Source organism: Uloborus diversus, chromosome 9 (genome assembly GCF_026930045.1).
Source record: "Uloborus diversus isolate 005 chromosome 9, Udiv.v.3.1, whole genome shotgun sequence".
In the NCBI taxonomy this organism is placed as follows: Eukaryota; Metazoa; Arthropoda; class Arachnida; order Araneae; family Uloboridae; genus Uloborus; species Uloborus diversus.
In genome coordinates this window covers 44,102,091-44,174,179 of record NC_072739.1, presented here as the reverse complement: position 1 = coordinate 44,174,179, position 72,089 = coordinate 44,102,091, and the positions used below count along the sequence as shown (strand labels likewise).

The 72,089-nt window shown below is 36.1% G+C and overlaps 1 protein-coding gene across 1 annotated transcript; it reads right to left on the bottom strand.

The window, feature by feature from the left end:
* Positions 1-41,502: 41,502 nt before the first annotated feature.
* On the bottom strand, positions 41,503-47,204 carry LOC129230189 (protein GVQW3-like). Its single transcript, XM_054864591.1, has 2 exons — positions 46,614-47,204; positions 41,503-41,601 (listed from the first exon to the last, which is right to left on the bottom strand). Exons 1-2 carry the CDS (start codon positions 47,202-47,204, stop codon positions 41,503-41,505), a joined length of 690 nt encoding a protein of 229 aa, XP_054720566.1.
* Positions 47,205-72,089: the final 24,885 nt, after the last annotated feature.

Below are 72,089 nucleotides of genomic sequence, written 5' to 3'. Positions count from 1 at the left end.
GAAGAAAACAAATGCAATGTTGTTTTAACAGCAACACGCAACCAACAAAACCAACTTTTCTGTTAGAGTCGATGATTTTATAGCCTTTTAAATCCACTAGCCCACAGAGAGACTCATCAGCATATTTTAGTAAGTTTTCAGCAACACTGAAATTTGCTTCTGAAATGAGCTTCTTCCAGCCATGTTGTGAAAAATTTCTTGAATTTAAAATGTCAAAGACATTATGAATGAGGCGGAGAAAATCACTGGTTGCTTTTGCGGCGGCAAATTCTGAGGAGTTTAAGATCTTCTCTACATTGATCAATAGCAGAAGCAATAGAATTACTGAGGATCTGCACAGCCAATTTCACTTTCATTGCATGTGTTGTTTGCGATGTTTATTGGTCAAATGGAGCCCTTCATGCTCTTGAAGTTTGTGTAGTGATTCAATACGATCTCAAAGAATGTGTTTGCGATTAGGATCAATTATGTTTTTTTTTCTCTCCAAGAGTGTTTCTAATTTGAACTTGTGGCATGTAGACCCATGCCACAGAAAAGAAACTAATTTTCCAGTTTTAGTATGAGGAAAGGTAGTATTGGTCAAATTTGGATCAAGAAGATCTACACCCATTTTTTTGGCTGTGCAAATATTATTTGAAGTGCCCTTAAATGTAATGTTAATTGCTTCAGCTCTAGATTGACCTGAAAGGCTTAATGCCGTGGTTATGACGCTAGCCTGCTGTTCACTATTAATCCCTTCAAGCAGAAAGTAAGCAGTTGGAATTTTTCAACTAGTATTTATGCATACTAGCATGAAGGTTAAGGCGTTTTCCATGCCACTTCCAAAATCAGCATAGCCATGATATTTGTTGCCATCAAATTCAGTACTTTTCCTCACAGCCACCTCATCAATAACTAGATTCCATAAGAAATGCTTTTTCTTATCTTTAGCGGCATCACCTAGTAATTTTAAAGTGGAAAAATACTCAGCTGTAAATCCAGGCTCGCCATCAGTTTTCTCATAACGTGTCTTACTGGTTCTTTCATGAGGCAAGCGTCAAAAACATTTCTAACATAACTGCATGCCTTGGGCGAGAAGAAGTGCAAAGCTAAGGCAAACGCCCGAAGCTCAGAAGAATACTGCACTGCCGAAGCAACACCTTGGGCTTTATTTACAAGTCGTTGAAGAAGATCCTGATTTGCGCCTACTATGCATTTCAGCAAACCCAAATAATTACTAGGAATGTATTGCGTCTCTCGCAAAGATGTTATATAATCTTTAAAGTTGGCAATTTTCTTGACATAGAAACGAACCTTTTCATTCAGACATTTGACTTTCGCCTTCTTAATAACGGTGAAAACACTCATTTTGATCTTCCTACGCAGACTTACCATGCCATCGATCTCGTAATATGCTCACCTTCTTTTCTATCACGTTGGGATTTCCAGGTGGAGGCCGGTGTCTACACCAGTGGCCACTTTCCGATCAGAATAACCTCTGATCAACGCTGCGGCCATCTGAAGCATCAGCAAGCCCGACTTCGCATTCAGCGAGCTGATATGGCATTTACCCAGTCTGCAGAAATAACATTGGAAGACGTGATTGATATAGATGTAGCGGTAAGCCGAGTAACCGACATTATCTTGACGGCAGCGAAGGTTGTAATTCCAAGATCCACTAAGGACAGGATCAAATTTCCTAAACTTTGGTGGCACTTTGCTTGCCATGAAGCTCAGAAGAAAAAAAAAAGCATGGAGCACATTTCGTCGATATCCGACCACACAAAATCTTGTTGCACTTAAACGAGCTCGTGCTGAAGCTCGGAGGATTCGACGGAAAAGCCAGCGGGACTCGTAGCAGGCCTATGTCAGCACAATTACGACGTCCACCCCATCTAAGACATTGTGGAGTAAAATTAAAATAATCACTGGTAACTACAATACATCTTGTGCTCTCATTCTGGAGAAAAATGGTCAACTGTTATCTGATCACAAAGAGGTGGCTGACTCCCTTGCAACTCATTTCGTTCACTCTCCATTACTTCTCCTTAACAATCAACCAATAGCTGCAAAAGATCAAGGAAAATTCCTTGGTCTCACACTTGATAATAAACTTAAATTTATACCGCGTATACAAGAGTTAAAAAAGAAATGTTCAATATTTAAAATATCCTTAAAGACGTAGCAAATACTTTTTGGGGTGCTGATACAGAGTCTGGTTTAAGAATCTACTGGGCTCTTAGACGTTCAAAATTTGATTATGGATGCCAAATTTATGGCTCTGCAGCGAAAAAAGCTTTCGAACCTCGCGTTTAAAAAGTCTTGCACTTGAATAACCTTGAAACAAGAGACGCCTCAAACTTCTTTTAAATTTTCACTTCTAAACAAAACCTTGCATTAGTAGTCCACTACATCTCTAGTTTTAATCCATGTTTATTTATTTATTTATTTTTTTTTTACATCGTCCTTCCATGACTCCAACATTTGGGATCCGAATGCGTCGAGTGCTGTTTGACATGCAGCTATCAGATTTCAAAACTCTGAACACAATAAAACTTATTGAACCATGGTGTGAAATAATGCCAACTGTAATCAATGATTTCTATAAATTCCCCAAACAAACTACCGCCAATACAGTTTATCAACAAATCTTCCATGATATTAAAAGCAAGTTTTCTGATTATAAAGATAATTTCACTGACGAATCAAAAGCAAAGGATCACGTCGGCTTTTCTACAATAATTAATGATCAAGTTACAGCAGAAAAATTAAACCAATCTTTCTCGGTTTTACTTCAGAAATAGCAGCTGTAGCATCTCTACAATCAATAGCCCAATCCAACCACAAAAAATGGGGTATATACACTGACTCAAAGAGTTCAGTAGAAGCCATCACTCACTGCAATAATAATAGCCGCCCCATAGTCTCAACAACTTGTCTCCCTCTGCTTAGGCGGCAATTATATTCGATACAGATATCTCGCATATTTTCAGATTCCTGGAATGGTTTCTGCAAAGTGGGAAGCAACGGGAAGGCTGCAACTCCTATCAAACATACAGGTACTTGGGTGCCGCTGAAATCTTTCGCCAATTTCCATAATTAAGAAATTTCTGTCAAAAATGGGTGCAGAGCAGAATTTTGTAATAAAGAAGAGTCATAATGTTTATGTACCGAAATTTATAGGCATAATCAACTACTGCCATTAGGACAACACTATAGAAAGATTTGTAGTTGTAGTAGCATTGGGCATGCTTTTTCGGCGGTTGCACTCTGATGTGGCATCCATCGACAGCGCCTAAATATTGGGGAAAATTCCAGACCTCCCAGAAACCATTCACAACTTCCTGCAGAGCTACTTCGTCTTTCAGAAGGTAGGTGAAGTCTGTGAGGAACATTTGCACAAACACAGTGCAAAATTTTTCCAAAATTTCGCAAACCGAAGATTTGCCAATGCCGAATGAATTGGCAATAGTCCTGAATTCGGCAGAAGACAATAGGCTATAAATTGCCACCGCTACCGTTTATATAGCGGAATAGCTGAATTGCAGTTCGTGACCTGCCTTCCGATTATAGTCATTTTCTCACAGAGAAAATCATACGTTTTCTTCCCTATGCGGAAATTCTTTCGGAATTCATTGTTCGATATAGCGAGAACAATATCCGTCCACCACTTATCACATTTTGGCAAACAGTATACGTTTTAAAATTGAAGTGAGTGCAAAACGCAAATCATGATTAGCTTTTGCATTAATTGCAATCGCAAAAGCTTTCGTATTTTCACCAGAGCTGAGATTAAAGTCGCAACCATCATGTTGAACTGTTGAAGAATATAAACAAATGCTGAAATTGCTTAGAAACCAGTAGCATTAACCGCACTTTACTATCATGGTTTCGAGAGTATTTTAACTGAGTTTCTAAATCCAGTGCGAACACCGTGCGTTGAACAAGTGCGTTAACTTAAACCAAGTTACATAAACTATGGTTAAGTATGGCAGTGCGAACAGGGTATTAGTGGTTTGCCCATAGGAGACTTTTGGCTATTTCACGAACGAGTCGAATCATGCACTAAGAAGGACTAAATTACCTAAGGCCTACAAAAACAATGGCAATCTCTGATGAAGCGTTTTTAACCACCTAAATGGTGATTTTTTTTTTTTTTTTTGGAACTCGTAAGTTCGAAAAATTGGCCACTCGAGAGCAAAATCATCGCCACGGCAACAGTGGCCTATTGTGGCCCCCTTGGCACAAATTTGTACCGTTTACGGTGCATGTTGTCTCACTGGTGAAAAAAGTACCCACGACGAAAATATAAAGAATTACACTAAGTTCATCTCAATTTCAGCATTCTTTTAATTTTGGAATTTACATTGCTTCTCCTAAATACTAGGCACTTCGTCAATCCTAAGCTATTTCGATACTAGTTCATCAATAACTTTGTCGATTTTTTACTTGTCCTCTGAAAACCAAATAGGTTACAGCAAGTGAATACATAACATAAGGAATGAATATTTAAAAAATGTCGCTAATTGTACTTTAGGTTTTCCCGAGCTTATTTGTAGCTTATATCCTCGGAATACTTCATTAAAAGTTTCATTAGCATCAAAGCTCAATCAAGGATTTTTTTTTACCGGGGTCCTGTTTTTGGAATTTTGTGAAAACTAATAAGTAATTTCGAGAGAAATAATTAAGGCTAGAAATAGTCCATATAGTTTTTGAACAGTATTGATTTTTGTCAAGAGTCTTTTTTTTATTTTCGGATTTTTTTGAAGGGTCTGTTTTTTTGTTGAAATTTTTTCTGAAAAGTCTGTTAAGGGACCTAATTTTTTTTCTAGATCGACCGCTGAATGTTCTTCCCTTGATATTTTGGAAAAAAAAAAAAAAAAAAAAACTTTACATTTTAAGTCGCAACAAAATTAACATGCACATTCTACATCGAAATAACAGTAATTGACTAACTTGCTGAATGCCTAGTATAAATGCAACGATTTGGAAATGTTAATAAGCACATAAGATTGCTTTGCAAACTGGTTTGGCTCGATAAAATTCTTTGGAATAATCAGATAAAATTGATAGAGGAATTGTAGCTTTGATTAAATAGAATTATATAACTGTATTGTATCACACTTCTATAACATTTATTAACCTTTATCTACTAATTGCGAAGAAAATTTTAATAACATTTCAATGCAACAAGGCAGTTTTAATTCAATAGAATAAAATTGAACAAAATGAACAAGCAGTAAAACGAAATTGAAGTACTAAGTTGTATATAACTATAAAAAGTTTTTTTTCTCAAGGTATGAATATCTCAAAATTAATCAAAAGCTCTCACCACTGAAAAATTGGCCACTAACAGATTAAAATTTTACAAAACTACTTATAAAGACAGGCCTGTTATTAATGGGTGTAGGAGGGAGGGGAGCTGTCAAGAAGTGGTTTATTATTAATTTTCTATACCAAATACATTTAGTATATACCCTTTGACCCTTTCCCCAGAAAAATTTCAAACAACGGGAATGACGAAAAGTATCTTAAAGGTTTTGAATTTTCAGTGATTACTTACCTCCAAACTGCAAAAAATTCCCCGGATATGTTGCTCCGTTCCAGAGAACTTCCTATTTTTTCTTTGGGATTGAAGCATTTTATGTTGGAAATTTTCGTCCGAAAACAATGCACACGTTTCTGGAACATGTTTCTTTAGACGTAAAATGGAAAATCTGTTCTCTTAAAAAAAAAAAAAAATCAAAACGTGCAAATTGCTAAATTTTTTTGGTATAAGAAACATGATAATAGGAGACTACAAGAGATCAAAAAATGCGCGATGAATGATAGTAATAGAAGCACGCTCGCAACTCGTGGCTTAATCAACAGCTACGATTGCAGACAGAGGGAGATATAGGGACTACACAAATACGCGCCCAAAGCGAAATACATCTTGTAACGATTATCGTTTTATATTAACTTAAAATGCAAACAAATAATAATGAACGAAATAACTCATCAGCTCATTTAAAGAATGGCAAAAATAAGTTGTTACATTTTATAATTTAAGTATTACAATTTATAAAACGAAAAAAATCAATATATATTTTTTTTTAACTTTTCACAATACAAAAAGCATACCGGTTACAAATATATCAGCTGGACTAGAATCACATCGTCTTGTCTTTATAAACACAGGAAATACTTACATCACACGCTGAAAAATGATATCCGGAGCGAAAACGAGAAGGTGAACACTCTAAAAGTCTCTATGAAAACAAGGACTCTATCTTCTTACGACGGTCAGGCAGCTAACAAAGCAGGTCCTTTTGCCCTCTTAAGGATTACTAATATTGTTAAATCTAGCAGGTATTAATTAGGAAAGAATTATCACCTTTTTTTTCTTTTATATTTATCTTTAAGAAATTGTACTTTACGTCGTCCAAGATGAAGACCTTGAAATCAACGTTAGTAAGCACAAAATTGTATATTACTAATAACAAGTGTTTCGGGACTACAAGGAACCTTTTATTAAAGCAAAAATGGGTGATCTTGCGGATAACAAGACATCCGTCACCCTTTTATTGGATGCCTTGTCGTCCTTAAGCTCACTTATTTTTGCTTCGCAAAGGGGATTTCTTGTAACCCTGACACACGTGTTAATTGTTATCTACAATTTTGTGCTTGATAACGCTGGTTTTAAGTTGTCCATTTTCATGCACGAATATATTTTTTAATTTTTCAATGATCATATATTTAGAAAAACAAGAATGAAGATAAATAAAAACCAGAAAGACCCCTCCCCTGAAAATTAGGATAAAAGGTTGATAATTTTAGAAGTAACAGAGGTAGTGAATTTTCATAGTAATATACTGTCGCTCTTCTCATAACTGTGTTCCAAAGCAAATTGAATCATTACAGATATTATCATGAATGATGAAACAGGAGATATCCTTATAAATGCTTCTGGATTTAAGCACCCAAATTATTCGTCCGTCTCCCCTCGGAAAATTTCAAAATAATGGGCCCGCCGCACAGTGGGTAAAGCAGCACTTTTAGGAGAGCAAAACTTAAAAACTAACCAATAACCTGCAGAATTGCGAAATCAGATTAATTAGTAAATGTAATAAAAGTTCACGAGCATGGCATATAAAAAGAAAAACACTGGGGGAGGGAGTAAAACAAAGAAAAGAGAGAGAGAGAGAGAGAGAGAGGAGGCGATTTATTTCAGAGAATGTACTTTTCAAAAGAAAATTTATCATAGAGTTAAATAAAAGGTATATATATTTTCGTTAACTTGATATTCTATTTTTTATACTTATACTAAAAGCTACAACCATACTAAAAATCCACAGGTTCTGTACAATTCTTCATCTTCAGCACTTCCTCACTATCTTCATGTTCCGTATCCTGTTCTGTAGCCTGAAAAGATGATAGGAGAAGCGTTTTCATTTCTCTATACACCACAGGTGGTGTCTTTCGCGCCATCGCTGGAGCACATCTAGCGCCTGAAATTGTTGAGATTAATGGGTCAAATGTAAACAGCACAGAGTGCCGCAAGTCCGTTATGTTTGCTACTCGGGAGGTTTTTCTTGCGTTTCTGTCTCGATACCATGACATCTAAATTAGGCAGTAAATTGTCCATGTACCCGGAGTCTTCAAATACCAAGCATCTGAAGTACGACCCCCCATAGCCTCTCGAAACAAAACTAACTGTTCCATCAGTAGTGCAAAAGATAAAGTACTTAAGAATGTTTGATTTCTTATACTCAGATTACGTCAAACTTTGATATGAAGGATTTGACGGCTTATCAATCAATATTTCGTAACAATCGATAATACTTTTTGTTTCCCCATAGCGAGCCCCAAAGGCTATTGGTAAGCACCGTCGAATGACTTCTCTCTCAGGCCATACGATGAAATTTTGCTAGACTGCAGCCAGGCAAAAGTTTTCTTGAAAATCGTGGCAACATTACTGGGCGACATACCAAATAACAAGGCCATATATTCGTAGCTATCACCCACTTTAATTTTCTTTAAACTGATTATGATGTGAAGTGGTGAGCACTTTGCCTTTTTTTTGACAAAAATTAAATCAAAAAGATAACTTTAAAGGAATCCCCAAGCACATAAGCGAGTGCTTGCGCGCTGCATCTATCGTGCGTCTCCTTATTTGCTGACTGGCTTCAGTGCTATTCACTTCCAGTTCAGAATCACTGTCGTCAACAACGTGTGACGTCGTGAGTCACAGAAGTAGCGTTTAACGAATCCAAGCATTTCAATTAAAACAAGTCACACCACGAACCAAAGGAAGGACTAAACCCCTTTTTAACTTAAACAAAAGAAGAAAAAAAATATTTACAGAGCTTGCCTCCGTGGTAAACAGGCAGCAATACAACAGCAATAAGACGTCTTATCAGATAAGACACAAAAGTGAAGTGAAAGTAATATTGTTGCATTGTTGTTGTATTGCTGCTTCGCTGCTTGGCATTGTTGGCTGGCTGTGCCGTGGAAGGTCCGTGTCTTCTGTAAAGGCATACTGCTTCAAGTTCGGAAGTTGCTGGCTGGCTGTATAAGTTCAGTCAGACAATCTTCCTCCCCAGAGGCTATGCCTTTATTTACAAACAGTTTTACAAAGTTATAAAGCCGTCATGGCTAGGTCCTCCTCTGGCTCCAACAGCATTACATCCATTCCATTGTGTATTACAGGGATTTTGTCCGGTTACTGGTGGTAGAGATGCACGCCACATGTCCCATAGTAAGGATGCTTCTGGAACAGCATTAGTTGTTCTGTTAAATATTGGTAAGAATCCAATATCATTTATGTCACATTCAATTGTACAGTGGTATTTAATAAGGCATTGGAATACGAGTGGGAGTAAGTTTTTTTCGCTATCATGGAAAGTTACAGGTCTGATTAGGCAAGATGGCATAGGTTTACGTAAATTTTGTTTTAATCCCCATAGTAAATAATTATTTGTTATTCCTTGTCCTTGAGGTTTTTGAGTTCCATCCCATCTAGCTTTAGCGCATGCTCCTTGATCTTTTTGGGGGGCTTGTTGTTGATCAAAAGTTAGCATGTCTCCAATATAAGTCTTCGGGGTGAGGGTTTCCATTCAAAGCTAAATTCTTGTGTTGGTTGTAAAGTACCCCATTCTTTTGAGTTCATTAGATCCCCAGTGGCAGAAACACCGCGACACGGCGACAATGTCGCCGCCAACGTCGGTCTATTGCGGACAGTTTTGTTCTGCGCTAAAACAAAAATAGTTATAAAAGTTGTCCGCAATTTTCAGAATTTTTTTCTAGCGATAAGGACGCAGGCATAAGCTCCTTTCTACCTTGTCAGCAGGATGCCGCGGGGAAAATTCTGCAACTTGCGGACATTCCTTCCCCCCTCCTTGCAGTAAGTACGCAGGCTTCCCTTTCCGCGCCTCTTCTACCTTGTCCGCAGAAATATGCCGCGGGGAATTTTTTTTTTTTTAGAAACGCAGAGGGACAGCCGTTTTTCTCGGGGGCTGCCGAACAACGTATTCTTTCGCACACCCCCCTTCGTCACTACGCTCAGAAAAGAATAGGAGAGCAAAGGCTTCAAGTTATACAATGACGCACGTGCTCGTTCACAGCTTGAGGTGGTTTTAGGTGACACATTTGCTAAGAAACCAGTTTTTCAGTCAGGGTTGCCAGACGTAGTATTTTTGATACTACGGTAGTATTTTTTCGCCCCAAATTAGGGGCGTAGTATTTTTTATAGTATTTCGCTAAAAAAGGGTTTATATGTGATTTTTTTTTTATTTCGAAAAAACAAGAGAGACAAAACAAATTACAAAGTTCAAATTTTTAAAAACAAAGAAGAAATGTTGCCAATTTGAAGAAAAAAAGCGGTAAAACAGGTAAAAATGAAGTGGAACAGGAAAATTGATGCAAAAAAATACATCTATCTATTAGTGTTAAGATTCATATACATATATGTATTTGGTGATATTGTAGTTTTATAAAATGTAATGTAGATGGCGGCAAATGTAGTATTTTGTAGTATATTTTCAGAGAAGGTGTAGTATTTTTCTGTTTCAAAAATCTGGCAACCCTGTTTTCAGTGGTCAGCAGATGCTTATGGGAATGTAGAACGTGCAGCCAGAGGGTCAGCGTTTGCCGCACGGTAGATTAGTCTCGCTTTCACTGGGAATTTTTTTTTTCTTCTGAAAATGGCGTCGCGCGAAAAAGTTTTGTGTGGGGTTTGCGAATGCGAGCTAGTAAAAAAAAATTTGAGCACGCATTTTCAAAGACGCCACCCAAATCAAAATGTTAAATTTAATCAAATATGGGCTGCAAAAGGGCTTAAAGACATGTTTCAAAACGTGGAACTGAACAAGAAAAGACAGCTCGAACAGGATGAAAGTGGGGTAAATGAGCCCAGCGGAGAATGTGTTGAAAATGACGATAACGAAAATCAAGATCCTGCAGAAAACAGCTCAGAAGATGATCCTGATGATCGTCCTGTAAAGCGAGCTAGAAATGAAGACGGCACTATATCTGATGTCCTACAAGCTTTGCAAAGTAAGTGTCGAATAATTGTTGGTTTCTTTTTTCGGTTTTTCTTTTGGTATTCAGTAAATCTGAGTTACAATAATGCTTAAATTTACCAAATGTATAAGCACCAATTTTCGTGAGACTGAAAATTTCATAAATCCGTCGTTATCGTGAGAACTCAGTCTCAAGAAGCATTTTTTTTCGTTCCTATTTTTGGCTCTGTTCATACAAATTGCGCGAAATCGCCGAATTCTTCATTTTTGCGAAAATAGGTGTTTTTACACTACTTAAGTGCAATAAACTTATTGTGCAAAACGATAGGCAAAAGTTACACAACCTTTAATCTTCGGCAATGCACATCTGCGCACCTCCGCACCCGAACTTGCGCGGAGGGGAGGGGGGGGGGACGACCGAGAAGGAACTGGAACACGCCTACCGCGGTAGATGGTTGGGGAAAACTCCCTGCAGTGTGAAAATTCGAGCTCGCGCGGGGCGCATTTATTATTTTCTGTTCACGATTTTTCGCGATTTTAATCAAAACTTCGGGAACGAAATATCGGATCGTTTAGCCGTCAGTAACATGGGAATAGGGTGAAAAAATTCTTCTCTACAATATTTGTGCAGAATTTACACTTTACTGAAAAATAGCATGCAGCAACGATTCTTTTCGGAAAACATCCTGAATCCTAAATTGACCCGACATTTAACAGGGGTCTGTCCCTCCGTTTTTTGTGAAAAATCAAATAATTTTGTGAAAAATGAATTAATTTTGTAAAAAAAAAATTCGCAAAAAAAAAATTTGATAAAATGAAATTTTAGAATTTAGCGATGGCACAAACTGCGTCATTTAAACGTACAGTTGAGTGTCTTCCTCTTCTATGTTGAGAATATCATTCTGGGGTGTTTTTCTAGTATTTGGCGGGGGGGGGGGGGTACTTGCTCTCTCAAATACTAATATTTATCTACCATTCTACAAAATGTTGCATTATACTACAAATATTTCTGTACAGTATTTAAAATAATTGTAACAAAAAAAATCAGGCAAGGGTTCAGCATTTAACTTTTTGACCCAAGACATTCTTAAAAAAATCACAGATTTTCGTTTGAAACTTATAAATTCTGTGACTTTAATACAAATGAAAAGAGATTTATTTAAAGTTGATCATCCTTCTTAGCATCGAAAAATCAAACCTATTTAATTTTCTCCCAAAACATGTTAACATCGCACCGCATCCGCCGCGGACCCATAAACCCGTAAAAACACAAATATTGACAAGCTCCTAAAATGATGAGAATATTTTCTAATCAAGTCATAATAAAGGTTTAACGCCAGACAGTAGGCAATAATTTTGAAGTTTGTAAACCGATTTGGATCTGAAGCGATCTTTTTCCGCCCCCCCTCCCCCCACACTAACTATCCTGTCGCAGTTCTAAAGTCCATATCATGAGCAGGGAGAAAAGTGCTTACCAACGCCTTTTCAGAAAAGTTTACAATAACGCCACGGCGCAGGTGCTGCTAATTAGCTGTGATAAAACAAATAAAATTATCAAACTTATTTTTAGCTTGTTAATTTCTTTCCGTGAAACAAACAAGCTTTTTTTTATTTGGCAGTAGTAATCATTTATGGCTTGCTGGAGCATCAGGAGGGTGCTGATTTCTTACTTTTTTTTAATTGCAAAAGGGAAAATGCGTTATTTTGCTTTCAGATTCGCTCTTTCAATAAACAATTTGTGAAAGATCTGCTCTTGTTTATTAGAATTTTGTGAAGGGTCTGTTTTGGTCCAAATGAGTATACATAAAAATTTAATAATCTGATATAGACATTTAACTAAAACAGTTTAATTTGTTAATATCAAATTTAAATTTCAAATATTTTATTTAAATTTAAAAAATCTGATGTCTTAGCTGATATATGCATCTTAAATCTAGTCTGAATTTAGATGCTTGTGACTGAGCTATAGTTTGGAGACTGCTTCCTTAGACTAGAAACTGTGCCAAATGGTTCTTTTCCATAGAATCTTGGTTCCTTGGTTAATATATATATATTTATAAGGGAAATTTTTAAATAATAATTTAACAATAGTATTGTCATTTTTACAAAATGGACTCTTTTTAAAACTTTTTTTAAAATTTTTTACAGACCTTTCTAAAGACTTTGAGGACTTCAAGAAAATGCCCAAACAGCAAAGTCAACCATCAGTCCCATCAGTCTCCTCTATAAGTGACTCAACTTTGACAGAAGAGGAAATTGAAATTCTGCTGAAGTCTCAAAGATCAGTGGCAGGTCTTATGAAATGGGCAGGAAAGTTTGAAAGATGCCAAGATGGAATTAGATGCCAAGTGTGTCAGTCAACCATCTCCTACGATTACAGTAAAGGAGATGACTTTACTGGTGAAAAGGAAAATATGCCACTTGCTTTTCGACATTTAAAATTTGATTTAATACGACACACAAAGACCTCAACACACCTTGAAAACCTAAACCGTCTCGACAGACAAAATTTGCAGGAAGAGCAAGATTATGAGAATGGTAAACTGGCAGCAATAAACTGTGCGACTGCAGCATATCTCAGCTATAAATTAGAGTCTTCATACAGAGATTACGAAACAATTATTGCTGAATTTCACAACTGTGGAGGAGAAGTTGGACTAAAAAATGATTCTAAAGAGTTTGCGCGAAATTTTTTATCACATACATATCAAATTTTGTCTAAAGAAATTTGCAATTTTATTATTTCCAACGATTTGCCATTCGGCATAGTGGCAGACAAAATGACTGCTAATCGCAGAAGTCGCCATATAATTGGATTAAGACTACCAATTTTTGACATAAATAGCAAACAATTGTTCCAATCCATCTATCTTGAGCACAGTCCAGCAATTGATTTAACAGGAAGTGGCTTAGCAAAGCAAATTTTACAAACGGTAGAAAAATTTGGCTTGGACTTGCCTTATATCCGTAACCATCTCGTAGGTCTTGCAGTGGATGGACAATACATCATACAAGATGTTGGAAAGCATCTTGAGAATAAGCTTGTGAAAAACGTTTTAGTTTCGTGGGACCCCATGCACAAAATCGAACTAATTAAGAAGCATGCTGATGCTCCCAAATTAGTAATAGATGCATTTACTTTAGTGCATGACGCAATGAAGAATTTTTCATCGGGAAAAAGCTTTGAAGCTCTTTTGAAATGTTCCGAACAGTTCCCAGATTTTTTTTACAGACCCCAAGTTTTTAAGACAATGAAGTTTTCGGCCCATTGCGAAACAGTTTTTCGGGCATTTTTAGCAGATTATCGAGTGTTGATATCTGCATGTGAACATGACCCTGATGGTTTTACATTAAGAGACAGATTAATGAATAAGTTGACAATGGTGAACATTCTTGCACTTTCAGATATTTGCTCTGCTCTTGGAAACACATCCAAAAAAGTTCAAGAGACTGATCTGTTGCCATGGGAATATACTATGCACGTAAAAAGTCTCACATCCTCTCTCAACATTATGGAGACATATTTTGATGAACTTGCAATTGCAGCATCCGAAAATGAAGGAGGTCAACAAGCCATTCAGATTTCAGATGCGTTATCTAAACTACCTCTGCCACTATTTACAAATTTAAAAACAGCATTGGAAATGTTTCCTCCATTAAATAGTGGGTTGTCTAGCACATACCATGGAGTTCCACTTTTTGAGAAACCTATTAGCTCCAAGATACTCAGGTCGCAACATAAAAATGATGGGAGTAATGAACTTGGAGCTAATTTCGCACACCTATCAAGGTATGTAAAATCATTGAATGAACAATGTAGTTTATATTTCCGCAGCGTGGAATCGGATGGTAAACCCACCTTTTTTTCAATTATTGAAAAGAGCAGTCATTTATTTAACTATGACTTTTTGGTTTATCCAAAATCAAATGTCAGTATAAATGATGCTCAAATTTACAGGGGACTCACGGAAGAGAGTTTTAATGACATTTTAAATATCTTTCCTTTCGTGGAGTCTTCTGCAGACCTGAGAAAAACTCTGTGGTTCGAGTTCCATATATTCAGCGAATGTATGATTCATTTAATACATAGAGTTGTTGTGGAGGGTGATGCACCAGACTTTAAACACCTGTTTAAAATTGCATACCATGAACTCAAAGAAAAAATCCCTACTTTTCTAAAATTAGTTGTTTTTGTTATTTCAATGTCAGTATCTGAGGCAGTGTGTGAAACTTGGGGGTCAGTAATTGATGTTGTTGGGAAGCATAGGTTACGCTCAAAAGATGGGACTGATGAAGAAGTTGGCACAAATGATAAGAGGGTTTTTGTGCAATTAAATGGTCCTCCTTCTGGGTTCAAAGGCACCAGAAAATTTTTAAAAGCTGTTTTATTATCGATGTATGGGACAACTTATCCTTCCCATTTCAAAAATCCCACAAGAAATGAATTGATGAAACGATTTGTCGTGTCCAAAGTAGTTAACAAAATTAATACCAATGCATCATGCTTACCATGTTTCAAATAAAATTCTTTAAAAAATGCTTGTTTAACGTGTGATTTATTTATTGAAATTACGCGCAAATTTTGCAGACAGATTTTGAAGTTCTAAAAGCTTGTCGCAGACAGCTTCAAAACTTTCTGCTACTGGGATTAGATCAAAGTCCCAAGGTACAGCTTTTTTGTAGTTGTTTAGTGATTCGTTATCTTGTTTTGCTGTAGATATCCATGAGTTTATGAAAGCTAACTGTTTAAGTGATGCGTCGTCCTGATTTCCGCTGTTTTGCGTCATGAATTTATTTGGGAGATAATTATCTACATCTAAATTCCAAATAGGGAGTTGATAACCTTTATCTATGTATGTTTCACAATAGGGCATTAGATTAAATGCAATTTCCGGTGCTACTGTACCTCCATTTGTTTTAACACTATTTGTGAATGGAATTAAATGCATTAAATTAAATCCTACACTTAGAACTCGCCATCTTTTTGAGCATGTATTAATAACTTGCCAATCACGGGGTTTCATAGAAGACATAGGACATTCATATGGTATAATAGACCATTGTTGGTCAAAACTTTTACCGTAGGTAGGAGTACCAGTTTTAATATAGTGTCTAAAGGTTCTAGAGAAATGAAATATTTGTGTACCTGTTTGGATAGGTCGGGGATTCATAGTAGGGACTTGTCCTCCTCCTCCGCTTCCACCAGTGGCTCCATTTCCAGGTCCTCCTTGAACTGTCTCAGGCGTTCCTCCTGATCCATCATGATCCATTCCTGGTCCTTCTTCTTCATGCGCCATGTTTGAAATGGGTTGTGCGCCGGGATTGAGTCCTGGGTACTTTCCGTGTTTGTACCTTGATCGCAAGTTATAACTGGGACGGAAACGCTTGTTTGGGGTTCGCTGTTGTCGCTCAGGTCCGCCAGCTCGTCTTCGAGTCTTTTGACCGGGAAGGAGTCTGTCGATGATAGGAATCTTGGCAATTTTGGAGTTGATGTGGATGGCTGTTGCGAAGAAGTTCCCGAGTAGACCTTGCTTATGGGCCTTTTCCTTAAAGATGGAATCTGCGGTTTCTCGGTCAACACTGGAGTTTTCGGCGAGATTGAGGTCGTGTTCACGGCAAATCCGGTCGAGTTCGTTGACTGGTCCTCCTTTGCGATCACTTTCCTTGACGTTTGTTCCGGGGCCACAGTACCTATATCCTGGCCAGTGCATTCTTCTTCTGAAAAGTCAGATATTTCACATGGAGTATTTGCATAATCAATGCAGAAAATCGAGATCCACATTGGGTGGAGATCGCGCTTAAGTTTCTTCAGGGCTGGCCAGGCCTTCAGGTTGTCGTAATATGCTATGCAACGTGCTCTGATTGCTGGCTCAGAGGAAGGCGACTGGTTCCATGGGTGGTTATTGGATGTTATTATGACTGGGGTTGGTCTCAGGTATTCGTCTGAGCAATTTTTTTTATGCACAAATGTGCCGGTTCCTTCAAGTACTACTTTGAGCTGTTCGATAATACACATGTCAAAAAAGGGTTCGTTAATGATTATGAGTCTTTTATTTACGCAATCCTGCCACATGAATGAATAACCGGAGGTGCCTTGACTGATTTCACCATAGAAAATGGCTGCTTTTTCAAGAGATTTCGCGATCCATGTTTTCCCAGAGTTAGGCTTCCCTTTTAAAACTAGAGTGTTAAGTTTTCTGATTTTTTTGTCGAAGCAGTTTATGATATTTTGAACAAATTCTTTTGGGTCAATATTCTGGAATTTACACCACCTTCTCATCCAGTCTGCTGATTGATGAGGGGTCATGCAGAGATTTTTGGGATCTCTGTATTCGCAGTATAGGTCTCTTAATGATTTGTCGAGGGTACTTTGTATTGCAAAACTGAGAGCTTTTTTAAAATTTGTTGAAAAAGTGCGTTTACAGTAAATTGCTTCAAATTGGGGGTCTGAGTGATAGTAGTTCATAAGTTCTGCTTCGCTCTGGGAATGAGATTCGAGTATCCAGTTCTTTATTATCATGATGTCTTTCCCGCCTTCTAGTTTATTGTTGAATCTTTGAGCTTTTCTTTCGCCTACTTCACGTATTAGGTCGGGAGTTACTTGTGCTTCTAAGAGAGGTAAATCACTTTCATTATCGCGTTGATTGCGCCAAACTATGTTACGTGGGGGCATATAGGCGAGAAAGTTTACGGGAAGTTTGCATTGTTCCGACTTGAACCATTCACACTCTTCGAGCTTGAATTGGTTGAATACCCTGTCTCCGTCGAAACGGTAGGAACTGTTGTGTTCTACGATACCGTGATAGTGCAAGCCATTCCATTCACAGGAATTGTCGTCGGATGGGGGATGTTCGCTTATAATTACACTTCTATAACCTAAGAGTTTTTTAGCTTTTAAAGCGTCTTCCCATTTGCCAGCCTTCAGAGCAAAAACGATAGCACGATAACCAAAGTTACTTACCTGGCCAGCCATGATAACTTGAGCGGATCCGAAAAAGGAGCAGGAGCAGCACACAGCAGCACAGAGCAGTAGAGGAGAACTGATAAGGGAGTTCAGATGCGTTGCCTTTTTATACTAAATTTTATCTTATCAGTTGAGATAAGAATTGACGTCAATGAGATAAGAAGTAACGGAAAATTCAAAATTTGAGATAAGAAATGTCTAATTGATTTTGTGTAATTCTTATCTTAATTAATTAAGTAACGGTTTTCTTCAGATGAACGGACCTCTCCTCTCTCCCTGCCAGCCAGCCAGCAATCCGCTTTCTGGCCCGGCCAAAACAACACTACTCATTGCTGTGGTCGCCGCTAAAGAAGCTCGTCACACTGCTGGCAGTTAGGCGCAGCAGCCCAGCTGCAGCGCCAAACAGCCAGCAGAGTAAAGAGCTCCATTAGCGACCACAGCAATAAATAATATTGTGGTCACAAAAATCACGGTTTCCGTACGAAACCTGAGAATGCCTTTGAGCACCTATTTCAGTCAAGTCCTAAAGTCCTCCCAAAAGTCTTCATGAAGGCAAGGGGCTTCTCAGCTACGCCCCTTAAAATTTCCTATTGGTGAGAACTTGGTGACGAACACAGCGACGTAGTGGTTCCGTCAGAGAACTCACGACCCGGATTCGTAGGTTGATTCGGCGCCTCATTAACATGAGGATACACCTCCACGTCTGCGGTTTGCGGCAAGTCAAAACGGATCTCCGACCAGGCCTGACGGGAAACTACACACTTGATTCCGAAACTGTCCAAAGAGCTAGTCGTGTCCATTCATCAGGTGCGGGAATCCAACCTAGACACAAAAGGTGCAGAAGAATAGCTGTCGGTCCGTTCTCCGTAGAGTTCTGTCGGCCTCACAGTCGCACAGTGGACGCGCGGCATCGAAAAGGGCACAGGACTGAATTCATATTGGTCATATTCTGGACCAACTTCTATCTCATCGTTTTCACTTCCAGAATCCTCCATCTCCAAGCACGGACTAGATGCATCGAAAGCGATGTCCGATGCTGTAGTTGTGGTGTTGCATGCAACATCGGCAGTTTCAATTTCTCTTGTGTTTGTGGCTTTGGATGTATACTGGAGTTTGGTCTTGATGTCAACTTGTACTGCAGCATCACAGTGAGTAGAAGTTGAAATCTTAATGCTTACATCCAAGTCTTAAAGCACAGAATCAGTGGATGAATTTGCATTGTCAGAAGTGTGAAGCAGATTCATTGCTGTATCTTTTCGTTGCCTTTTTGTGGCTCATTCAGTACAAGCTGCGACCTTTCTTTCTTGTTGACAGTGAAAGATATCGGGTATGACTCCTTTTTTCAAATGCAGGCTCCCTCCTTGGAGTTTATGCTTGATATAGTTTTCAGCATCACTCTCGAGCTGTAAACAGAATGAAAATTGATTAATCATTTCTCCTTAAAATAAATTATTTATTTCTTGTCATAAATATGTTTAAAATGTTTCAGAAGAGAAAAGTAAAACACGTTGTCACATACACATATTTACTTTTTTTTTTGGAGGATGAGGAATTGTACTTTATAAAGTTTTGTTTATACATAAAGACTTTAAATGTCATTTCTAGCTTCAAAGAGACAACTAGTGAATAATTGAAAAATTTTAAGAGAAATCATTTATTTCTAAAATAAATGCTGTTGAAATAGTAAACTCAACCTGTTATTAACTTCAAATCCATATACATTTCCATTTCTTTTTTTTTTTTTGTAATTAAATTTATAGAACACAAATTGAATTTATGAAAAATATTTCATAATCAAACAATAATTTTCTAGTTTAAAAATCCTTACTGTTTGAATGTAAATAAAAAGGAAATATCATCGAAGGCAGTCATGGCAGATGAACGTATGTATTTATTATTTTAATACATACGTTCTGCATATTTATTATTTAAATACATACGTTCTGCCTCCTTCAGATATCGGTAGAACGTTTTGAAAATAGATAAGATATGATACTTACATCAAAATGCTCTTCAACATACATGGCGGTGAGATTTTTCTTAAAAGGTTGCATTTTTGTCCTCGTCTTGCTTAATTGCGATGCACCATCTCTTTCTATCGGCTGCATTTCTTGGAACATTCGGAAATGCTTTTTATGGATTTGTGATCGATGTGTTCGTATACATTGGTACGATTCAATACTTGTAGCGAACTGAAACTGACATATTAGATGATTTTAGGACATTTAAATGAAATAGCGATAAACAAGCGAATGCAGCAATGGCGAACGTATGCCGGTTTGTTAACTTTCAATGGCGCTCATGGCGCCGTTGGTCATGTGACTTCCTGTTTAAAACCAAAACAGGAGTTCAGCTTTTTTAATATTTTCCATAAAATAGGCATCAGAAAAATGTAAAAGTACGATTTTTCGATATTTCTTAACATTTGGAATCAAATGAATGCGTTTAAAAGAAGGGATAATTCTCCATTTGCAGAATGGAACTATTTTCACGAATGAAAAAAAAAAAAAAAAAAAAAAAAACGGGTAAGTACACAAAAAAAAAAAAAAACATCTAATGAAATGGGCACTATGGCATTTAAAAGATGCAGTTAGTCCCCAAATTTGCCGAATAAGATAATGCTTAGAAGGTCACTGCGACCTCCCATGACCCGCCGCTTCTGCTGCCGGTATTGATGATGTGTGTTTTCAAGCATCAGTGATAGCTCAATGAAAACTTTCGAAAGAATTTTAAGAGCTCGGAACTACTTTCATAACATAGGGCAGTGGTTCCAGAAGTCCAGACCAACACAAACCCACTCCGAAAAATTGACTTTGCGGACCCCTTCCCCTCTCGCGCACACACAAAAAAATACTTGATTCATTTTAATATTTTTTTTTCTTACGTTTTATCTTTCTTTCAATGTATGTATTAATTGGGGGTTATTGTTAGCGATACGTAGACGCAAAAACCGCAGGCCTAATGTAAATAGTAAGTAAGCTCAAAAAAACCCTGACGTGCCTACTGATGACTTCTTGCCAAACTTAAAATCTTATTCATACAAGTATAACTTTTAAGTAAATGGTGTTTTTACTCAAGTTTGTAGAGGTGTTTTCTTGAAAGTTTTTGGAATTTCTGACAATAGAAGGAAAAGAATTAATGTCCCGTCCTTCACAAAAGCCCTGTAGATATCAGGGGAAAATGTAGATGTGGGTACGTTTGAGTGGGAATACAGCAGCACATTAAAAAATTTGATGTCTAAGAAACCCGTTATGGGGAAAAACCTAAAAAAAAAAAAAAAAAAAAACTTGACGCTAGGCTGGATATCGAAAAAATGCTTGCAATGTTTATATTAGACACCTCTGATCGGAAAGATGAAGTAAAGTATGGTTTCTACAACAAATACTTAAAAGAGAACTTTGCTTACTGTTTTGGAAGACGACAAGTTGATGTCTGTTCAACTTGCGAAAGACTCGGTCAAACTGAAAGACAAGAGTTTGAGTGACAGTGCTACAAGAAATGTCGCTGCTAAAAAAATGATACACTCAAGGCAAGCAAATTTTTTTTACAAAGCTATGGATAAGGCAAGCAAACACAAAGATGACATTACGGTCGCACTAGCCTTTGACTATATGCAAAACTTACCCTTGCCGCACATACTTATACAGGAGGTTTTTTATATGAAGCAGCTCTGGGTAAATATGTTTTCGTTACAATATGTGAAAACTGCACTGGTGTAAGAAATTAAAAGAATTTGCATATTTTAAAGCAGTGTTTTTCAACCTGTGGGTCGCGACCCCCCAGGGGGTCGCGAAGCCTTTGTAGGGGGGTCGCGAGAACTCAGTAAAAAATCAATAAATTTTAAAAAGGTAGATATATTAAGAAAAAAGTCGCGAGAACTCAGTAAAAAATCAATAAATTTTAAAAAGGTAGATATATTAAGAAAAAAGTTTACAAAATGATACTCGTTATGTTATTTATACACATTACACATTAACATACTACACATATCACACATTACCAAAAAATAAAATCTTCGAGTACTCGTTCATTTTAATGTGAAGGTTGCGCTTGATTTTGTTCAATCAATTTCTCCCATCGTGGATCCGTTTTTGCAACATTAAGTATTAAATCGTTTTCCAAATTTAAGCGATTCCTTAGTTTACTTTTTATTTGGGCCATTGATGAAAATGTCAACTCGCACAAGTACGAGGTAGCAAATGGAATCAAACACTTCAAAGCCTCGTTTGTTAATTCTGGGTATTCTGTTTTTCTTTTTAACCAAAAGGTATCCAAATTTTCAGACTTGAATTCCAATTGTAACATCCCATCGGCAGATAATTCTAGCAGATTCTCTTTGAGCTTAGTTGCTAAATTCGCCTCATTTATAGCTGCATTTAAAAACGGATTTAAGATCCATCTTTGCCCAGTGCTATCCGATATCTCTTGCACTGAGAAGTAATGACATAATTCTTTCTTCAAATTATCTAACACCATTTTCATACCAGATATATATGAATTGATGTTTATCTCGCTTCCGACTTCTTCAATGAAAGACTGTGTCGACGAAAATGAATCAAAGTTGTTTTGATTTATAGATGATGACCAGAATTCAATTTTTTTGATAAAGGCATGGAGTTTGTCTTTTGCTGTAATGACATTTTCATCCCGCCCTTGAAGACTTTTATTCAAGTTATTTAAATGCTCAAATAAGTCCGAAAGAAAAGCCAGTTTCAAAAGGAATTCCGGGTCAGAAATGAATTCAGAGTAATGTGACTTGGCTTGCTGTAAATATACTAATAGTTCAGCGCGAAGTTCCATAACTCTGGTCAGTACTTTGCCTTTCGATAACCACCTAACCTCTGTATGGTAAAGCAAATTTCGGTGGAGAGCCCCCATATCATCACAAATGAGTCGAAACAATCGAGTCTGCAACGCTTTTCCTTTAATAGAATTTACAATACTAATAATAATATGTAGAACTTGACTGTATTCTTGTGGCAAGGTTTTGGCTGCAAGAGCTTGGCGATGGAGAAAGCAGTGCATCCAACAAGCGTTTGGCATCTGTTCTTTCAGTCTAGCAATAAATCCACTCTTCGCACCAGTCATGGCTTTTGCTCCGTCACTACAAATAGCAATGCATTTTTGTGCCCAATCGATATTCATATCTTGCGTAGCTTCAATGAATATGTCATGCAAGCATTGACCTGTAGTATTTGTGGGAAGTGTCTTGCAAAATAGTATTTCTTCAATTAATTTTTCATTGGATTCAAAACGCACAAAAGCTACAAACTGCGCACAACCCGCAATATCCGTTGATTCATCAAATTGCAAGGACACAAAAGAACTTTTCTTTATTTTTTCTATGACTTGATCACGAACATCAGTCGCCATATTGCTTATCCGGCGTTGAATAGTATTGTCAGAGAGAGGTATACTTTTGAGCTTTTCGATCTCTTGCTTGCCAAACATAATCTCTGCTATATCTAAAGCCGCTGGTAAAATCAAATTTTCGGCGATAGTGTGAGGTTTTCCTGCTTTAGCCACACGAAAAGCTACTCGATAACTAGCAAGCAACGCTTTCTCATTTAGGTTGGACATTTGTCCTATAGCAGTTTTTTGATGTTCAAGAGCTTTTAATTTTCGCTCAAAAAATTCCACGGGTTTATTTTTTTCATTAGGATGTTTTGTGTTTAGGTGGCGTACCAACTTCGATGGCTTCATGCTTTCTCTTGACAAAATTTCAAAGCAAATTACGCACTGCGGTTTATTGTCAATCACAGTAAACCCAAATTTCAAATAATTCTCGTCATAAAGACGTTTTTTCTTTATTCCATTACTCCCGCTAGACGTTGATAGTTCTGATGATCTTTTCAGAAATTTATCCATTTTCAATGAAAACAAACAACACAAATAAATACGTAAAACAAGTGTTTGATATCTTACACACAGTCCGTATAACACCGTAGTTTCACTTCCGAATCGTTTTCACGTATCGCGGTCTTGCTTCCGATTTCACTTGCTTTGCGCTCATGCACTCAACTGCAACTGCCGTAGCCGACCGCCCCTTTTATAGGCCTGCGCATTCTAGCGAGAATCATCTCGAAGCGTAACGAAACGTCTCGAAACCAGTGGACCTTTCGCGCGGGGGACTACCAGTGCCATCTGTCGGTAGCACTCGGAACCTGTACTGTTTTACGTACTTAATTATATATTTATATTCGAATCCTAATAACGCAAACGCCTAAAACTTTTGTATGGATTAAATATTTTTAACATACATAAAATAAAAAAGGTCGGGGGGGGGGGGGGGTCGCGAAATATTTTTTGATACTAGGGGGGTCGTGTCATGAAAAAGGTTGAAAAACACTGTTTTAAAGGAATTGCGTGAGAAGAACCTAACTGAAGGAAAACCACTACTTATAGATAAAAATGCAAATGTTGTACGTCAAATACGTAAAAGTACGCGTGATTGTAGGCGGTGCAACCGAAAAACAGGCTTTATAAGGTCGTGGAGTGTGAGACGAATTGAGTTTAGTAGCACACCTCGGGAAATTTCTTGGTGTTACCTTGAAGCAATCGGTGAAATTCATATCGGAATAGTAAAAGTGGGTGTTTGGTCTTGTAATGATTGTACGAATGTAGTCAAGAAAATTAAGATTAACTTAAAACTATTATATTTGACTTAACATATGTACAGTAAATTAAAATAACATTGTAAATAAAATCAAAACCCTTCTTGGTTTTATAAAAGTTCTGCGACATGCAGTGTAACAGACGACTATCTGAATGCTGTTAAGATACATCAGGTAGGAAGCCTCTGATTCTCACGGAGCTTAGCTGTTTTATGCTCACAATCACGTGTGCTGCACTCTGCGGACAGCGCATTTGCATAATGGCGCAGACAGTGTGTAACCACGAACGTTTAGATGATGGAATGAGGTGGCGAATTGTGGGGAGGTTAAAGACAGGCCAATCGCAAGTTCAGATACGCAGATAGTTTAATTTAACGCTCAGCGTCGTGTAACCTACGGAAACAGTTGGTTCCCCCCACAATTCGAGGTGGCGAATTGTGGGGAGGTTAAAGGCAGGCCAATCGCAAGTTCAGATACGCAGAGAGTTTAATTTAATGCTCAGCGTCGTGTAACCTACGGAAACAGTTCCAGGATACTGGATCCATCGAGAGAAAGACCGGACAAGGTCGTCCCTGAGCCACAATGGCCAGAGAAGATCGCCATTTGTCGATTTGAGCGAGGCGTAACAAAGGAGCTACAGCTTCTCAGCTCTCTCAGGACCTGTATGCAGCGACAGGAACCCGTGCATCAAGGATGACTTGTTTACAAAAGATTGAATGAGGGGCAAATGGAAGAATAGCAGCTCTTCGTATTCATGTCTCAAGAACCATAAGTAGACTCCATGACTTTAAGATTTTGTTATCTCATAGTTGTGTAGACAATAATCTAATTTCCTACTGTGATGATATTCTTAAAATTGTATCCGATTTATTAAATTTCCAGCATCAGCTGATAAAATGTTAATAAAAAATTATTGTAAGTATTTTCAGTTTTGTTTTCAAACAAGTTACTGCAAAATTTAACAACATTATTAGGGTAAAATTTTTTTTTCCTATTTACTAAACATAAGGTTATTCACAAGTATTTTGCCAAATTTTTAGCACAATAATGTTTACATGATGAAAAGTTGAACCAAACCACTTATTAAAAAATGATCACTAATTAATGTATTTTATTTTCAAAGCTATAATTTATACTTTTCTGAGGAAAAAAGTTCAATTAATTATATTTATTTATTTATTTTTTAACATAAATCATTTATTGGAAATACTGCTTTTTTCCATTAAATTGAAGTAATAATTTGTGTCTAGATTAACATTGTATAGAGTAAACTCCCGGTTATCCGAGGGACAAAAAATAATCAAACATGTATTTTAGCAGTAAAAAGCAAACACAAATGACTGGTTCTTTGTCGAAAAAAATCTAAATTTAAACTCTGTTGTTTTTGTTTTATTTATTTATTGGGCTTTCTTCATCGCACATACAATTGTTCTTTATTAAAGTTAAGTTCTATTGTGCAAGAAAAAAAATGTTAACTGTACTGTATGTACAAACATTTTCACTGTTTGAAGAATGTAAATTTATGCATCAGTACAGCTAAGTTTTTGAGGAAGAGCAATCCTTTTTCTCCCTCATTTTAGCCTTTTTGCAGTTCATCCGCGATTTTTATTATCCGCGGCACTTGTGCCACCCAATTCCGCGAATAATGAGGAGTATACAGTATGTATACTCTTTTGTCCATTTTAAAATTGGGACTGACTGCGCAAAATAAATCTTTTTCCTTCTCATGTAAAAACATTTCTATCTGTATTTAAGCTTTCTATTTGTCGGTTGGCTGACAAATGTAAATGTTATCTTTTATTGTTTTATCAGAAGAAGGACGTTTTATATCTACTACGAAATCGTTGCAAATCCCATAATTTGATGCCCCTATAATGGCACTTTGTAGTAAATCATTAGTCCAGATAGTGCAAGCTTTATATTATGCACAATTTCGATTTCCTCACTAACGTATTTTTCTAACCCAAGAATAAAGAGAGATTTGGTTTCATCAGACGTTCCATTAGTGGGACTCTTTAGAATTTTGAAAATATTGTGGATTTTCTTTGCCATGTTCATGGTCTTATTCCAAAAATTTCTTTTTAATCAGTTGCATAATCGTCTCAGTTTTGCCCCTATTTGTTTGTTTGTTTTTTTCCAGGCATCACGATCAAGAGAATTCTAGAAAGCCGGTGATTTTTTTTGGCCGAGGAGAAAGCTGCATTCCCTGTTCCACCGAGGATTACTGCCATTTGTTTTAATAGGTTCAGTCTTGCTGTTTCTGAAAAGGGTTTTTTTCTATTATATTATTAAAATATTAATGTTGTTGGCGTCTTTAAGGTGCATATTTAAGTTTAGGCTGAAATTCTTCAAGTTAACTTTCCATTTATTTTGGTAATGACTTCCAAGATACGGAATGTTAATTTTGATTGGGTGGTGGTCGCTATCAAAGGTATCGGAATGAACTTCATATGAAAGGAGATTATAAAGGTCCAGCGACTTAATAGTCAAGTCCAGTAGAGCAGGTTTATTATTGTTAGAGCAGTAAGTGGGAGTACCACAGTTAAAGAGAGCCAGGTTGTTGTCAATTATCCAGTCAATTAAAATATCAACATCCTGAGAGTTATTGTCACTGCCTAAGGAGGTGTGATGAATATTAAAGTACCCTATAATTAGGAAAGGAGGGGCCAAAAATTGCTAAAAGGCAGAAAGCCAGTTTTTATTCCATTAACCGGATGGAGAGTAAATGTTTAAAATCTTGAGGTTTTTTCCTTTGAAAAAAATGTCTATTCCAAGGACTTCGATATTAGAGGTAGGAAGGGCGATATCGATTCTTTTAGTAGAACATTTAGGATTAACAGCAGTAATGAGCCAGCCCCCCAGGACAGTTTCCCCTGTCCTTTCGAAAAATAATCTTCTCTTTAAGATGAAAATTAGTTTGATGATTTAAAAACTTTTCCTGCATTGCAAGTAAATCAGCGTTCAGAAAAAAAATCAGAATTGAGCCGGGTGTGCTTATTCATGACGCTTCTTGCATTCCATTGCAAAAAATAGCTACTTGCCATGGGAAGGAACAAAGAAAACAAGAACAGAAAAAGCGAAAAAAAAAAAAAAAAAAAAAAAAAAAAAAAAAAACCGCACCAGAAAAGGCCTCTAAATAGCCCATCATTAAACATGAGACACAACCAAAGAACATACCCCAGAGGCCTTTAACTCCATCTGGTTTTGCCCCATATGATAAGCTTTTTGCCGTTTATTTCAGTTCCAGTCAATTTTCGGGTCCACTGGGTTGATTTGCATTTTATTTTCAACTCCAGAACTTTTCAAAAAACTTTGAATCATTTCTGACACGTTTGAATGTATTTGCAGAATGCAATTTTTCATAGCATTTTCAATCGAAAGTTGTAGTTGGCTAAAATTCTTTGGAAACTCCGCCTTAATTTTACATTCAAGCTTTTCCACCCCCCCGTGTCCGTTTACCTTGTCGTGGTGGGGGGGCTTGCGGTGTGGTGAGTTCGGGGCGAGCTCTTGGGAGGAGTAGTGAACCCCCAGTTGCTCAAACAGAATATCGGCGGGAGGGGATTTTTCTCCCTTCCTTCCCTCATCACACTTACCAAATGCGGACGAAAACCCCTAAGCCAAGGTGTGTCAACCGTGCCTATGGCTGCGTGGTACCGGGGGTAGTCGGTGCCTCAAACGGGCGGCTTCAGGGATAGCAGGCGAACCCTGTCGTACGCAGCCTTACCTCTGTGTAGGGGGGCTACACAGGGGCTAGACCCCACTTTTCCCCCTAGTTCTCTGGTTTTTTTATGGATATAAACACAAAGAACACTTCTCCCCCTTGTGGGGAGCGTCAGACTGAATCGAATAGCACCGCAAAATTTTTTATTATAAAACGTTCTGATCCTAATTTAAATTTAACAAAAGTATCTCCTTTTCTCATCAACAAAGCCCTCGTTAATCAAATAGGGGAATTTCAATCAGTTAAAAAATTGCGTAATGGTGAGCTCCTCGTCGAAATAAAACATCAAAAACAAACCACATCCATTATGTCTGTCAAACAAATAGGATCTTATCTAGTTACTGTTACCGAACATAAAACCCTTAATTTTTCCCGAGGAATAATATCAGAACCTGACCTTCTCTTTACACCCGAGGAGGAAATCTTGGAGGAAATGAAGGACCAAAACGTAAGTGCAGTAAAAAGGATTACAATAAAACGCAATGGCGAAATGATCAATACTAAACATATCATTCTAACATTTAAAACACCCGTCCTCCCTCCACGTGTTAAAGCTGGCTATCTCTCTTGCCCAGTTCGCCCCTATATTCCAAATCCGCTCCGGTGTTTCAAATGCCAGCGGTTTGGACATTCGAAAATTGCGTGCCGTGGTACTGACACCTGTGCCAGGTGTGCAGAGCCCGGTCACGATAGTAATACATGTTCTAAGACCTATAAATGCGTAAACTGCAAGGGGGAACATCCTTCATACTCCAGATCATGCCTAAAATGGATCTCAGAAAAAGAAATTCAGGTGATTAAAATAACACAAAAAATATCCTATCCAGACGCAAGAAAACTGGTTGAATCTCGCACACCTACAACAGGCCTTTCGTATGCAGCAGCCATCAAAAAGGTATTTAAATCTGCAAGCACACAAACAGATGCAGAAACTGAAACCTCAACTAATCCCAAAACCGTAAACACAACCAAATCAAATAAACAAACTAATAGTCCAAAATCTTCTTTTAAGAAAACTAACCAAAATCAACAACAAAAACAAAAAACAAATACTGTATCTGTTACTGTTAATGAAAACATTCCCATCGCACAAAATTCGAAAAAACTAATTGAAAAAAAGAAAATTATGCAAACACGTGCTAAAATTGGGGTAGCCACTAAACAGAGGCCCCCAAAATATTATAATTTTAAAAAGGAGGACTTTTTGCTTTCCAGCAAAAAAGTCAAATTGACTAAATCCCAGCTACTTCCTCCCCAAGAGGAAGACGAGGATGTTGAATTTGAAGATCTTCCGCCATCCGACGATGAAGGGTGGACGGACCATCCTCCTTCATGAGCCGCTCCCTCTTCTTCCGGCCGTTCCTCCTTCTTTTTTTCTCCATGGCCCTGAGCATTCTTTCTTGGAATTGTCAGAGTTACTCGCATAATGTCACGGACATCAAAGATCTTGTCGAATATCACCAACCGGCCATATTCTGTCTGCAAGAAACATTCCTATCGCCCACTGATAAACCGAGGTTGAAAGGTTTCGACATATACCGCAAGGACTGCTTGTCAGGTGACCGTCGTTGTGGAGGAGTGGCTTTGCTAATCGCTAATGATTATGCATCTAGCCAGCTCAATATCAACACATCCCTGCAAGCAGTAGCTGCGCGCGCTCACCTTCACTCGCTGTTTACAATTTGTACTGTCTATATTCCACCTTCTTACGACTTGAGAGGCGTGGAATTGCAAACACTTGTAGATCAACTTCCTCCCCCATACATCATCTTGGGGGATTTCAATGGCCATAATCCTCTCTGGGGGAGTCCCGACTCCAACAGTAGAGGTTTAACAATAGAGAACTTTATCGAGGACAATGATCTTTGCATTCTTAACAACGGCGAAAACACTTATTTTCATCTTCCTACCCAGACTTACCACGCCATCGATCTCGTTATATGTTCACCTTCTTTTCTGCCACTTTGGGATTTCCAGGTGGAGGGTGGTCTCTACACCAGTGGCCATTTTCCGATCAAGATAACCTCTACTGCACGCTGCGGCCATCAGCAGCATCAGCAAGCCCGACTTCGCATTGATCGAGCTGATTGGGCAGCATTTACCCAGTTGGCAGAAATTAAATCTGAAGACGTGATTGATATTGATATCGATGTAGCCGTAAGCCGAGTAACCGACATAATATTGACGGCAGCGAACGTTGCAATTCCAAGAACCACTAAAGGTAGGATCAAATTCCCTAAGCCTTGGTGGAACTTCGATTGTCAAGAGGCTCATAAGGCACAAAGAAAAGCATGGAGCACTTTTCGTCGGTATCCGACCACACAAAATCTTGTGGCACTTAAACGAGCTCGTGCTGAAGCTCGGAGGATTCGACGAAAAAGCCAGCGGGACTCGTGGCAGACTTATGTCAGCACAATCACGACGTCCACCCCATCTAAGACAGTGTGGGGTAAAATCAAAAAAATTTCTGGCAACTACAATACGTCTTGTGCTCCCATTCTGGAGAAAAATGGTCAACTTTTGTCGGATCACAAAGAGGTGGCTAACTGCCTGGCGACTCATTTAGCAGAAGTCTCCAGTGCAAATAACTATTGCAAAAAATTTTTAACTATCAAATCACGCAAAGAACAAGGAGTTCTAGATTTTAATTCAAACATTTTTCATCCATACAACACAAAATTTACATTTCAAGAATTAGATATTGCTTTACAAAAATCAAAAAACACATCACCTGGCCCTGACGAAATACACAATAGTATGTTAAAAAACCTAAGCAGGTCTTCATTAGAAAATATTCTGAGACTATTTAATAGAATTTATTCTGAGCACAAATTCCCCAAATTCTGGAGCCAAGCAATAGTAATTCCTATTCTTAAACCAAACAAACAATCTGATAAACCCGAGAGTTACAGACCTATAGCTCTCACAAGCTGCCTTTGCAAAGTAATGGAGCGGATGGTAAACGCCAGGCTCATGTACATTTTGGAGTCTTGCCATCTGCTATCTTCATATCAAAGTGGATTCAGGCGCGGCAGATGTACCATAGACAACCTACTGCTTCTCGAAACATCAATAAGAGAAGCATTTCTCAAACGAAAACATCTTGTGAGCGTATTTTTTGACATTGAAAAAGCATATGACCGTACCTGGAGATATGGCATCCTCAAAACCCTGCACGAGTATGGGTTACGAGGTAATCTACCCATCTTTCTTTCTAATTTTCTTAGAGATCGAACTTTTCGCGTACGTGTCAAGTCTGTTTTGTCAGATACCTTCACTCAAGAAGAAGGAGTTCCCCAGGGAAGTGTACTAAGCGTAACTCTTTTTGTAATAGCAATCAACAATTTAATCGAACAACTGCCTCCCGCTGTCAAGGGTACCATGTTCGTTGACGACTTCCAAATTTATTTCTCTTCATCGAGCATGAGTATCATTGAAAGACAACTTCAAATCGCTATTAATAAATTATCACAATGGGCAGAGGAAAATGGCTTCACTTTCTCTGCTCAAAAAACCTTCTGCATCCACTTCTGCCGTAAAAGAGGGCTTCACCCTGATCCAAGTCTTCTCCTTAACAATCAACCAATAGCTGTAAAAGACCAAGGAAAATTCCTTGGTCTCACACTTGATAATAAACTTAAATTTATACCGCATATACAAGAGCTAAAAAAGAAATGTTTACTGAAATTAAATATCCTTAAAGTCTTAGCGAACACTTCTTGGGGTGCTGATACAGAGTCTCTGTTAAGAATATACAGGGCTCTTATACGCTCGAAACTTGATTATGGATGCCAAATTTATGGCTCCGCGGCAAAAACCTACCTGAAAAGTCTGGATCCAATACATAATCAGGCACTGCGCATCTGCACAGGAGCATTCCGAACCTCACCTATCAACAGTCTCCATATTCTTGCTCATGAACATTCTTTAAACAATAGACGCCTCAAACTTTCCTTGAACTTCTACTTCAAAACAAAACCTTACACTGATCACCCTTTACACCTTCATATTTTTAATCCATCTAATGTTGTCTTATTTCTTCATCGTCCTTCTGCAACCTCAACGTTTGGGATCCGAATGCGCCAGGTGCTCTTAGATTTGCAGCTGTCAGATTTAAATACTCTTAATAAAATAGAACTAATTGAACCATGGTGCGAAGTAAATATATGAACCATCAATGACCTGGCTAAATTCCCTAAAGAGACTACCTCTAATGCTGCTTACCAGCAAATATTTTCTGATACAAAATGTAAATATTCTGATTACCATGTCATTTTCACTGACGGATCAAAAGGAAACGAACACGTCGGCTTTTCTACAATAGTGGATGGTCACGTTAGGGCAGAAAAATTAAACCCATCTTGCTCTGTATTTACTTCAGAAATAAAAGCCATATCTACATCTCTCCAATCCATAACCCAATCCAATTACAAAAAATGGGTGATATACACTGACTCAAAGAGTTCAGTGGAAGCCATCTCTCACTGCAACAATAACAGCCACCCTATTGTCCTTCAGTCATATCATTTATACAAAAATCTTATAAAAAACCAATTTCATGTTCTCTTCTGTTGGGTCCCTGGTCATGTATGAATTGCAGGCAATGAAGCAGCAGATTCAGCTGCCAGAGCCGCAAGTATCCTGGTTGATGACACTGTCCCTTTTGACGACATTAAAAACGTAATTTCTGAATGTCTTAACACGCATTGGCAGCGGTCCTGGAATCTTGAAACACAAAATAAATTACATTCCATCCAGCCCTCGGCTAATGGTTTCACATCTTTACAACTTACCAGGAGACAACAAGTATTACTAGCTCGACTTCGCATTGGGCACACAAGGTTCACTCACAAATACCTCTTATGTCGCGAACCAGCTCCAACGTGCATTACATGTAATGTGAATCAGACAGTGTTACATATTTTAAGTAACTGCCCTAATTTTAACCAAACACGTTTTAAATATTTTAATAATTTTAACCCCTCTTTGAAGGAGTTGCTGGGGGACCCACCCCATTGCAATTTGTACTCCTTCCTCCAGGAGATTGGATTCTCCCTTTTAATTTAGTGTTTGTGCCGTTAAAATGTGATTTGTCTTTTTCTTGTTATTCAAGGTGTTTTATCCAACATATTATTTCATATGTTATTTAAATGTTTTTAATGTCTACTTGATTTTTATTACTTATTTTAAACTACCTATGTTTATAGCTCTCACCTGAAAACACGCTTACTTCTTTACTTATCTATATATTTTATCCCAAAAAAACGTTTGGCGCAGTATAGCCCTGAAGGGCTCTTGCGCCATAAAAATTAAACAAACCAACCAACCAACCAAGCTTTTCCATGTTTTCTTTTATAGCTTTATCAAGCTCTTCTTTGGTAATATATTTATTTTCGTCACTCTTGGTCGTGATACTGACATGAGTATTTCTTTTCTTCTGATTACGTCTTCTTGCCTCACTTATGCTTAAATGGTTGTTGCATTTAAATTAAAGAATGTTCATTTCTTTTATTCTGTGTGGGCATGAGTTGAAATTCGCGGGGTGCTCCTTACCACAGTTTATGCGTTTTGTGAGGTATTTGCATCTTTCTTCTTTATGTCTCTCACCACAGTTAATGCATTTTTTTATCAATGGTAAACTTTGAAGTGACGTGAAAAAAGGAAAAGCAATTATTACATTGCCTGGTTTATCTATGAAAAGAATTTTTTTCCCTCATTACAAAGAATTTCATATGATCTGGCAATTTCTGACTAATAATCGAGATAAGGACAACTTCCGTAAGGATTTGCCCCTGTGAAGTATTTTCTAGGAAACGACGAGCTTCCATGACGGTGATGTTGTTTTCTAGTTCCAGTTCCGGATACCAATTCCACTAGTCCAATTTCACTGTCAATGACCTTGAGGACGAATCGAGAAACAATTATCATTGATTAGATGCGTCTGCACTTTTATTTTCGCAAGAATGGATATTTCAGCTATCTCCTTTGCGCATTCATGCTTTTCCGTTAATATGAGAAAGTTATCTGATCTCGTGAAATTAATGCTTAAAATTTTCTTTGAATTTTTTATTTTCGTCGCCAGACTGGCCTGATTAGTTCTGGCTTATTGCGAAGGGAACTATCTTTTCTTCTGAAACGATTGGCAAATTATCGGACTGGGCTTTAGTAAAACCCTGCTCCACAGCCATTCTAAAATTAGTTATAGACTAAAAAGAAATATGCGCCAAAAAAAAAAAAAAAAAAGCTCGTCATACTCAGCTAAATTATGAAAATAGACTGGGATGAAATTAGGCAGCTTAAAATTTAAATTACAATTGTTACTTGCAGCGCCTCTGTATATTGAACTCAAATGACACTGATCGCGTAGTTTAGCATTACTTTCTGAAAATTTACAATTGCATAAGTAGCAAGATGTAGCTTTTCATCGATTTCTCCCACTGTCATTGGCTTCATGGCTTTTGAGTTATTATAGATACTTCAATGTCTGCAGCTTCTTGTCGAAGCATATCAACAAATACCCTTGCAGCATCTAAAACCCTTATAGATGACAGGCTTTTTATATTCACCCCCCACTGTGAACAACATAACAAACTCATGGGAGTGTGTTTCTGATATTTGTGTGAATAAGAAAATTCTGGGTTTGGTTCATAGCTATCAACTTTCGTTGTAAGACATTCAAAATCGCAATAAATTGCAAACGGCACTGTCATGCAATGTTGAAAATTTTTAAATTTAAAAAACTTACCCTTCTGTGATGGCATTTCAACAACTACAGCTTTTTTTTCTGCACATAATTCCATGACTTTCTAAATCCTGTTCCGTAGAAAAAAAAGAAGACAGTGTGTACAAAAAACTTTTTTGTGCTGGTTTTTGCTATGATGAGCAGAAAGTAATCGCGATAAATTTTTAATCCAGCAATAATGTCCAGCATTATTTTCACCAACATGAAGAATGTCTATATGCTTCTCAGTCCTTCATTTCGAAACATGAAGCGAAAAAAAGGTTTTCTTTTCCGAAACACTATATATATTTAGAGGAATATTGTTTTTTTTTTTAAATTTTTTCGCATCACAGGGGATGTCGGAAAATTAATGTCCGTAAAATTGAGAGCATCTTTATACTAGATGTAATTTGAAAAGCGATGTGCATTGTCTGTGGCCGGATACATTGCAGATAGTATCGCCCATCTAAAACACTCACTTTCACTATTGCGTACATTCAGAACTGCTTTTTTATCTGAAATAAACTTTGGAATTTCTATGTAAGATCCACCTCGATGTGGGAGATAGATATTCGTCCTCACTTTCAAGTTCCAAAATTGCATCCGAAGTCCTTCCGGAATCTTTTTCTTCAAACTCTGTACTTTCAGCGATAAGTTTGTCGCTCATTTCCTCATACACAGATTCGAGATCACTGCTGAGAGTTTTTACAGTATTATGGGTCTTGAACATTGTGCTCATAATTACTTCATTCTCGTCATTTGCTTCTTTTTTGTGCACGCAATGCAACCTCAGATTTACTTTCAGTTCATTGTTTTCTAAATCCGTTCTAATTGTATGTAAGCACTGTTCTTTTTTAATATGCAAAAAATCTTTGATTCCCACTTTTCCAACATCGTTCTCAATAGAGAATGTCTTGCATCTATCTTTCAGAGCTCTCTGCTTCAAAATAACTTTACTTTCAGAAGTACCCATCGGTTCAGCACGAATGTCTGTTCGTTGAAACTTTGAAGGTTTCACATCTTCATTTGTTTTCCTTTTCGGAGCCTTCTCATGCACACGAGAATGCCGTCTTAGACTGTCACTTCTCGTGAATTTCTGTGTTACATATTTCACATTCATGTGTAACACCTTCGTGGACGGCTTTCATATGTCTTTGCATATCATATGCAGTTCCAAATTTCTTTTCACAGAACACACAGGTGAACGTTTTTTCTCCATGAAAAGGAATTCAAACAATATTCCTTTTGTCATGACAAAATAGGAACTTTTATAATTTAGCTGCAGAAAGATTAATCATGATCTCAAATATTTATGAAGATAAACGCAAAAAAAAAAAAAAAAAAGCATAGAATACTTTTTTGCAATGCATTTTGTACGAATCCTTGTGAGTCCCAGCCTGCTGAGTGAGATCGAAGACATCTAAATCGCATACTGTACGAATCGCTGAAGAGATAGTGCTAAAGAAAATTTTTAATGGTCAACTGTTTTTGAATTGAAGTTTAATGAAGTGCTACTACTTCCGGAACTAAATAATAAACCGATATTCGCGGGGAAGATTAAAAATTAATACACATAATACTTATTTAACTAACAAGAGCTGAAAAAAGGCTTCCGTAAACAAACAATCAACATGGCGATGGCGTGGGTTTTGGCTGTTGCCACTTTCTCGTGAACAAGCATCGTCGAAACCTCCTGCCTTTTACATTGTGCGCACGCGCAGTATCTGATTGCATGGTGAACAAAGTACCTATTTTTAAAAAGCATGAAAAACTTCTAATATTATGTGTTTTGTTCTCAAATGATGAATGTTTTTGGTTTTTCAAAAATTCTGTGAGGATCCACAGAATTTTGTCGAGAAAAGTCTGCAAAAAGCAGTTCCAGTTCAAGTCTCTTTTAATATTGATTTTCTTTGAGCTGGGTGTATTCGGGGGCGGGAGGGGTCATTGCGCCATTAAAATTTTCAGAAGGGATTCTTTCGACATTTTTTCGCTTCTTTGGAAGGTCGCGTTTCTTCTTGAAGTTCAGTAGTTTTACAAGGGATATGTGTTCTTGTGCTCTGGGGAGAGGACCCCCTGCTTAAAAAAAGCTTTTTTTTACAAAAATATATTGTTTTACCGGCAGAATAGAAAATTGATTTTTTTTTCCACTTGAATGTTTTGAGTAGCGCAAGCTCTTCGCGGAGAGAAGCGGTGTGGGGTGGGGGTATTTTCTGAAACTACGGTTTTAAATAAATATATTTATTCAAAAGGGAAAAAAAATCAGATGATAACAATTCAAAAATTACGTAAAACAATTATATCATTTGATAAAATAATTGCAAAAACAATTGTAACATTTGAAATTTAAACCCAATCTAAAAGTATAACTATATTAAAGAAATTGTCCGAAAAACATATGCGTAACACATGCATTGCAGTCTCTCCCTTTCGAGTTTTATAGGCTGACGGGAACAATGTAAGTTATAGGGGAGACCGGGGCAAGATGACTATGTTAACAATTTTCGTTGTTTATTAATTTAATTTTAAGGATAGTAAAATTAACTTTACATGAGCTGTTACAGTAGTCCTTTGTAGCATTAAATATATTACCATTTAGTTTTTAAGATAAAAATAATGAGGGATATTTTTAGTTTTTCATAACCTTAACAAATCGTCATTTTTCCCCAGTACTGGGGCAAGATGACTTTGACGTTGGGGCAAGATGACAACATTGAAAAAGGTTGGACATAGTTTATGATTTGAATATGTTATTTAATTTAACAAATGATAACTGTGTCTTTAAATCTTACCAAGTATCAAATAAAGCATAATACATTGCAGCGTAATGTTGAAGTATTAATTTGTGCAACTAACAATGGGCACAAATAAAAATGCCATTTTCATAATTAGAACATTCCTCATGCCACCACTCTTGACTTTTACAGCACTGGATCCATTTATCTGTTGGATGGTCCCAATATTCCTCTGGACAACCAGGGCATATTATAACACCATCCTTTGAAGTTGATGCAGCTGGATTGCTTGGCACAAATTGTGTAGACTTGGATCTGCAGGAACGTAGTTCGAGTTGTTTTACTCATTTCTTAGCTTAACGGGATTATTTTCCCTAATTTTTTTTTTTTAAATAATCTATTTATTCCTTCCATTCTGCTCCTTGTTCTGACATTTCTCTGATGGGTGTTCTTGTAAGAATGTTTGAGCTCAGTTTTCTACCCGTTCTTTTTTTTCTCTTATTTAGTTGTTTTAGGCAATGCATTAAAATCAGAAACACTAACAGGTTTCTTTGGTGAATCGGAATCAGCAATTGCCGTAAGTTCTGCTTCGTCTGGAGGGTTTATATGTTGGTTTTCTACTATCAAGGACTGAGTATTAGCATTATTATTCTCAGTTTCATCACCAACGAGCTCGTCATCTTGCCCCGCGTTTAGGCCCGTCATCGTGCCCCGGACTGCCTGTTTGAACGGATTCGTCCCTATTGCCATAAAGGATGGCGATTTATTGACATTTATTCATGGTAATATGTAGTATTTAAACTAAGTTATTCATAAATATTAAAAAAACACGAGAAATCTTATCTGTATCTATAGCAGAGCTTATTTACATATGCACAAAAGTTATATCGTGGCAACTATAAACAATCAGAGCTTCAGAACTAACACAAATATGGCGATTTCTGCGTCTCTATACTATTTCTGAGCGAACAGCGGATAGGAGAGCCAGTGTTATCCAGTTGATGCTGTTACCTTCTGGAAAACGGAAAAATTAAGGTAGTCGTCATCTTGCCCGGCTCGTCATCTTGCCCCTGTCTCCCCTACTAGGAAGAAAGAAAACAGCAAAAATCACCACATTAGTTTTCGAAAGCCGGGGAGGGGGGGGGGGGGGCGAATGACGGGCCTGCTGTATTGTTTGTCAGTAGAAAACTATAAGAGAAGTCTTTCGAAAATGGTTGAAACCACTTCTCAAATACCTGTAATATTTTTTACATCGTTGAACTGCAATCATCATACATTTAAAAAACCATGGACGCCCATATGAGGGGGCTAATCGGGGCTCAAGCTCCCCCCCTCACTTTTAGAAATTAGAACTTCTTTGCTTTTAATACATTTTTCTTTACAAAAATGTAAAAAACATTTCTTCTCCAGCCGATAATGAATAAGTTATTAAAAATGTCAAATTTTAATTACTCCAATCAACTGAAAACGCGGTTTCCATGTGGAAAATATCTTGCAAAACAACAACGAAAATATCTGAGCCCCCCCCCCCTCCTACAAATTTTGCATATGGGCGCCCGTGTAAAAAGCTGTACATTACTAGAATTTTCCCTGCGTTTAATTCTCCTTCGAAAAACCTGTACTGATGACAGTAGGAAATTTTCCAAGTTCAAATTATGCTCGTAGTGACTGCATCTACCTGTCAAATACCTGCGTTGTATAATGCGAAGTTAAATTACCCTTCTAAAACCTGTTCAATACCTGCATTGTTTCTGCATTAACCCTTATCGGCGCGGGTCATTAAATTTTTTGAAATATTATTAAAAAATACAATGAATGGGATAAATTAGTCACCTAGACATAGATTTTACAGTCAAAAATTTTTTTAACTTACCTCCTTTCACTGGGGGGTGGTGTCCACTTTTGTGACCACCGCCCGTCTAGGGTAGGAAAAATTTTCTGAAGTGATTACATTTACCTCTTGTCAAAATTATAGTAATCGCGCATATTTTACGTTTTAAGCATTTTTATTAATTATTCGGGCAATTTAAGCATTAAAAATATTAAATATACAAAATCTAATGAATTTCCTATAAAACTTTTAAACTAAAACAAAGCAAAAATCTAAAAACCTTATTCATAAAGATTTTAGACAAATTACCAAACATAGTTAGAACAAGTAAACTGAAATGTTAAAAACAATTTTAGAATGCAATTTTAAGTTTAAAATATAAAATAAATATGAAAGTTTTCATTTTTTGGTGTGAAACAATTCAAAGCAGGTGGGCCCGTCTTTTTGTTTAACACACAAAGGCACATTGCATTTTTTGCTCATGGTTCGTGTTTTATGCGTATTCTTTTTTGTGCTGCACAATGCACATCTCACCTGGTTGCAATTGATGGGCATATGCTCACTATTTTTGAGCCGTGTTTCTTCTGAAACAGATGGTTTATTTTTAATTTTCAACGGCACTTCTGAGCTGCGTCGTTTCAAAAGAGAAGTCTCTTCACCCATCAACATCAGTTGCGAAATGAGTTCAACTCTAAAGTCTTTTAGGCCTCTTATCCGGCGGAACTGTGCAGTTGTTTGTTCTGCAATTGCTTGTGTATCACATATGCATTTACGACACAAACATCGAGAAAATGAAAAAAAATTCGGTGCCACCACTTATGACTTTTTCTGTCGATTTCGTACAGGGTTTTCAAATGGTCAAAGTGGTCCACAAATCCCATATTTTTATTGTACACAATAACAGATTGTGGACAAGAAACTTCCTTTTTGGAGCCATCTTTTTCTTTTCTCTCTACTTTACACTCTTTTTCCGGATTTTCCATTGTGGAAAGGATGTGTACACTTCGTCGATCATTCCATTTTATACATGCTACGTTGTCATTACTGACCGCCCAATCAAAGTCACCCCTTTGTAGCAAATTATCGGGGCTTAAATTTTTGGGCATATGCTTACGTTTCATGTTTACTGTTCCACACGCAAATGTGTTTTTCGTTTCCAGAAACCTAAACAGATCATATGAGGTGAAAAAGTTGTCCATGAAAACCCTATGATTTTTTCCATAGACTTGTTCACAAAGCGTTTTAACTACTCTTTCACCAAGTTCTTTCTCCACAAGCGCATCGTTTTTTCCAGTATATACTTCAAACTGGCACACAAAGCCAGTTTTATCGCATCTCATCCAAATTTTGTATCCACGTTTTGTTGATTTTTTTGGCATGTACTGCTTTAATGAGCTACGGCCTTTGAATTTGACCATAGACTCATCAATAGATTGCAATTCAGATGGGCGAAAAACTGACAAGAACTTTTCCGACAAATGTGTCAAAAAGGGGCGCAACTTGTAAAGTTTATCATACAATGGTTCACCTTTCTTTGGCTGCAAGGAATTGTTATTAAGGTGCAGATGGTCAAGTATCCAAGCGAACCTCTTCACTCATCGCCTTAGAAATATAAGCATCATGTGGAACACTACAGGAAAACCAGTAGTCCCTATAGCTGAGCATTTTTTTGATTCCCATTGCCAAATTAACTGCAATGAATCTGTAAAACTCCTTTGGGGTTAATGGAGAACACGTCTTGCCTAGCTGCGTCCAGTATAAATTTGTCTGGAACACTATTTGATCCCTTAGTGAAATGGAAAACAAAGCTAAAAACAAATCTAATGGAGAGTGGTCTTCCATTTCTAAAATTTCCTCCGATGGTCCGGACTCTTCAGTGAATTTAGGAACTTCATTTCTCCCCTTTCCTCTACGGATCCATTTTACTTCGGAGATTTTTGAGGGTCCAGGAACATTTATATCAATGCAATCTTCTTCAGAATCAGAAGAAATGGGAGGAGGAGGAACACTTTCAAAAATAGATTCGGACACTGCTTCCTTATCTGAAGAAATCTCAGCTCCTGAGACGTTAGATTCCTCATCAGATGGAAGCTCATTGAATAGCAACAGAGCTTCGTCTGCATTAAAAAATCTTCTAGGCATATTGAAGATTTCAACAATTACAACATTACAAATGATAAATTACTACTATATAGAAATAAATATTTACAGACTAAAAATATTAAATGAAAAAATACGGCTAATTAATACTATTTGCAGAAGAAAAATATCAAAGATGAGAGCGTAAAAAGCAAACAACTGTCTGGCACGAAAAGCAAATCTCAAATGTGTGCAGTCATGTGCCTTCAAAGTTAGCTGTTCTGTCTCAAGAACCCAAGATAAATAAACAAAATCTCCCTCTTCACAAATTCCATTTGTTCCCCCTTCTCTGAAAAGTATCAAGTTACAACTTTCCCCACTGCAGCTGTGAGGAAACGTCGAGATGAGGAAAATCGGATGCTCTCGGAACAGTGGGCGGTGTCCACGTTCGGGGATACCTGCAAGAGAACCTTGTTTATGTATCCAAAAATAAACTTGAACCTTTAGCAAAAATATGATTGAATGCCTCAAGGGTCCTGAAGGAAAATGGTTGACTGTTTCAGCAAATGTTATGAATTTTAAAATCTCGAAAAAATTGTTGTATTTGAGGTCGAAAATCGAGGTATTTTAAAAAAGAAATTAAGGCAACAAAAAGAGACATAAGTAGTAGTGCTGCCATCTATGAGCATTAAGAAGAAATAAAAGATACTAATGCACCAATTTTTGAGGTTTTAAAGGAAAAATTTTTTTTGCAGAAATTTTTGAAATTGGTGTCCCTTTTTGTGACCACCGCGCCGGAAAGTGTTAAACCTGTATCCCAGTTTTCCCGACGAAAAACATGCATTAACCTTCCTAAAACCTGTAGTTCATCAATACAGGTTTTATGCTGACATTTTTTCCTGGGACCGTAGCGGGTTAGGAATGTAAGGTCTTGACACGCGAAGGGAGGATAGGCGTACTAAAGGTCAGAATGATATGTTTCGTATTCTGCATTACGCCATTGCGTTTGATAGTGATCCTCTTCACTCCACTTACGTGTTGGTCTCTCATTTCTTCTAGAATTTCCTCCTCTGGTGTAAATAGAAGGTTCGGCTCCGAAATGATGCCCCGAGAGTGGTTCAATGTTGAGTGTGCCGAAACTGTACAAAGATGTGAACCTAATTGTTTGATAGCTAGGATAGATTGAACTTGCTTAAGGTGCTTAATTTCGCCAGTACGTGTTTTTTTTTACAGATTGAAATTCACCGAAAAGATTTACCAAAACTTCGTTTAATTAGAAATGGGGAAACGGCAGTAAATGCGAGATTTTCTTTCTTTTAATAATAAAAAATTTAGCGGATGTAAGCGATTCTTTCTGACGCTCCCCGCAAGGGGGAGAGGTATTCTTTGTTGTCATCCATAAATTAACATGAGAACTGAGGGGGAAAAATAGGGTCTAGCCCCTGTGTAGCCTCCCCCCTGCACAGGGGTAAGGCTTATACACCAGGGTACCTACCCACCTGCTATCCCTGACGTCAACCGTTTGTAGCATCGACTACCCCCGGTACCACACGAGCACGGTAGACACACCTTGGCTTAGGGGGTTTTGTCCGAATTTGGTAAGTGTGATGAGGGAAGGAAGGGAACAAAAAACCCTTCCCGCCGATATTCTGTTTGAGCAACTGGGGGTTTACTACTCCTCCCAAGAGATCGCCCCGAACTCACCACACCGCAAGCCCCCAACCACGACAAGGGAAACGGACAGGGGGGGGGGTGTTATACATGTAATTAAATAAAAAGCTTGTCTTAACCCAAGCATACACATTTTTTACTACATTATTTGGTTAATCAAGTAGATTTACAAAATTTATATTGTACTAATATGAAATATAAAGTTAACATTTATTGACTTGGAAGTTTTTTTCTAAAATCGACTAGAAAGTGTCGGGGAATTTCATTTTTGAAAGTTTGTGGCAAGTTACTTGGAATTTTGAAAACTAAAACAAAATATCACCCGTGAGAGGCGATGTAGATGCCTGAGATTCGTTGGATACTGCTTATAAGGATATTTTAAAGAACTTTTATTTATCATACATCTATTACATTGTTCGCTGCTTATATGGGTCACATATGTTTTTGGTTCTGTTATCGACAAGCCTCATATAGCCTGTTAAACCATTCGATGCTGAGGAAATTCTTTCTGTTCAAAAGAACCAGTTCTTAAAAGCTATGAAAATATATCCTGTAATAAAAGACAACCTTTTGCTATAAATATTTTTATTAACTTTTAAGTTATATGTATAAAGATAAACTGCACATTTACAAGTTGCCTAAATTATGCGTTGAATCATGTTACTGAAGTATACGTTACACAACGTTTTTACCATGTTTTCGGCAAAAGTTTGATCATATGGCACAATAATTTTCACAAAGGAGTTATTGTATGATGAAAATACAATAAAACGGCCACTTTTCTGCCCTAATTGTATACATTCCCAGCTGTACCTGGCCATAATATTTGTTTTTTTTTTTTTTTTTTGAACATGAGTCAGAAGTATGTTCATTGATTCTCAGATACAGGAGGGTCTGCACAACCCCATCGGCTGGTGCAGATTTCGTCATAACTATGCACTTGATTTCAATTAGAATCAAGCATTCTTCTTCTACCGCTATTCCGTCAGGACTGTACCCTAGCCATGGGATTGCTGGTAGTACCAGCAGGCCGTAATTAAAAATTGGCAAAACATTTTTTTGTTGGTATTGTTCCATTGCAACAGTTTCAGTCTTTGATCCATATAATCATCGCTTCATTCTGAAAAGTTTTGTTCAAAATGTCGCAAATTTTTCCATCCCAATTTGCAGCTTTATTTTTCGAATATGTATATAGTTCGTAACATGCTACCAGTGATCCTGCTAGACAGTTCAGCCAGCCACCTTGAAGTCTTCTGCTGAAGTTTAGCAATGTTGAACGCTTTGGAAGAATTTACGTTGACATTATCATCGTAATAACCCTTAATATCTTTAGAAAATGCCTCCACCTTTTGCCTCTTTGAGGATCTTATTGAGTAAAGCATCTTCGGATTGAAAACTATGAATAAAAAGGAAAGTAAGTGAATTGCATAACAATAAGATGAGAATAACATTAACATTTAAATGAACAAAATAAAATCAAGATATACAGCACGAAATAAGAAGAAAAATTGCAGAGGCGTGTTCTGGGGCTTTTAGAATCCCAGGATTGGGTTTCGGATACGGCAGGTGGTTTTTACCATCCAATACTGTCGAAAAGTCGATGAAAGTGTCAAACTTTCCATGTAGGAAAATTACTTACTATTACTTTCAAAAAAATATTTCAATTCATGCATACAAAATGAAATTTTTAATGAATAATTCAATCTCTGTGTGACGAGATTAAAATAGATTGCATAAATAAGTTATAAGATATACTTGTATGTTTAGTGTGAATAAATGTTAAATAAAAAACATTACTTTGGAAACTGTCATATACCCCACCCTTGGCGACTTTTTCCTGTTGGCGCCAAGAAAACGATGTATGACGACATATGTCATACATTGTTCTTAGCGATGCTTTTTTAGCGCCAACAGGAAAAATTCACATAAAAAAACATGATCTAAGTATTTCAGAAATCAATATATATAAACAACATAAAACCACAACACAAAACATCGCGAATATTTACTTCAAAAATACCAGAAACTAGAAAGTTTTTGTACACAAAGAAAAATTACTAGTAGGTACTTAAAACGCTTAAATTAACAAATTACTATCACAGCTCACCAAAGAAATATGTACCAATAGAAATAAAAGCTATTTTCCAACATGCATTTCGTCGAACAAAAACAATTCTCATACTCTACTAAAAAAGAGCACAGCGATTCAATATGCGATGTTTAAAGCAGAAAAAACCCCAAAATGTAACTATTTCAGCCAAAAAAAAAAACGCTTAGTTATTCAAATTTTGATGTTTGAAGAGTAAAAATGTCTCGACAGAACATCCCAAACATAAACAATACAAAAATAGCATGTATTAATTTGCTATCCAGACATACTTTCAAAACACCTATTATATTTTACATAAAATAACAATTATAAAATTTATAAATATTTTTATAAAATGCTAGAGTCAACTTATTTTCAGAAATTCAGTACCTAAAGGAGTCACGTTTATAGAATATGTCTTAATAGTTCACGGCATCGATAAGAATTAACTTTAAGAACAAAATAACCGTACTCTTTTTGTAAATACATACAGTAAAAATAAAGTAAAAAACTACAAGAAACCCTCAAGATTTTGTAAAAACAAAGAATTTCGGAAGTAAGTTTTTTTTTTTTAATTCAAAAAAAAAAAAAAAAACTTTTTTATGGTATAAATCCTCACACTCAGTCTGAAACAAAACAGCATATGACAATTGCACGTTACAGATACACACCAAGTTGGAGTTTACTTTTAATTAACGTTAAAGTTTGAATAAACTGGCATTTTCTAATATTCATTTAAACACAATTACTGAATTTAAACAAAAAATAAGCTTTCCTGTAAGGTATATTGCACGAAAAAACAATTTCTCCTGCCTGAAACCGGTAACAAGTAAACAAGTATGAACAAATCTAAGATTGCCTTCGAGTTACCAAACACAGATTAGTTTCGCCAGGGATGCTATGCTTAAAAAAATATCGCCTCATTGGCGAGTAAAATATTTCAATTTTGTGCAAAAAACCGGATGTCGCCAAATGGGGTGGGGGGGGGGTATATCACATCTGTAGCTTACTTTTATTCTGTTTTTGATATTTTCTCACGAAATACAATTTCTCTTTAAAAAAAATTTCGGACAGGACCGCAAAAACCATGGTTTTTACCGTCCTGTCCAAAAACTTGCCAACCCTGGTAGAAACCTTTTTATACATGCAAAAAGATGTAAGCCAAAACAATATTCCGATAAAAGTTTAATATACGAGGGCGAGTCAAATGAAAGTGAGCCAATGCGAATATATGACAAAAGGAGTACTTTATTTAAAAGTAATCACCATGGGCATTTAAACATTTGTCCCATTGACTAACGAGTCGCGTGATTCCATTCTCATAAAACTCCTTGGGTTGCTGCTTCAAAAATTCTGAAACTGACTCCTTCACGGCATCGTCCGACACGAATCTGGTTCCCTTTAGGTGTTTTTTCAATTGCCCGAAAATGTGAAAGTCGCAAGGCGACAGGTCGGGGCTGTAGGGCGGATGATGCAGCGTTTCCCACTTGAACTTCGCCAGTTTTGTCTTAACCACATCAGCGACGTGGGGACGGGCATTGTCATGCGGCAAGATGACCCCATTCGTCAATCTTCCGGGTCGTTTGTTCTTGATAGAGACACGCAGGCGATCCAGCGTTTCGCAATATCGGGCACTATTGATAGTCTCTCTAGGTTTAGCAAATTCGATCAGTAATGGCCCCTGACGATCGAAAAAAAAGTCAACAGCACCTTACCTGCGGAGATGACGGCCTTTGCTTTCTTTGGGGGTGGCGAATTCAAATGTTTCCACTGTAAGCTCTGCCGGCGTGTTTCAGGCTCGTAGTGGTGGCACCATGATTCGTCCCCTGTCACAATTGCAGTCAAGAAGTCGTTACCCTCATTGTGATACCGGATCAGATGAGTCAAGGCAGCGCCGAACCTCTCTGTCTTCTGGCGGTCGTTCAAAATCTTGGGCATCCATTCAGCACACAAGAGCCGATAACCGAGATGGTCATGAATTATGGTGTGAACCGAACCGTGACTGATGTTCACATGCTCTGCCAGTTCATCGATGCTTATCCTCCGTTCTTGTCTAATCAGCTCATCAACCTGTGCAATTGTGTTGGGGGTGATTGCACGGTGGCTTTGGCCCGGTCTTGGATCGTCTTTGCAACTTTCACGTCCTTCTTTGAACCGTTTGCACCAACGCTTCACAGTGGCCAATGAAATGCAATGTTCACCGTACACGGCAGCCATACGGCGACTAATTTCGTGTTGGGAAACACCTTCAGCAGTCAAAAACCTGACCACACCACGCTGTTCATCTCTTGGAGCGTCCATTATGTCACGAACCGATTTCAACCCGGATTATGGGAACATTAAAGAACTATTATCCTCACACTTACGTATCACTTTTGTAAATGAGGGTTGCCTGTGTGCTGCGCGCATGCGTCGCGGTTGATGGACTGAGCCATTATTGCGCAGGGTAGGTTGGCTCACTTTCATTTGACTCGCCCTCGTATATACAGTATAACACTACCTGGCATTTTAACTATGTAACTTTTTCTTAAACTGCAATGACTAGTTTGCACCAAAAAAATTATTTTAATATCAAAGCTAAATTTACGATTTATCCTTATATTTTTCAAGGAACAAGCAATACTTTTGAAAAGTTATACTACTGAGGGAAAATTGTTTAAAAGCAATGTATTTATACGTACCGAGTACAGTGTACTAAAACAGCCACGCTGTGTTTACATTTTCCGTTAATACCGGCTTTACAGCTGCACAAAACTTTATCAGTAGTTGCTGTATTGATATCCTTCTATAAAGTTGCAGAAATTGAATGAGGAATTGCACTCAGTTCACTTGATTGCAAACCCAAAGCGAAGAGTTCCACAGTCGTGGTCGTGTTTACTTTAATGCCACACATTATTACGTGATTCGAATTAAGGATTCGCTCAGCTTCGATGATGCAGCGAGAGCCTGACTGCCCAACAGCATATCCAAAAATGTCCATCATAGAAATTCTCAGTCCATTGTTTGAATTCGCCATTTCACTCACGCGTGAAGCAAAAATTCTTACTAAGGAAACCTATGAGCTATATACTAGACTGAAAACTAATTATAAGAACAATATAATACAAAATAATATAATAATACAAAACTAAACAATAATTAAAACTATAAATAACTACATACAATGCTAAATTACTAACTAATCTCTATATTATAGCTCAAAGAGTATCCAACTAGCATGAAACACGAGTGAGGCCGCAGTAAACAGTTACGGGTTACAGGGTTCGGTCCGACACTCACGATTCCGGCGACGCCCACTTTTTTAAAACTGGAATCGCTAATTATACAGTTGTGCGTTTATTACTAAACCTCTGCGACTCAGGTTGGTTGGAAACAATAACTCATAACTACCCTGTACGTGGCCACTCATTTTCCCCATGTGACAGAGATTTTTGAATCATTCAGCGTCCCTCGAGAAAGATAGACAGGATTTATACTCCTCATGGATTGGCAGAGCTCATGCATATTCATCAGGATTTCTAAAATTATTTGTCGGCTTTCTCAGTTGAAATTACCAATCTTTGTGACACGGCGAGAAGAAGCGGTAGCAACTCATATTCCAGTAGAGCATTTACGAAGCTTACACGTGGTAGATGACACAAAATTAATTTTACATGCTTGCCCTTATTGAGGGAGCGATCATTTGTGATTATGATGGCGAAAATGTTAGAAGTGTGGATGCTCCAACGGAAAATATTTGTGCTGCGAGCAATACGATCAATCAAGCGTGTCAGACCCGTCCTTCATATCGTAGTAAAGGTACAAATGTATATTTAGAAAAATGTATTGTTTCTTCTGTTACTTCTAGTAAAATTCAAACGAAGGATTTTGGTACACAAATGTCTCCTACTCATAAATGATGCGTATATGCTGATTGTGTGACAGTAGAGTCTGGAGCTTCCGAAAGTCCCACTTCAGACGAGGACTACCACGCTAATTCAAAGGAGCAAATTTTAAAACTAACTCGAATGGTGATAGAGCGAAACCCTAAGTTGTGCATAGGCATCCCGGAAAGCAGTGTTTTCTTAATGCATTGTATACTGTTTCAAAATTACCAATCATAAATATTGATAATGTCTTTTAAAAAATAAGGCTAAATGATTCTTCCGATATTTTGGGCATAGAGTTTGGTGCACACAAAGCTACAGCTAGTAGAAAATTTTCAAATTATGTACGTGTAATATTAGTTAATGGAAACCGTTATTGTCAGCCCATTTAGGATGCATGTTAGAAAATGCCCTTCTATAGTTTTTAGAGCCAGGTATTCAAAGGTTGTGTTCAAAGGTCCACTATTGATTTGCAGGGAAATTGAGTTTGAAAAGCCAAGCAATCCTGTACATCAGGCATTAACTTAGCAGTGTGTAGCGAGTGCAGGGCTTAGCTTGCCCTTTATCCGCTTTTGTTCGTTTAAGATTTCAGTGAACTCATCTGATTAATTTTTAAGAGCTTTTATTTACATACATTCTCTAATCCACTGTACAATATACACAAGAATCACCATAAAGCATAACGCACAACATGAAACAGATCAACCACAGGTCAGAGCCAGCGCACAACACAGCTGCTCTCTATCAGACCTCAGTCACCTCTCTCCCAAACATCCCTTCGCTCCTCCGCACCCGAGCACCAGGCTGAAGTAATCGTGCGACCAGGAGAGAGGGGTCGAGAAATGTCACTGTTGGGGTGCCGGACACTACACAGTGTAATGTATGATTCGTATACACTAGATGGTTTAATGAATTTTATATCCACTGAGTATGAAGGAAGAGCGTCTGATGCTGCTATTGTAGAATATTGCCTATTTTTAAACTATCTCATTCCCGGTGACTGTCATGGCAGATAGAGGCTTTAAGCATTTAGCTGCTTTATTAAAGAGTAAACAGTATAGAGTTATTCGACCTTCATCTGAAAGTGCCACTGAGAAGAGAAGCAAAATGGAGCATCTGAAAGAATAGCGGCTCTTCGCATTCAAAGAACCATAGGTAGACTCCGTGACTTTACTGTGTTAAAAAATAAACCTGTGTTGTTTAATAAACCACATACATTAAAATTGTATGTGGGTTATTAAATTTCCAGCATCAGTTAATAAAATGTTAAAAAAAATTTTGTAATTATTTTCAGTTTTTAAACAGGTTACTGCAAAATTTAACAATATTGTTAGGTAAAATATTTTTCTTATTTATTAAAGCATAAGGTCATTCACAAGCATTTTTCCAAATTTCTAGTATAATAATATTTACATGGTGAAAAATTAAAAAAAAAAAAACACTTATTAAAAAATGATCGTTAATTAACAAGTTTTATTAGCTCGACTTCGCATCGGTCATACCAGATTCACCCATAAATACCTCTTATGTCGTGAACCAGTTCCAGCATGCATTACATGTAATGCATATCAGACTGATAAAATTTTTAAGAGGGGTGGTATATGATAGAGATGGTTTATGTGGTGTAAAAAAAATCATATATAATTGCAAAATTTAGATAATCTGTACTCTGGCTAATGAACAAATGAAATGATTGTATAGTGGAGAATAATAGCATTATCACTCATCAAAAAATGGGATTTAAATTTCCTTCTTGAATCAATATTATTAAGTTAATATTCTGAAAAATCTTGAGCGAACAACTTACCATTTTTTGACTCATTTATATATTTTAATGTAATTGGAATACTTATAGACAACATTTTTCTTCACATATTTATATTTAAAAAAAACAATTAAAAGGAAACACTTATTCTATAGAATAGGCATATCTTTGTTTTCAACGCCAATTAAAAAAAAACACGCGACGCTGGGATTCGACGATCCCAACGTTTATTCAATTCACTAAAATTTCTCTTTCACTAGCGAGGCAGCCATTTCGTTTGATTTCGCATAGCCGTGTTGAAGTAATCACAGTCTATATGTTAAATTGGTTATAAAAATGATCATAGTAGACTGAATATAAAGGATCATTTTTTTTTTTTTTTAATATTAATGATGAAACTAATATTTTAAAGCGTTGTGTAAGAATAAATGCAAAAATCCCATATATTTACGTATAGTGGAAAATTATAAATCAACAATAAATTCATAAAAAACAACAATTCAATTTTTGTGAAAACTTACCATCATTCTTTTTATTTTAATTTGATATCATGTTTTTATCAAAAATATTAAACCAAATCACCAACAATAAAAAAACCACATCAAATAATATTATATGTATATATATATATATATATATTCAATTTGATCAATGCTTAAACCATACTTAAAATTGGATAATTCACTATGTACTTAGTTGATATTTTGGATAGCATCGAAATGCGACGATTTCTCTGCTCATTTGAATGCATTCAATATTTAACGGCTATTTCCTTTGTTTTTTTTATCGAATGAATTGGCTATGTATTGCTTTATCACTATTGAGACTTTTGAAGATCACATGCTTGGAGAAACTATTGTTGATCCACTGAAGATGAAGACAGGATTAAGTCGAAGCCCTTATAGGCTATTTAGTTGAGTGTTCGATAAATTTCTGGGAATGTTGATGAATCGGCAAGTTCGTTATTTCTGGAACAACATCAAGTGATATTGAACTTGTTAAATTTTGCGACTATAAGTAGTAATTGGCGTCTTGAAAAAAAAAACTTGAAGATGTTTTGCAATTAATAAATTCCTTGGACTATTAAAAAATTGGCAAGTTCCTTGATTTTTGCAGCAACATCAAGTGGGTATTGACTTGTTGATTTGCGACGAAGATCAAAAATTTTACTTCTAAATACACAGCTTCTTGATTAGTATACTTGAACATTCATTAAAATACTTATAGTCCATATCTTACTCATGTTTTCAGATATCGAAGAAACTTGTATTTTTTCCTTTTCTGCGGCTGGAACAATACACACCGATTTCGGACCCACATGATGCTGCTTTTCCAGGAGTACTGCACTGGACTTTTTTGAAGATAAATCAGAATCACAAAAACGAAATAGCACAAGGACGCTGTGTCTCAATATCCAATCACATTGTTGCATTTAAAAAATGACAGCATAAGACTCCACCCTTATTTTTTCAAATTTAGGTGAACAATTTTGGCTCGTGTTGGTGCTGCCCTCTATCAGTACAAAATACCAATATTGTAAAAATCCCAAAAAATAAAAATGTTAAAGTCTGATTCTTTAACATTACTCCCCCCCAAAGGAAAAAAAAACATATGATATCACAATGAAATAGTTTCAAAAAAAATTTTGAAATGGTAAGTTCACAATGGTTTCAATGGAATTGAAAACAACTCTGGATTAGCATGAAAGAGTTATCAAGGGGAAAAAAAAATTTTTGTGGTTCCTAATGCATATGAAAACATATTAAAACTGAAAAACTGTTCAACATTCAAATTGCAACAATTGTACATTTCCTGAAAATTTCCATGATAATTCACAATAAATATTGCAGTGTTAGTTACAACATTCTCCAAAGTAGCTAATTTTAGACAATGATCAACCATTATTGCAATCATATATCAGGTAGCTAATCTGATATTAATCATTAAAGTGATTACATAGATCTTATGACGAAACAATACAAATGCATACTACAATATATAAATGCCGAAACAAAAAAAAATCATTTAAGTTGCAGGAAAAATTTTACTACAATGCAATTTAATGCTTTTATCATTTGTATCCTGCGGCTTTAATAAATAATTGTCATTTCTAAAAATTCTTTCAATGGTAAATGGCCCTTTATATTTAGGCATCAAGGCACCAGGCTTGTTTAAAATTTTAATGAATACTTTATCATTAATTTGGAATTTGTGTATTTTTCTACCCTTGAGTTGATTTTCGTGTTGTTTAAAATATTTGTCTTCGTTCTGTGCCACGGCTTTTTTATTTTCATCAGCACATTTAGCCATTTCCTTAGCATATGCATCATAATGAGACACTAAATCAATATCAGAAAAAATTTGCATTGGAACATTGATGCTTCTACCCAAAAATAGTTCGGCAGGAGAAAAACCAGTAACACCATGTTTACTGGCGTTATAATGAAGTTTAAAAATTTGAAGTTTCTGAGACCATTCACATGTATTCTCAGATAAGGATGCGACGGATTCTTTTAAAATTCGATGGGTTCTTTCAATTGTTGAGTTCCCACGAGGATAGTATATTGAAGATTTTCTATGCTCAATGTTTAATCCCTTAAAAAATTGTTCAATCTCATCAGAAATTAAATTAGGACCATTATCAGTCAAAATTACCCTAGGAACTCCGTAAGATGAAAAATAAGTGTTCAAGCATTTAATTATACTAGTAGAAGAAGTATTTGATAAACTAAAAGTTTCCAAAAATCTGGAATAATGATCAACGATTGTAAGAATAAAAAACTTATTATCAACCGATCTACATAATTTACCTACCAAATCACAAGATAAAAATGAACCAGGGCTTAAGTCCTTTTTAGGAATGAATTTTGGTACAGTGTTATTGCGCTTGGTCTTATTGGCCAGACATTTTGGACAGGCTCGACAAAATTTTTTAACAGCAGTAAACATGGATGGAAAAAAATATAATTTTTGCAAAAAATTATACGTTTTTTGAGCAGCAAAATGTGGAGTATGGGCATTTTCAATAGCAGCATTTCTTAGAGTAGAAGGAACATAAATCCTTTTAAATTTTTGAATTTTATTCCTCTTCTTTACCTCAACAATCTTAATTAAAATTTTGTCATCATCTAAACAAAATGTTTCCAAAGTATTTTTATCATTGTTTTGCAATCTTTCAATAATTTCTAAAATTTCCCTATCCTTCTGCTGTTCCTGGAAAATAATGTCCTTCGACAAGTTATGTTTTGGTTGGAAAAGATTAATGTTATTAACTGTCATTTGATTTTCCTCATATACGCGGCTTAAGAAATCGCTTGGATTTTTTGCCCCAGGGATAAATTGTGGGTCGTATGAAAAGTCACTTAAAAATAAAATCCATCTGCATACCACGTCAGGTTGTTTTTCCATGTGTAGGAATTCCGTCAAAGCTTTTGCATCACAAAAAAGAGTAAATTTGACTCCATATAAAATTTCCCTAAAATGTTTAATAGAAGAATAAATAGCGAAAAATTCCCGCCTCACAGAAGAATACTTTGATTCAGAAGGTGACAATTGCTTAGAAAAAAATTCAATTGGAAAAAAATGGTTGTTGATTTTTTGCATAAGTATAGCTGAAATGGCAATTTTGCTAGCATCAGTAACCAAAAATAAAGGAGCATCCTTTACAAAATTTTTTAGTGTTGGCTTGTTTAAAATGGCATCCTGTAATTTTTCAAAGGCATCCTGACATTCGTTTGACCAAAAGAATGGTGTGTTTTTCTTAGTCAAATTAACTATAGGAGCGACAATTTCAGCATACTCAAAAACAAGATGTCTAAAGTAATTAGTCATACCCAAAAATGATTGAACCTGCTTGGTGTCCCTCGGGATAGGAAATTTATTTACTTTATTTATGTTATTCTCAGAAGGAGAATATCCATTATGGTCAATGTTGAAACCTAAGTATGTTATGGAGGGTTTACACAGTTGAAGTTTAGCTGGGTCGAGAGTCAAGTTAAAGAGTTTCAGTCGATCAAATACCTGCTGGAGAAGATTTGATAACTGGGCTATATCATCAGCAGCCAGAATTATATCATCAAGGAAAAATTGCAAGTTAGGACCCTTTAATCCCTTTAAACAATGAGTAATCAGAGAACAGAAGTAGCTGCCACTATTCCTTGCGCCAAAAGGAAGACGCTTGGGTTGAAAATTTCCCAATTCGGAGCAAAATGCTAACTTTTCCCTATCTTCGGGTTTTAATAAAATTTGGAAAAAGGCTGATTTTAAATCGAGTACACAATATAATTTTCTACCCGCAATATTTTGCACTATCTCTGAAATCTTTGGTAGACAGATTTTGAATGGCTCAGTAATAGCGTTTAAAAGGCGATAATCAACTACCATTCTAAAATTTGGTTTTGCATTGGGATCATTTGATTTTGATGGCTTTCTGACAAAAATGCAAGGGAATGAATAACTACTAGTGGAATGTTCAATAATTTCTGCCTCTAAAAGCTTATTAATCTCCTTTTCAGCAAATTGCTTAGCTATTCGAGGTAATGGATATGGTTTAGTTGACAGAGGAAAGTCATGAAAAAGTTTAAATTCAGGTACAATAAAATCCGTAGAGCCAAGTGTTAAATAATTTTTTGAAAAAACTTCATAGTTGTCCATTAATAATTTTGTCATTTTATTTTTGTCATCCTCATTAAGGTGATCTAAGCAAAAATCATCAGGTGAAAGTTCTTTCTTTCTCAATTCCTTAATTTCCTGAATTGTCAAATTGTTTACTTGAGCGGTCAGAGAATCAGAAGGTTGTTCGAAGTCATTTTCAGAAATTTCCTGAACAGTACCTAAACCTTGATTCTTTTGAATGATAAAATCGGTGTCAGAATTGTTGTCAACAATGATGTACATTCCCTCAGCATTTTTGGCAGAATGCAGAGAAAAATTAATGCTACATTTATCCTGAATTTTACCTGGTGATAAAAGCAATAAATTGGAATTTTTAAGTTCTTTAGGAATACACATTTTTACAATTTCAAAAGAATTTGGAGGAATTTTAACATTAAGAGCAGATTTCACTTTGAAATAATTAGTTGAAAATTCCTGAACATCATTAACAATGGTATCATTGGTTGCAGAAATAGCATTAGCCTGCTTGATTTGCTCATTAGGTGAAATAGTAATGAAGTCTAATTTAGTTTTGTCAGTTATTATTCTCTTATTTACAGTGTCGAGAATAATTTTGTTACGTTGAAAAAAATCATACCCCAAAATGAATTGATAATTAGCATTCCAAGAAAAATTTGTGGTGAAAAAAAGATTTGAAAACCACTTCCCCTGAATTTTGAATTTTAAATCCACAGCTGACCTACAATTTATGCTTTCATTATTTACGGTCTTAATTTTCACTCCCCTTGACACATAATTTAATTTTGAAACCTCCTTGATTTGTTCTAAAACAGAAAATTGACAAATTGAAATATTCGCACCAGTATCCATAAGTGCATAGCATTTAAAATCTCTAAAAGTAATTTCGATGATGGGTAAGGAATTTTCAGAATTAGTGCAGGACATTAGCACCCTATTATTTAAACTTTGTAATTCATTATCTTTTTGATGGCGATTATCAAAATTTTGTAAGGTTCCCATCTCCTGCACATTTTTCACATCATCCCTTGAAAAAATATCATTGATCTCATTTGACAAAAATTTATCTTGAAAAAAATTTGGATCCTGCCATCCTACAGTCTCATTGACATGATTATGGGGTTCCGAATTCTGATGGCTAGCATAACCTCGAATACCCCCTACTAGTTTAAATTACCCTGGTTGGAGGAGTTGCGGTGGTACGGTTTGAAATTTCTTCCCCTTTGCCTATTGTGGTAACCCCTATGACCTGAGCGGTTCCTCTGGGAAAAATTGTTTTGATTGTGTCCCCTGGAATTACCTGGAAAGTACCAACATTTAGTGGTCCAGTGATTACGGCCACAAATATGACATTGAATATTTTCAAAATTGGTTTGATTTTGTGAAGTTGATGGACCCTGATTAAAATTTTTATCTTGAAAATTATTTGTTCTATTCACCTGAAGAGAATTTACATCATAATTAAAAGTTGCAGCATTCTCATTTATTCCCTTTGAACTTTTTAAATTGTTAACAGACTCTGTCAAGATGGAAATTTTTCGATTAGTTTCCTCCTGGCTTTGTAACAAAACATTAATTTCCAGTTGGGGGTTACAGAAATTCCCAGAATTGTTAAGGGCATTTTCAACATGCTTCGCAATTTTAAGTGCCTGTTTGAAAGTGTTGGGACCCTGCTTCTGAACCTCAATTCTGATGTCGGGCCTTAGAGCATCAATAAATTTGGAAAATTTTGATTTATCCACTAAATCCAAAAGATCCTTCTCTGCGTTGTTATTTGGGTTTAAAAATCTATCAGCGGCTTTAACAACACATTCACTTAAATCCGTTACGGATTGCCCCTGCTTTTGTGATATGCCCCAGAAATCCTTTTGGGCAGATTCAAAAGAAATTGTGTAAGAATATTTTCTCTTCAACTCTTGAGAAAGCTCGGAAAATGTAGCATCGGCATTTCTTTTTAAGATTTCGGAAATAAATTCCTGTGCTTTGTCTCGTAATCTCAATTTTAAGATTATTATTTTCTTTGCAGCTGACCATTTTTCGAGTTCAGCAATTTCACAAATGTTATCCAGAAATGCATGCACATTCTCGGAGTTTTCTCCACAAAATGTTGGGATGAGGGGTAACAATGAATTTGCCATGATACAAATTTTTTAGTACTTATTCAAAATATATATGCAACTCAAAAAAAATATATATATATGCATTCATGAAAAAAAATGACACAAATATTCAACCATAATAATATAAAATCATTTTGGCATTAAATTATCATATATAATCCAGAGTGGTTTTCAATCATTGATTAAAATAAGTAAAATAACCCCAGTTCGCTCACACGGCACCATAAAATGTTAAATTGGTTATAAAAATGTTCATAGTAGACTGAATATAAAGGATCATTTTTTTTTTTTATATTAATGATGAAACTAATATTTTAAAGCGTTGTGTAAGAATAAATGCAAAAATCCCATATATTTACGTATAGTGGAAAATTATAAATCAACAATAAATTCATAAAAAACAACAATTCAATTTTTGTGAAAACTTACCATCATTCTTTTTATTTTAATTTGATATCATGTTTTTATCAAAAATATTAAACCAAATCACCAACAATAAAAAAACCACATCAAATAATATTATATGTATATATATATATATATTCAATTTGATCAATGCTTAAACCATACTTAAAATTGGATAATTCACTATGTACTTAGTTGATATTTTGGATAGCATCGAAATGCGACGATTTCTCTGCTCATTTGAATGCATTCAATATTTAACGGCTATTTCCTTTGTTTTTTTTATCGAATGAATTGGCTATGTATTGCTTTATCACTATTGAGACTTTTGAAGATCACATGCTTGGAGAAACTATTGTTGATCCACTGAAGATGAAGACAGGATTAAGTCGAAGCCCTTATAGGCTATTTAGTTGAGTGTTCGATAAATTTCTGGGAATGTTGATGAATCGGCAAGTTCGTTATTTCTGGAACAACATCAAGTGATATTGAACTTGTTAAATTTTGCGACTATAAGTAGTAATTGGCGTCTTGAAAAAAAAAAACTTGAAGATGTTTTGCAATTAATAAATTCCTTGGACTATTAAAAAATTGGCAAGTTCCTTGATTTTTGCAGCAACATCAAGTGGGTATTGACTTGTTGATTTGCGACGAAGATCAAAAATTTTACTTCTAAATACACAGCTTCTTGATTAGTATACTTGAACATTCATTAAAATACTTATAGTCCATATCTTACTCATGTTTTCAGATATCGAAGAAACTTGTATTTTTTCCTTTTCTGCGGCTGGAACAATACACACCGATTTCGGACCCACATGATGCTGCTTTTCCAGGAGTACTGCACTGGACTTTTTTGAAGATAAATCAGAATCACAAAAACGAAATGGCACAAGGACGCTGTGTCTCAATATCCAATCACATTGTTGCATTTAAAAAATGACAGCATAAGACTCCACCCTTATTTTTTCAAATTTAGGTGAACAATTTTGGCTCGTGTTGGTGCTGCCCTCTATCAGTACAAAATACCAATATTGTAAAAATCCCAAAAAATAAAAATGTTAAAGTCTGATTCTTTAACACTATAACACTGGTTTGCAGAGTCGCGATTCACTGTAGAGATGGAAACTTAACGTGATTCACTATATATATTAGTGATTAAAAAAGTCAGCAGATTCAGGAACTTAGGATTCTCTGCTGTTTACTTGATGGTCGATGATTCCGTGTCATGAAGGGACTCCAAGGCTACATGATAAATGCGAATTTTTTTTCATCAGTCGTTTTCTTCCTCCAGCACGGAAAAGCCATTATTTTGGATGAAGATTTGGCTGTTTCTATATTTCTTGACTATGTAAATTTGTACTTGAATAATATGACGATATTTTAACGAGAACAAAATCTATATACATTCATTATTTTCATGGGATTATTACCCGATTTTACGTACAAAAAGGTTGTTAAAGTGAAAAACACACAAATGAACTTAAACACAGACAGTGTTACATATTTGAAGTAACTGCTCAAATTTTAATCAAATAAGTTTTAAATATTTTAATCCATCTTTGAAGAAGTTGCTGGACGATCCACCTCATCGCAATTTGTACTCCTTCCTCTAGGAGATTGGTTTCTCCTTTTTAATTAAGTGTTTGTGTCGTCAAAATGTGGACTTGTTCTTTTCTTGTTAACCAAAGTTTATTTTCAACACATCGTTTTATCCATTTTTTCTGAATTTATACTTGGTTCAAATGCTGTTAATGTTTACTTGTTCTTCACTTCTTCTTTTAAACTACTGAAGTTTTACACATTTTTCGTAAAAACACGTTTACTTTTAATACATCCTGACTTTATATTTATATAATTAATAAATAATGAAGTTAAAAAAACAAACGTTTTGTGCAGTATAGCCCTCAAGGGCTCTTACACCATTAAAACTAAATAAACCAACCAACCAACCTGATTTCCGTTGAAACTATTCCGGATATTATCCAAAATGTGCTCCATGCTGACATCTGCTTTGATTTGATCTGAAAAATATTAATTAAACAAATACATATATATTGAGGGAAAAAGTACTGTGGAATATATGAAACAGGAACATACAACATACATTGGTAAAAGAAAACTAAATGTTATGTATCAATAAACTGGCAGATAAGCCATATAAATAAAACTAAGAATATATATATATACAGTCGGACCTCCATATATCGAAGTAGCAAATTGCCGGGAAAAAAATCGATATATAGAAATTTCGATATATAGAAACAACCTGTGTTTATCATAAAAAATCTCCTAAAACATTAAAATTAAAGCTAATTTTCTTGTATGAAACCCCATTTCTAATTTATTTGAGCATCGGATTAAACGAAAGCTAAGAATTAAAAAAATAACAGAAATTACACCTTTGCGCCTTCATACATCTTCATTCTTCTGCAATTCAACTTGACCCGCAACATTAGGGTATTTTCGTTTTGACAATGGAATCGACAAAAAAAAGTAAAAAACCAATCTACTTATCCTGAATGATTTTTACTGAAGCTAAAAGACTAATAAAAATGATAATCAAACTTGAAACTGATTTTACAGTGTTACTGGTTACAACTAAGATTTGAAATGAACTTGACGGAATTTAAGAACTCCAGAACGGAACAACGACCTTTCTTCACACCCCTCAACCCCAGATTCCTTATGAGTTTCATAGCAACCTTAGTGAGCATAATTTTCTCCCTAACCTTCATTTTTCATGAGACAAACAGTCTAAAGTGGAAAAAAAAAATCTACGAATGTCTCAAGAAAAATTTCGATATATAGAGATTTTTTCGATATATAGAAAATTTCGATATATGGAAGTTCGATATATGGAGGTCCAACTGTATATATATATATATATATATATATATATATATATATATATATATATATGTGTGTGTGTGTGTGTATGCATGTTCTCCATTCAAATCCACAGTTTACGTCGGATCTCGACCAAATTTGGCTGGGACGGGCACGCGAGAAGGAACGTAGGGGGGTTTCCCAACGCTAAAAACGTACCGAACCGTTTTAATTTTAAAGTCCGAAAATGGCATTAAATGACTCTTTCTACCCGAAATAATTATCCGATTTCTTTGATTTTGGCGCCATTCGAAAACACGCGAAAAACACCCATCGAGTTCACTCATTTCCTTCGAATTCCAAAAAAAAAAAAAAAAAAAAGAGTGTAAAATCACCGGGAAGAAATCAAAGATCACTTTAACGCCTAATGGAACTCTGTTTTCATATCGGAAAATTATGGTTTGCTCTATCTTATTTTAAATTAGCGTTCAGAAGGTTGCCACCTTTTTTTCACCTCATCGCAATTTTTTCTCCTTTTTAATTTAGTGTTTGTGTCGTCAAAATGTGATTTTGTCCTTTTCTTGTTAATCAAGGTTATTGTCAACCTTTTGTTTTATCCATTTAAATGCTTTTATTAATATTTTCATGTTCTTCACTACTTATTTTAAAGTACTGAAGTTTTATACCTTTTACCTCAAAACAAGTTTACTTTTACAATATCATGATTTCATATAAGTAATATTAAATAAAGAAAACGTTTGGCGCAGTATAGCCCTCAAGGGCTCTTGTGCCATTAAAAGTAAATAAACCAACCAACCACATTTTTTTTCTCGGCTGTGACTAAATAAAATTTTGTTTTTGTTTTGAGGAAAAAATCTCCCCATTTGATTATTATTTGGCGATTTATCTCCTTTATTTTTTTTAAAGATTTTAGTAGGATTTTAGTATGCTGCGTTTAATTTATTCGGGAATTCTTAATTTGCCGTTTTCTTTCTTTAAGAATGCTTATTTTGAGGGGGAATTTTACAGTTTTTTTTTCTCAAATTGAAGCCCGATTGTTCAACACGCGTCACTTGACATAACTTTAATTTTCGAGGTAGACCGTGCGAAGCCGAGCAACGCAGCTAATAACAAATAAATTTATTGTAAATGGGTATTAAATTTCTGTCGCTAGAGTCAAATGTCGTTAAAAAACTCCTTATGAAGTTGGCTTAGTTCTAACTTTTAAAAGCATCATTTTTTTGGACTATAAAATGCCATGAAAATCAATTATTTGTTTCAAAAGAACGATAAATTTCTCTTTGCTTCATTTTAGGGCTGGGCGATGCATCGCAAAAAAAAAAAAAAAAACGGTGTATATCCCACATCATTAAACGAGTTTAGAAATTTTCTCTAAACCGATGCCTCGATTCCGCTCAGACTACAAATCCAAGCACTTACGTTCAGACACTGGTTCACGACCGTTGACGTTTTATTGCTGTACCCCATTGCAATCTTTACTCCTTCCTCCAGGAGAATGGTTTCTCCGTTTTAATATAGTGATTGTATCGTCATAATGTGATTTTATCCGTCTCATATTTTTCAAAGTTTTTTTTTTTTTTTTGTCAAGAAATGGTTTTATCCGTTATTTCAAAATGTTTTTAACTTTTACATGTTTTTAACGACTTTATATATTAAACCGCTTGAAATTGACTTTTACCTCAAAATACGTTATTTTTATCATTTTCTAAATGTATACTTGAATGAAAAATAAATAGTGTAAAACAAAAAATCGTTTGGCGCAGCATAGCCCTCGAGGGCTCTTGCACCATTAAAATCAAATCAACAACCAACCACAACGCTGTCGTAGCAGGGGCACCCTGGTAGGAGATCACTGTGACCTTCCAAAAATATCCTTATTCAACATTTTTTTTTCTGTCAATTCGGTAAATTTGGAGACTACTTTGTGAAAGTTCCTTTTTAAAAAATAATGATGTTTAATTTCTCTTCTCGTTAGATACATGTTTGTGTGCATACTCCTATTTTATCATTTGGTACTTCAGAGTATAATTCGGCAAATTAAAAAATTTCCCTCCTCTCAAAAATTTTAAGCTATGTTTAGAAGTGTCATGAGGGAATCCCTCTGGATACGGCCCTGAGCCTAGATAAAATTTGAAACTGTTCGTGAACTGAAATGAGTCCTTAAAACACGCGGTATTCCTGAATCTTATATTGCGGCCAACAGAAAAAATGTGAAGTTGAAAGTGAGTAGTGGTAGTGAAACCAGAATTTTTTTTCCAATTATATTTACTGCTTTTATAATATTATTAATTGGGGTGCCTCAAAATTGGAGATCAACATTTGTTGTTCTGTAAAAAGAAAAAAATATATTGCAGAAATTTGTTTTAAAATATATCAAAATTTTCTGCAAACTTTGGAAATTTTCCCTCGCCAAGAGCTAATGCCTGTCTTTAGCCAGTTTTGATATCTGCTCTCTCTCTCATGAAGCATATCAGTCATTAGCTGGGCCCTAGTTTATGATAGGCTGACACCGCCTTAAGTTGACCCTGTCGTTATTAGCCTCTAAAAGAAAAAAAACCCTTGAAAGAAATACATGAGGTCTAACATGTTCCTAACAGTCTTGTGTAGATAAATTATTAGGATTTTTCAGATATTTGACAAAACATCCAAATTCTCAAGTAACTACACCACTTTTCTGTTACACAATATTCTGCCAAAATAGTTCTAAAAACATTAACAAGTAGAAAGAGAACAACATTGCTTACCTGCAAGATTATTTCTTTCTTCCTTTGTAAGGTATGTATACCCAAGTGAAATCTCATGTCCAAAGTGCGTCTAAAGAAAAGTAACTTCTACTTGTGTTTCTTGTAGGACTACTTCAACTGACGAAGGGCAGTTTGCGCGCATTTTCTTGGATCCTAATCCTTTGATGTCTCGCTCATTACTTCCACTGGGAGTGTAGAAGCAAGAACGATGGCACGTATATTGCCCTACCTTATTTCCTTCTGTATCTGTTTGCAGAGGTCTATGCAAAATGTATGATGTACAGCCTTCTTTTTCCATACCATATTTCCAAGTATGAAAATCTGAAAAGGAGTTAATAAAATTTTTAGAATTTCAATTTTACAAATATGGGGGAGAAAATTCTAAACATTACTACAAATTAACAAAAGTGCCAATATACCTTGTTTAAAAGGGAAAACTAATTCTTTTTCGATTGATACACCATACTCTCATTCAACATGAAGTCTCAGGTTTCTCATGTTCGTGAAACGTGTTTCACATTCCGGACACTTCAATATTTGATTGCATGAATTGATTTTGCAAACATGAATTGATTTTGTGTACATTACGGAGGTACTTGTGTAAATTGTACACTTTTGAGAACCTTTTCTCACAATATACACAAATAGCTGTACCGCTCACAGATGTAGATGCAAGCACGCTCCGAAAAAAAATCATTTACAGGGTCCTGGGAAGGGTCGTTTGTTTGAAAATAACAACTCATTGCGATAAAAAAAGCACAATACAGTCAAACCCCGCTATAACGAACCCTCAACGGACCGACTTGAGAGATCGCTATAACCGGGGATTCGCTACATCCGATTTTCCAAAAAATAGTCAAAATTCAGTAATATTTTACAATAATAATCATCATAATTGCACAATGACTTAATTAGTAGTTAGGGTAGTAAAATTAAGTTTTAGAAATAACCAGTAACTATATTTTACTCAATAATAAGCAAATTAAAATTTTACTTTTTTTTTATTTATCAGTAGCATGGAAGAAAGACGTTATTTTCGGTTGAAAACTTTTGTATTTTGTATACATATCAATTTTTTTCTCAACTACTGCAAAAGAATCCACAATATGTTTGTCAATGTCTTCAGTCGCAAAAAAATTGTTCAAAATATTTACAGCTGCTTTTGCAGCAGAAATGGACCCAAGATTTTTTGTTTGATTTATAAACTAGAGAGAGTTTCTTCACGTTCTTAAAGCACCTGGGTTTATTCGATTTTCCAATAACCATCAACTTTCGTTTTTCAAAGCCAGTCATGTTAGCACAAATAAGTGGTTATCCGTGTGTTGGAGTGTTTTCCGCCGACACATTTTTCACCTTTTAACTTCAATGTTTGATTTGGAGTCAGCTTATAAAATAAGCCCGCTTCGTCGGCTCTAATAAAAATATCTTTTTCGTCGTAATCTCGAATGATGTCCGGCCACACATTTTGCATCCAATCCTTCACATCAGAAGAGCACACACTTTGCAGCTTCACCCACAACTTTTCCACTCGTTATGTTGTGCCGTTTCTTGAATCTATCCAACCACCCGTTAGAACAGACAAACTCTTTTTCATTAAAATGTTCGGCAAATTCATTTGCCTTTGCCTGCAGAATGGCTCCCGTTATCGGTAAATTTCTGTTCCTCTCCAGAGTGAACCACTTAAATAACGCTTCGTCTACATTTTCCCTTACTGCTTTTCGCATTTTTTTTACAGCCGTTTATGTTTGTTTCATAGGCAGAAACAATTGCATCACGGTTCTGCCAAATAGTGGCTACAGTAGATTTTTGGGAGCGAAAATTTTTTGCAAAGTGAGGATTAGGTTTCGCCACTTTCCAATTTGCGAATTAATTGTACATTTTCTTCAACAGAAAATGCTTTGCCTTTATTTCGCCTGGCCATGATGATTTCTACCTAGTTCACACGATTATCCGCAGTGGAAATTAAACTAAAAATCAGAGCAAACGCACGAGTGACCAATAATCTCGTTCTCTGACTAAAACCAGTTGAGAAAATTGAGGGAGCTTGAAAATCGGCTCGCCCCCCCCCCCCCCCCCCCTCCTGAAGAAGCAAATGCTCTTGCAAGGAACAATAAATGAGGAATGTGGTTTGGACTAGAGATTTCCTAGAAAAAGGGTTGAGAATTGTAGAGAATGGAGTTTGCTGAGAGAACAATTGCTAATGAATTTCATTGGGGCATGTGCAAAGAACTTGAAAAATCAGACATTTTAGGATCGTTATAGCCGATTTTTTCGTGTTTCTGGATCGTTATAAGTATATGGAATAGTATTAATGACATAGGGCTTCAGTTCGGACCAATTAAAAGGTTCGCTACAACCGGGAGATCGCTATATCCCGGGTTCGCTATAGAGGGGTTTAACTGTAATAAAATAGCTAACGATGGCAAAAAGTAACACAACGTGATGAATAACTATGCAGTTACGGTAAACAGTTAAGCCAAGGCATAGCAAGACGCCATGAGCCGTGATTACATGACCCGTAATACAAGTCGCCAAAAGCAGGGTTGTAATATTTTGCCTTGTGCCACGCATGCGCAGAAGAGCGGAATAAAGTTATACTGAGATCCTTTCCTCTTTCCAAGTTTGAGAAATTCATATTATACTGTTCACTCGTTAAAATGGCTAAGCGAAATCAAATTTCTGTAGATGTGAAAGTGCCAAATTTTGACTGCAGTCGGTGAGAATAAATGTCCAAAAGCTGATATCGCAAGACAGTTTGGTATCCAAAAAAGCACGTTATTCATGATCCTCAAAAACAGAGGTAAAATTTTAGCAGCGAATGATGCAGGTGTCTCAAAATCCAGAATGCGTGCACGAGAGGGAAAATTCCCGCTTTTAGGGAAAGCCTTAGTGGAATGGCTCAAAGTGATGCGGTCATGTAAAACTCCAATAGATGGAAATGTCTCATAAGAAAAACTAGGATTTTTTCTGAAAAAATGGATGTTGAAATAGATTTCAAAGCTTCAAATGGAGGGCTTGAGAAATTCAAGGAAAGGCAAGGACTCTCTTTTAAAAAGCTATGCGGTGAGAGTGCGGAAGTCAATGTTGCAACAGTCAATGGATTGAGGAAAGAAAAATTGAAAACTCGACTAGAAAAATATGAGCCAGACGACGTATTTAATGCAGATGAAACAACTCTCTACTACAAGCTGTTGCCTGATAAAAGTTTGGCACTAAAAGGTAAAGAAAATGCACCCGGAGGAAAACGTTCAAAGCAATGGTTGACAATTCTTCTTGCGGCAAACATGACGAGAACCGAGAAGTTGCCTCTTTTATTAATCTGGAAGTCGGCAAACCCGAGGTGCTTTAAGAGTGAAAACTTTACACCGATTGCGTACAAAAACAACAAAATAGCGTGGATGACTGGTGCCATATTCGAAGAATGGATTCGAAAACTTGGCCGGAAGATGGCTGCAAGTAAAAGAAAGATTTTTCTGATTGTTGACAACTGCACTGCTCATCCCGCAATCGGCAATTTAGAAAATTGGAATTTCTCCCTCCTAATGTCACCACAATACTTCAACCCTTAGATCAATGACTTATACATTGCTTCAAATCCAACTACCGTAAAATGTTAGTCAGAAGAATGATTGCCGCTATGGAAAACATGAAAATGTACGACATTGATATCCTAGGTGCTATGCATCTAGCCAAATCAGCATGGAATGATGTTCCGCAAAATACAATAGCTCATTGTTTTCGTCACGCCGGCTTTAAGACGAAAGAAGAATTTCAGAAAGAGTTCAGAAATCAGTTGGCTGAATTCCGACTGTTGCCGGAACCTTTATTGCCCGGTGCTCCTTTAGATGACACTCCAGACACCAATGAAATGACCCAGCTCCTCAGTGTCAAATTTCCGATCACCAATTATCTTTTAATGAGTTAGTGTCGATAGACGAAAATTTACAGTGCTGCCAAGAAAATCTGAATGAGGATGATTTTATTCCCCGTATTACAGGGAATTAAGAAGTCTGCTATTTCGACGACGGAGAAGAAATCGTCCAAGCTTTTGAAGAAATGAATGAAAAAGAAGTCATCAATGCCTTGCGTCAATATTTTGAAGGACAATTTAATTCTGAAGAAATCCAAAATAAATTGCATTTGATCCAGCCCTCCACTAGAGGTTTCGGATCATTAAATATCACCAGGAGAGAACAAGTCTTATTAACTCGACTTCGCATTGGACATACCAGATTTCACTCATAAATATCTCTTATGTTATGAACCAGTTCCAACATGCATTTCATGTGATGTAAATCAGACAGTGTTGCACATTTTATGCAACTGGCCAAATTTTAATCTAATTTGTTATAAATATTTTAATAATTTTAACCCATCTTTGAAGGAGTTGCTGGGGCAGAGCTACCCCATCGCAATTTGTACTCCTTCCTCCAGGAGATTGGATTCTCCTTTTTAATTTAGTCTTTGTCTCGTCATTATGTGCTTTCGTCCTTTCCTTATTTTTCAAGATATTGTTTCGTCCATTTTGTCTTTATCTTCAAATTGTTTAAATGTTTTTTATCGGCCTGCACTTTTTAACACTAGCACTTGAAGTTTTATGCTTTCTTCTTCAAAATATGCTTTTAATTACCTTATTCTTTAATGAAAAATAAATAGCATATAATAAAATATCGTTTGGCGCAGTATAGCCCTCAAGGGCTCTTGCGCCATAAAAATCAAATCATCAATCAGACAGGTTTTGTTGAACAGACTGAGAGGTGAGATTAGTATAGGAGACGTTTCCAATCACTTTCATATGGAAAAAAAAGGAGATGTGCCAATCTCACCACCCTGCAGGGGTGAGAATGGTACATCTTAAAAGAATTTTTACCCCCCTCCCAACACAACTTTAAAAAATTTTCATAAGTGCATTTTAAAGCGGAGATAAGGAGCAGTATTGTGTAAAAATTTCAGGTTTCTACGTAAAATAGCAAAACATTTATTAACTTTAATTTGGAAATTTGTACCATTCCCACCCCGGCGTTCGGTATTTAACAGAGGAATCAGTTTCGTTGGCTTTTTTTGATAGTCATGTCAGTGCATCTACCAAGATAAAAATGGTCAGTGCTATGAAAAAATCCAGCTGAAGAAAATTCTAAACAGAGGAAGATTGATCTTCAAACATTTGAGAACAAAAATTTGGATGATTTTGTAACGGCAAAGTCTATGTCACTGTTCCAGGCCGTAAACCTGCCCGTAGATTATCTTTCTGTTGATCCAGCATCGTGGGAAACGACTACAAAGAAGCCAAAAAAATTATTCAAGCATTAAACGTAGTGAATGATCATGCTGAACGTGACGTGGCTCTCATTGAGGAGTTCAGTGGACTGATAACATATGATGAAACGTAGTTGCAGTTTCTGCTGCAAGTCATCGAGGAACACCGCAGAATATACCCTGACAGCAGGAAAGTGACTTTATCTGGGACTGTTTCAAAACAATAACTTGTTTCCAGAACAATGCCATGTGCAGTTTATAACCCAGAAACCACTTTCTTTCATGTCTCAATTGATTTACAAGTGCTATATAAATAAATGTGTAACTATCACTTTTTGTCGAAATTTTCTCTACGTAACAAACTTCAAGTTCATTGAGCTACCTCTAAATATAAAAATTTTTCATCAAACTTCATATTTAGTGGTTTTTCATCAAAAGGAACAGTTTAAGAGGGTAAGACCTACAAAAATTAAACTCTTATTTTTTCAGTGCAAATAAGCTCCATCCTAATGCCCAGTGCCGTATCCACTGAACCAAAATAAGTTTTAGAATCATGGGCACAGTTGGGTTATGTGCTTTCTGACGTATGCCACACACTTACGGCGATTCGTAATTGCGAAAAATTTTTTAATTTAAATGTCAAAAATCAATTAATACTAATTGTTATTACCTAATCCTTTTTAATAAATACATCTTATCTGGAATTCTTTTGAGAGAGTTAAGCTGGTTAAGTTAGCTTTTGTACAAAGAAATGGCAAACACAAAATTGCAAAAAAGAACACTTTTATTTGAAAAGCACAATTTATATATATCATAATATACACTACATCATGTAAGAAATTTTCGAACTTCAGTTTGGTTGTAATACATAAATAATACTTCATTTTTTTTAAAAAATATCTCAAATGCAATACTTAATTGTAATATTATTGCATGAATAAACTGTTGAATTGAAAAATATATTTCTTTTAATGTATTCCTTCAAACAAATATGAACTTCCTGCACTAATTATACATCCAATATTTACATATCGCACCTTGACACGATTCAAAATTTGTGAAAAATGTATTGATAACCTAAAACCTAAATTTAATTTTCTTTTTTGCACAGAAACTACGAAAAGTTAGCTTTCATAGTTGGTGCATGGTGCAGACATGCCGATCGCTACGGATTATCCGTAGTTACTGTGGAAAAATTTTTAAAATGTAAGATAACTACGAATTACGGAAAAGGCCCGTTTTTCTACGGAAAATTTTTGTGACATCAACAAACGCTAAATGCAATGAAAAAAAAAAAATTTTTTTTTTGGGCGTTTGCCAAGGCGAGCGAGTACTGACTATTATGGAAGTCTGCAGCCGCAGACAATGGGAGATGGAGAAATGGCGACGGTAGAAAGCAAAAGATCCCGGTTCTAACCGAAAATTCTCCCCACCACGTTGGGTGATATTTGCTACAACCCTGCTTATGAGAGAAGGGGGAGGTAAAAATTTCTGCAGGCATTGCATTTTCGCTTAGCGCGGACCCGCACGCTACGTCATATATTGCCCCCCCCCCCCCTGAGGGGATTGTTATTGCTAACTTGGAAATTTGTCGTTTATCCAACTTCCAAATACATGCATATACACAGCTTCGGGTCTCTCAGATGAGGCTGAGCATTACGTATAGAGGCTCAGCGATCTGATGTTTCAGAAGGCTAGTGTCAACAATGCAGATTCCTGGCAGAGATGGGTGACGGAGGTCAACCGCCTGGCAGAAGAACTGCTGACGAAGTTCCCTCTGGATGCTAAGGGTAAGAACCCCAATTTTATTCCTCTGCGGGAGTTCGTCAGCCTGTCAAATTTACCACCCAGGTCAAAATTCATGCTAGAAATTGTTTGCTTTATAGCATCACATGCTAATTTCTAGCAAGAAAAAATAGCATAAACTAGCAAAAATCTTTGCTTTTTCTAGCAAACTTACTAGCATGCCATGCAGTGTTTTGGAACACTTTTCATGCTTTATAGCATACCAATTCTAGCTTGTGTTGCTTTTATTGTTTGCTTTTCCAGCAACATTTCTACCACAGGTTGCTTTTTTTTGCTACCACGAGATGCTATTTTTTTGTTGCTAGTTACCATCTGTTGCTTTTACTTCTTGCTTTTCTAGCAAGATTTCTAGCATCTGTTGCTTTTTATTTTTGCTTTTGTAGCAAGATTTCTAGCATACGTTGCTTTTATTTTTTGCTTTTATAGCAAGATTTCTAGCATACGTTGCTTTTTATTTTTGCTTTTGTAGCAAGATTTCTAGCATACGTTGCTTTTATTTTTTGCTTTTATAGCAAGATTCCTAGCATCTGGTGCTTTTTATTTTTGCTTTTATAGCAAGATTTCTAGCATCTGGTGCTTTTTATTTTTGCTTTTGTAGCAAGATTTCTAGCATACGTTGCTTTTATTTTTTGCTTTTATAGCAAGATTTCTAGCATACGCTGCTTTTAAATTTTGCTTTTGTAGCAAGATTTCTAGCATACGTTGCTTTTATTTTTTGCTTTTATAGCAAGATTCCTAGCATCTGGTGCTTTTTATTTTTGCTTTTATAGCAAGATTTCTAGCATACGTTGCTTTTATTTTTTGCTTTTATAGCAAGATTCCTAGCATCTGGTGCTTTCTATTTTTGCTTTTATAGCAAGATTTCTAGCATACGTTGCTTTTATTTTTTGCTTTTAGAGCAAGATTTCTAGCATACGCTGCTTTTTATTTTTGCTTTTGCAGCAAGATTTCTAGCATACGTTGCTTTAATTTTTTGCTTTTATAGCAAGATTCCTAGCAACTGTTGCTTTTTATTTTTGCTTTTATAGCAAGATTTCTAGCATCAGTTGCTTTTTATTTTTGCTTTTGTAGCAAGATTTCTAGCAAACGTTGCTTTTATTTTTTGCCTTTTGTAGCAAGATTTCTAGCATACGTTGCTTTTTTTTTCCTGCTTTTATAGCAAGATTTCTAGCACACGCTGCTTTTATCTTTTGCTAGTCTACCATGATTTTCACAATCTGTTGCTTTTCTAGCTTGATTTCCACATTTTTTGCTTTAATTTCTGCTACTCCAGCTACCTTCTTACCACCCACCTTTGGTTTGATTTGTTATTTTTATAGCATTAAACAAGAGTCTTTCAATAAGGTTATTATCAAATTCATTTCAGAATTATATAATAAATTACTAACATGCAATAAATAGGAAAATAAAAGTACAAAGAACACTTAAAATCAAATTTATTTAATTATTACACTTTATTGTAACGTAAATTTTGAATTTTGTCCGAGATATATTTGTTTCTTTGCTTCAGCTCTGCCTCAATCTCAGCGGAGTCCTTCCCTCTTTTTAGCAAATATTTTCTCATTTGCTCTAAAAAGAAAAGAAAAAAAAAGAATGAACAAACAAAACAAATAAAACAAAGCAATAAATGATTTCTAAAGAAGCACTTTGAAAATCCTCAAACTAATGCAGAACATTACACTGCAGTGAGACATATTTTGCACCCACATCATATATAGTGCAACTTAAAAGAAGTTACAGCA

Excerpts from the sequence above, each read along its gene's own strand:
- LOC129230189 (XM_054864591.1), bottom strand. The coding sequence starts at position 47,204 with ATGGACGCTCCAAGAGATGAACAGCGTGGTGTGGTCAGGTTTTTGACT. Across the intron at positions 41,602-46,613 it reads CCGTCATCTCCGCAGGTAAG|GTATCCCCGAACGTGGACAC; the intron begins GTGCTGTTGACT and ends GTTCTCTTGCAG.